The sequence below is a fragment of the Sipha flava genome, unplaced genomic scaffold (assembly GCF_003268045.1).
Source record: "Sipha flava isolate LNK unplaced genomic scaffold, YSA_version1 292_pilon_pilon, whole genome shotgun sequence".
Lineage (NCBI taxonomy): Eukaryota > Metazoa > Arthropoda > Insecta > Hemiptera > Aphididae > Sipha > Sipha flava.
In genome coordinates this window covers 381,220-442,167 of record NW_020272962.1, presented here as the reverse complement: position 1 = coordinate 442,167, position 60,948 = coordinate 381,220, and the positions used below count along the sequence as shown (strand labels likewise).

Below are 60,948 nucleotides of genomic sequence, written 5' to 3'. Positions count from 1 at the left end.
TTACAATCGTCGAGTAACCAATCAACATTATAAAAATATTCAAATTAGATAAAACAGCTATATTAGTGTAAAAATATTAAAATATCCAATAATAAACATTTCGAGAGCTACGAATTACGATTCTCAGGAGACAAAGAGCGCTTCAAAATACAAATCCCAACAACCGTATATTATTGCTATTGTAATTATTCAAAATCATAATAAATACAAAAACTCTGTCTCGTACGAGACAAACACATACATATATACATATATATATATATATATATATATATATATATATATTCATTGTAATACGTTCTATAATAGTCGGCACTTTAGATTGTACTTGGCGTTTAATTGTTGGGAGTCATTGAAATGTAAGTCGCTCCTGAGTGTCGCATATGTGCTGCAGGTACTTTGCAAAACAATGAAATACGCACGTTTCCGACCTACGTGTAACGTATTTGAAGTAACCGTGATAATTGCGTGCGTGTTACCAGGGTTAGCTGCTAGTTTCCCGGGGTCGATACTCAAAATTATTCGATTTTTCCGTTATTTCCTCCGATTTTCACTAGGACATCACCGACCGATTCATCCATTCCCCTGACCACAAACAACAACACTCCATAGGCGCGTGACTAATGTGGCTGAATGTCCGACCGGAAATGTCATCTTAGCTCGTTCTAGAATTTAATTTGAAAAATACGACGCCATTGTCTGCACCAGTGGTCTTCAACCAGGAAGTTGCGACCCGATTTCTGGCCGCGATAAGTCTTCTGTTTAAAATTTAAAAAAATTCATATTCATATTCAGGTATATTATAATTATATAATATAGTATTTATGTCATATGACACTGGATATAATGATATTCAAGTAAACCTCAAACCGTTTTGTTTTATATTTGTAGAAGATAAGAATGAACAGTCGAATGAAGTAATGGTATAGTGATAGCCTGACTTCATCGATTTAACACATTTACCTGTCATTTATCTATAAACTGCATTGTTTAAAATTGAGTCGAGATGGAGTGTTTTGTATGAAAACAGTCAGGGACAAATATCGCCCTAATTTTTTTTTTTTTTTTTTATATTATAACATATACTTTTTTTCTATATCATAACATGATTTTTTTTCATAACTTACAATAAAAATTAAATATTACCTAGATACCTGGACAAATAGAAATTTTTATTTATTTAGTTAAAAAAACACTTCTACAATGGCAGACGAGTACATTAAGGGATTTGAATTTTTTTTTTTTTAGTTTTCATGGTTACCGAAAATATGCATTGTAGGAAAAGTAGGTCACGAGTCAAAAAGGTCGAAGACCACTGGTTTACATTAATACTGGTACGAAATTCGGAAATAAATCACAGTGTATTACCCGCACCCGTATATCATAATTTTTTCGACAAAGAATGACTGCGCGAGTTATTTCGTGAGACCTTTTTGGGGGAAGCGATTTCAATCAGTCAATATTATAATCCATTTCTGCTTAGCTGTTTCGCAAGATAAATTTGAGAAAAAAACCCATACGAACGCCTACGAGTGTCTACAAAAGATCGTCTTTTATAATCGTTGTCCGTAGGGGGGCGCCTGGAAGCGTCACGAATCGTAGGACAAAAACACGAGGAAAACGAATGTTTTTTATCATTACGAGATTGATTTGATTCGTATAATCGTTCGTAACATCCTGAAGATGATCGAAAACCCAGGTATCGCCGAAGGTTAATATCGACAAACGCGTTTGATTTTCCCGGTCGCGTTTCCCGTCCCGAGGACGCGACCGACACGTGCACCGAAAACACTTTGGCGCGCGAAAACCGATAAACGTAGAATATCCCTGACACGCCGCCGCGAAGGATCACTGAGCACGCGCAATATGCTGCCGGGCCGCAGAGCTTTTATCGGCAAAACGTGATCCGGCAATAATAAAATAACCGCTAGATAAGGCTGAAAGTATTACGGTATATACGTGTGTACGCACACGACCATCAGTCATATTTCCGGACGACAATGGAGTCCGCGGGCCGCTGGAGCGAGTGCGAGTTGTTCGCGAGGCCGAAAACACTGCGCGTGTACGATGAACCAGCACAGCACACGCAAACGGCGTACATAAACAATATTGCGGGGGCAATGTGTGCCGGGTTTAGTGAAGAGGAAACGGTCCGATAACTGGCGGGGCATCCGACGACGATCGTTCCGGCGGGTCACAGGGCTGGTACGGTCAATCGTTCGTGCTTGAACGCGCGCATCCCTATCCGCGGGTGCGTGCCGAGTGCACGCGGGGACGCGAAATGCGCGGCAGGGACGGTCGCGTACACCCTTTCACTGCCTCGGTTACTCGTCCGCATACTGCACATATATACACATTGTGTTATTATAAAAGGACGAGCCAAGAAACCTATTTACGCCCCGTGCAACGTACGCGCGATTTCGGTGACCGCGCGCACGCGACCGCCAACAAGCCGCAGCGCCATCGTGACTATCCGATTTTTTTTTAGCCCCGTTTCACCTATATCGTTCACGCGCACACGCATTGTAAACGACGACGCCCAACGGGATATCAGTGTATAATTAGTATAATTAAAAAGAGGTCCTCGCAACGTCTTTCGGCAGAGAGAAAAACAAAACGGTGCGCGTCGCACAACGTATCGCAACCGTCGTCTTGGACCGACAATAGCCGCCTATACGTTTAATTAATAAATAAACAAGAACGTCGTCACCCCTTCCGTGGGCCGACGATTCCTCTGCGTAGTGCAAAATAATTAGCTAACGCACCACGTTTGAGGTTTAATATAAATAAGTTATGTTTTATTTCAAACGTTTGTAAGCAATCCTTGCGATATTATAATGTTCATGCTGAGGTAGGAACGATATATTTTGTGGTCGGATGGACAAACACTGTAGTGTGTTTTCTTCGAAAAAAAACATATTATTGCATATCGAGTCGTAATGGAAATAGATAAAACTTTTAAATCGCATATATTATTATACCTAGTGCGTTTTGATGACGTTGATCACGGAGTGAGTTCTGGGCATCGCCTCGGTCTTTTTCGGTCCATCACATTTGCCACGTTTCAATTATGAGTCGGATACGACTCATAAACGAAAAATCCCTCGAACCACGAGCGCAATATAACGTTGTTTATAGCGGTTTGAGCGGGGTTGAAGTTGAATGTAGCCATACGTCCGCGAATAAAATAAAAAAAACCGCAACATTATGGGCAGTACCTCCTGTTAAATATTGAATGATTACTTCGGAGCAGTTGTACATGCCGTTTTGCAATATACCACGTACGTTATACCGGCCCCCAAATTTGGAGTTGAACAGTTGTCTTTTATGCATATACTTATAGTGCTGACGTTGGAGATTGATTATTAATAATGTTCTGCGCGTGGGGGATTTTATTTATTTATTCTTTTTCACCGATCGTATTAATAACGATTTTTCCATCGCGAAACGTAATGCACACCACGACTGCATATCTAGTTCTACTTACATACATTCAACGTTACATTTGAGTTACCGTTTACAGTGACCGTTTTCACTTAAGGTTTACCGTCTAAAAATCGTTGTTCGCTATATTATATTATGCGTAAATTGAAATAAATTTCCAATTCACAGAAACATCGAATAAGCAAACGTTTAATTTCATGTTACAAACTGCGAAGCCTTAGACTATATAAACGTTTCTAAATTTTCTAAATTACGAATTCACGGGGAAACACAACAGTCAAACAGTAATAAGATATAAATTACTTCATATAAATTGCTATTACTACAACACTTGGTGCACACAATAAATGCATCTCGGTCAAGTCTCGAAATCGTTAAAGACTCTTAACGGATTTTGTGTGCACACGAACCCATCTTAATTTTCGAGTTGCACTTAAAAACGGCTATTAAAACGTATTGACATACATTTTATAATTGGTGAAAACTTTTCCAAAAATCAATAATTTTCGTAATTAAATAACAAAACAAATTACTAGACGTAGTTTCTTTTTCATAAGGCATTTGCATTTCACATTTAGAACACATAAATAACGTTTTACTACATTTAAAAAAAAAACAAATTTTCTTCTATGCGTTTTTGTATAGGTAATGTATTCGTATCACTCCGTATGCAAACGGTGTTTATCCCCTGATGTCCAACCATGCCTTTTTTTTTATGTACTTTCGGTCCTAAAGAAGAGCTCCTGGTCGGATCAGTTTTTATTATCTAATGGGACAGAAACCGTGTGCGTGAGCGCCGTTGACCCTCGCTAACAGCTACACCGTTTATTATTATTAGCGATACCAGCGGGGGAAAAAAAAATAATAATAATAACGATTTATCATTCGCAAACGATATAGCGTATAGTTGTACGATTTTTAGCCCTCGCATACACACTATACGGTATAACGTCATGTTATTATTATCATCGGATGGTCTGCGAACGTGTGCGAGTCGTACGCATGTGCTAAACACGAGAAAAAAAAATTCGATTTTGAAAACATGATAAAAAAAACAAAAGCACGTGATTTCGTCAGTATAATCCAAAGAACGGTGACTCGAGCCTTTGTCCTATGATAAGTGTGTATGAGTGTACTTCGTTTCGGTTTCCTAATTTCGGTTTGGCGAAAAAAAATAATGTAATTTATTGAGTATTTACACGGTCGAAAATATCGCGTTGTAGTTGTTCGACAACTGTATATACTCTGTGCTTGGATAATCGTTGACCGTGATATATTTTCCCTCCAATTTCGGACCATTTGAACACATTATATCTACATAATTATAACAGTGTTTATAATAAGTTACAGTGGTGGATTAAAAGGGGAAACATGTTAACAAGGCGAAGCACACGCCCTTCGGCCGTATTTTTCATTTTTGCCATATTATAACGTCATATTACATCACGTATTCGTTCATGAAAACATGGTATAACATCCACAAGGTTGATTTTAGACATCATAAAATCAATCTAATCAGTTATACATTTGAACGAAGGAAAATAAAACGTCGAAAGGCTTCAAAAACTGTTAAAAAAAATTACGAACCAATTCCATACCTCCGATTGAACTAGACCGTCAAAATAATTCTTTTGAATCGATAGACAATAATATACGATTATAAATAGCGTTTCCATCCGTCCCGATATATCGGGATTGTCACCGTTATTACGCCCCACGTCCAGAAAAAAGACTAAAACGTCCCAGTTGAAACTGTTCATTGCAAATTTCGCACATTTTGCTTATTACTAAACGTATGGTCGTACCCAACGGACTGACAAATGAAATCGCCTGCTCCCAGAAACTATGGAGTCAATTTTACAGAGTGAAGTTAGTTATAACACGGATTGCGCAGAATTATACAAATATTTTAAGGGAAACGAAGAGGTGTCGAAGAAAGCAAAATCTTCTGAAAATTATGGCTATTCAAGTACTCTGTAATGAACTCTAAATATTTTTTTTTTCTTACCGTAACCTAAACAAACAAACTATAAACTATAAACTATTTAGTTTATCTAAAAAAAGAATTATAATTCGTATTACGAAACTGGAGTAATTTTATTTATTAATATATATTTTTAACGTCCCGACGAGACCCTAACTAAATACGCGATAACCCTAATTATGGAGGAAGGTGTTGATTTCCATCGGCAGTGTGTCAACTCATCCAATGAATGACTAGTGTTTCGCGCACTTTGTGCGATCGAAACCACTACTCGCGAAACAGATTATACGAACGGAGTACACGCGCACGAGTGTTATTGCCGCGTGTTTTACACGACACGAGTGTGTTTGGACAAGCGTCCGTTGTGCAAACACACGCGCGTACCCGACGGGCCGGGCATAAACCCTTTTTTTCGGGTACGTTCGATACACTTTCGTACAGCGTCGGCTGCGCGCAGACGTCGACATCCTGTCCGATCCCGCCAGTACTCCACCGGGGACCGTGAATGGAATTATTACACGATGCTCTTCTCACCACTCGCCGGTAAGTTTATTGTGTGAATCGCGCGAGCGAGAGAGAGTGTTGTACCTACACTCCGCGGACACCGCCGCCGGCCAATTCAATGCGAGCACGTCGAAGAGAAGTTGAATGGAATTCCGAGGGGTTAGGTCGCTCCTCGGACAACGAATGGAGTATACGGTGACGACGAATGCCGCCGCGGTGTCACAATAGTATTTTAATAGCTTCCGGCGTTTTGTGCGCGACGCACACACGCGCAAACGCACACGCGTAAACACGCGCGCACACACACACGCCAGCCAGCCCACCCACGTACAGCTGCAGGATCGCCGCCAAGCAGTCTGCGTCGTCGCGGTCGTGGTCGCCGTCGCGTCTCGTCCGACGCGGCCAAACCGGTTGCTCGTAGGTCCACCGCACGCACCACGTGCACAGAGGTATGCTGCGCGCATCCTCCGTAAGGTAAAAGGCGCGTTTTCACGTATGAATGGGATAAGTAATAGTAATAATGCATAACGTCCGTTGACCGATTTGGAGAGAGGACCCCGCGGCGGCGGTTGTAAGAAAACTACCCTCATAACTACGCGTGTACAATGAGTACGCGCGCACAAAAGGACGTGTATTATAGGTATTATGATACATGTATGCACAGGAGGTGTACGTGCGAGCGCGCGTAACCACTGCGCGTCGTTATCAATGAACGATTAAAAAAAAAAAATAATAATAATAATAAATAATGGCTCGTACGACGCTACCACCCCGGGAAAAAAATTACCTCGGAGATAGCGTGCATTGTGCGTGTGTGTGCACGACGGTGTGTTCGTGTTCGATCCATGAATGGCCTCTCTACCGGACTCGAGTGTGAGAAAGGAAGACGAGAAGAAGAAAAAAACCCTCCCGGACAAGTGCGCGCGGTACGTTTACACACGGATTTGTATAAATATAGCAGCCGCGGCTACGACCGAGTTAATGGGTTTCTTTATATTCGACTGAAGCGTTTTTCAATGAAATCGCTCTGCGCACGCACGCGCAGCACCGTAAAAGAGTAACGTTTTTGCCCTCCGGCTTTTATCAAACACGCACGCTGACCTTTGAGTACATTTTCGACCGTGTTCCACAACGCTGGTAACAACGTCGATTATATATTTGCAATTTAACCGAATACATCGGGGCGAAACACGTTTCGTACGTAACCAAGGTGACGCGGGTGCGTGTACGAATATTAATGAATTCCAGCGACAGGATGCCGAAGGATGCGTTTACAACGTTCAGATTTGCACTAATTATTTTGCAAACCATGATAATTCAACCACCAATGCAAACGGATACGTTCGTTCATCATATTATGTTCTAAATTTACTTTAATTTTTCTTTATTTTCATTGCCGTTTAACACATAAACCTAACAATTTCCTCGTAGATTCAAATATCACTAATGAAAGAATTCCATACGTGTAAATCTACACAAATATCCATGTAGTTCCTCAATACATATGTATAGATATTATATTGATGTATTGTAGCAGCGGTTCTCGATCTGGGGGACGCGCCCCCCTACGGAGATGTGAACATTTTTAAAAATCAACGAAACACGAAAACGTTATTCTTGATCATTTTCATATTTAATCTAGACAATATTAAGTCACATTTTATTGATACTAAGTAGTGCGAACCTTCTCATTAATTCGAATCTACTTAATAATAATAAGTCTAACGTTTAATATTTAAGAAAGTGAAAACAAAATAATTCGTTTTATTAATTTTAATTATAATAATTATATTTTGCTGATAAATTAATTCATTGAAAACTTCGTTGGTTTTCATATTATCATACTGATCCAATGACCAACATTAAACGCATACGTATATTTTATAATATACATACATTTATATAAATATTTATTGTTGTAAGCCGTATCGTGCGATACCAAAACTATTTAAATAAATAAATAACACGTTGAGTTTAAGTACAATATTTTATTATAACGATGTTGAATTTAAAAATAATACAAGATATACGGATTTACGAGAGCTAGACAAACAACGACTAAGTCAATCTCGTTCTCCGGTGGACATAATTTTTATGCATGTCTTGCTCCCCGTTGCTTTGCTGATGACAACAATTAGAAAATAGATCAATATTGCGCAATATTTCGTCCGTATTAGCATTGTTTATAAATACTATTGTATTTAAAATCAATGATGTTCGTCATCGTTTACAAAATAATATTATTATTATTATCTTACTAAAATTTAGAACAGCACTCTAAAGTAAAACAAGGTTGCATAGTGTTTCGTCCGTTTTAGTCATTGCTTACAGAACAATACTGTACACGGAATAAGATATGCACTGAAATAAAATCAACAGGAGTACACAACAATGCATGTGATTCGATTTTATTATGGTAGGAGAAGAGGGCGTGGCATCATAAAATAGTTAGCAAGGAAGCATGTACCTAAAAAAATTGAGAACCCTTGTCTTACATCAACAGAGTGTCTATAGACACCGATATACGGTGTGTATACAGAACCCGAATTATCCCGATCTGTTCAAATGAATTCCATCTGAATTTCACTCCGATTAGCATCTATCTGTGATTCACCTACGGTTTTAACTCGTACGCATGCGGATGAACACATCGTGTTCGGCAACGGCAGCGGCCCCGCGTTTAGCTCTCTCGCCACTTTAACCGCGGATCAAATAATTTCATTCAATCCGAGGTTTTATTCCACCAACGGGCTATTATAATAATGTCATATCACGTACACTGTATATATACGTACATATACGAATATAACCACCGCCGTCGAATTGCTTTTGCCGCGGGGAAGATATTATAGTGAAGGCGGCGGCGGTGGTGGAAACATATTGCCCGGTCGTTAACTGTGTACACACGTCCCCTCCATCGTATTATATGTCCTATCTTCTCTTGCCCGCCGACCTAACACGACGATAATGTTACCCGCTTCACGCTCGGCCGCCAATAAAATTAATATACAAACCAGAGAGCCACATCGTTTCTATATATACATTATGTACAGTTATGGTTGTGTATAGGAAGGGTTTTCTCTCCCCGGCCCACTCGCACCGTACCTATCGTACCCCCGTGCGGTGTATACGGAGGGCTCAAACCCTTTAGCCGGTTCAGGAAATTGTCGATTATTCAGCGAGTCCGCGCCAATAAATATATCACAAGTTGTTATTCTCTCCCCCTCGACCGCCGCCGCCGCAAGTCTTTTGTTTCCGGAATGTATTTCCCGTCTGAAGAAATATAATAACAATAATAATGATAACAATATAAATATCTCTTTTCTCATTTCGAGTCCTCGTACTGCGTGTATATATACTCTAACCGAAATTAAGTCGTCGATTGCCGCTTGCCATAAAAACGTTTCGTGATAGACTTCGTGGCAATAAGTGCAGAGAAATAATGTATTTATGTGTTTGTATATACACGCGACTTTTGTTCCTTAACTGTTTTCGGATTAGTGCAGAGCCCCGTAGCTCCATGCGTACGAAGTGTACGCTATTTATCATATTAAGCATTACAACAAAAATATTTTTTCCAGTTTCGTGTTCGACGATTTATTACGATAATACGGATTTAAGAAGTGTATACTATTTCGAATAAGTAAACGTATAACTCGTTGAGACTATAAGAATTGAAAATTTAATAAAAATATTGCAAAATTCACACATCCGCTGTCGGGCACAAATCATCTCGTTTCATATCATCTTGTTAATATGTGCACATATTGAAATACGTTTTAAAATACAATGCCTGTGAAAAACAAGTACGTACGATTAAACAATAAGAGCGAGACTCTTAGATCGGACTAGACTCTACGGTTAGATGAGATACTAGGATGGGTGAATAATATCGTCGTATTGATTTTTTAAATTTGACACCAACGTATTATTGCTCTCGAAAAAATGAATCTGAGTGAAAGAAGTCTACCCAATCAGTATATATTTGTTTATATAATAGAAGAATGAAAATTTTCAATAGCATATAAAGTTTTTCATTAATATTTTTATCTTCTGTTTCACAAAAAAATACCTTTAAAATTACCAAGTGCCTATAAACAGCACACATTTTTTAAAATAGTTCAATACTACGAAATGTCTAACTAAATAATCGACATCGTTTAATGAAAAATGTTGTATCCAATTTGTCAAGCCTTAAATATAAGAAATGAACAATTTTTAGAATTTTTGACTTCTAAGGTATAACAGGTATTTTTGGTTTTTAGCTTTTTATCAACATTTAATGTTATAACGTACGTAGATTTATTTATGTTTTTGAAATTCAACTAATTTTTGTTATTCAATAATAAATAAATATGAGAAACTTTGTATTCAGTTTTGAAGACTTTTTTTAAAACAACAATTATTTTAACAACATTTTTGAAATAAGCTAAGAAAATATGAAGATTTAAATTTTCTATAAATAGTTCAAAAGATAAACATTTGAAAATTATTATATCATTTACCCCTAAAAATGACATAAGAATTTAGTGAACATTTCATATTCTATGATAATTATATTTAACGAAAAGAAAAATTCGGATTTGTCGAAAACCGCTACGCTGTAAAAATTATCGGTATTTTTGTAACTTTTTATCAGTTATTTACAATTGTTAAATAAACTGTTGACAAATGTGTAAAATTACTTCATTCTAAGTACCAACTAGACGATATTTCCTATTCGAAATTTCCTATGATTGTTATGATCAGAACAATCAATCCGGTCTCGAAATCGTGCAAACACTAACAAAAATTAAATAGCACATGACAAAATAGTATGCGATCATTAGTTTAGAAAGGTTAGTTTGGATAAACTATGGAGCAATTCAAAAAATGGCACCCGAAAGTACCAACTAGAGAAATCGTTTCCTATATTTTACTATTTGCGTTTGGTGACGATCGGAAAAATTTTCGTTTCGCTCGGAATCGATAAGTTGTTGTGATCGGAAAACACCTATGCACCGTGCTCGACGAAAGGCGTACGCTAAAGTCGCGAAAACATACGCGTCACAGTCTAACTGCGCAAAACAGTACCGTGCATCGATAGACGATCGTATCACGACTCGGTGAGTCTTGTGTAAGATGCAAATTCATTAAATCGGACAAGTGCTGCAAACTCGATTTGCGCACGATGCTGCAAACTGTATCGGGTAGTAGATCCGGACGTCCGTTTCATGGACAACTTCCTCGTCACGGGCCGTTTACTTCGGAGCGCGCGCGTCGGTCTTCGCAGCGGACTCCCCGTTCGCTCCGGCGAGCAAACGGCTCCGGACCGACGGTGATCTCCGCCGCGACGTCTAATACATTCAAATCGGACCTGGAAGTCGCGGAGCCGCACGTCCGGTTCGTATTATCCGATATCGGGGCCAGGGCACGCGCTATCCGACAAACGGCATGTACGCACTGCGTTCGCCGAACGACGGTGTTCGCGTACGCGCGTAATCCCTGCTTCGTTATAATACCATACCCTCCGCACTCGAACTCCCTTGTGCCGAACACCGTCCGAGAGACTCGAGCAGAGGTGGAACTAGGAATTTTTACGCCCGGAGAAAATGTTAAAATTACGCCCTATCATAGACCAATAATCAAATAATACTCTTCTCGAGAATTTTTTTCTAATAGTTAATATATATAGTGTATATATATATACACTCTTACTAAATCAAGTTTCAACTTAATATCAGTGTTCAACAAAGTTAAAAATATCAAATTAGTTGTTAATAGTTATAAAAATTACACTCTCTTAAATCTTACACCCAGGGATGAATTCCCGTCTTCCACCTCCTAGTTTGGCCTTTGGACCTGAGTGTAACGTTACACACGAGGACGCAGGGAGCAGAACGACGTGCCCTTTCCGCTAATTACGAGTGCGATAAAAAAACTGAAACTAAGTTTAACAAACGATGAATTCGTGTGCATTGTACCGGTGGCGACGGTTTAAACCATGGTTCATATGACACGCGAACAATTTTTCTTGTACGCCCGCACGTCATGGAGACTACGATTCGGAACAGAAGCAGGTGTAATTCGCAAGATTTTTCGTTTTTTACCGGTTCGAGACGGTGTGTTACGACGAGTATTTAACGGCATTTGTCTTGAGATCTGAATGAATCGGAACAAATTCAAACGTGACACCAATTTGAAAATGAAAGTTAACATCGTTTCAACTGCGCTATTCAACTTGATTGGCACGAAAAACGACGAACAGAGCAATAAGAAATTTCGTCCACTCGCCATCATAATTCCACTAATGCTTCTCCCAACTGGGCATCCAACATTTCTTCGACTAGCTGGTCTAAACTTGAAAGGCTTCAATCAACATCATTCCGACAAATTTCCGGTCAACCTTGGTTCGTGAATAACAAAACCATTCGACACTCCACCGTCATTCTATCCATCAAGGACTACATAAATCAACTTGTTAACTCCGTCAAAACTCAAATCATCCATTCTTCACACAATCAAATCTCCGACATCAGCAGAAGAACTGCAACCACCCAGAAATATATTAACAGTCCTATTGACTTCTGACTTCCAAGTCCAACATAAGTAAGCCTAATGAGCGTATTTAGTTAGTAACACATCAGTCCCAATCATTCTTACTGCCAGAAGCTATGCGCTTGAAACAGTGTAAAACAATCAAATCAAAGCAAAGCCATCATAATTGCAATTGTGATTCGGACCGTGGCGTGATGATATGCGTATTATCACACGAGTCACAATTACAATATGTAATCCATCGTAATCGAGGGGGAAACCATTTGCTGCAGCAAGAGTCGGACGACACTATAGCGATGAACGTGCGCAACACAAAATTATTACATAATACGGAAGATCGGACGACGGTAAGTAAAGCCGTCTTTGTGAACGAGCCCACCCCCTACGTGAATAATACATCGGAATATTGACGTAACACACTTTTCTATACGTCGTAAATGAAATCGCAACCGATCGTACGGCTCGTTTGAAAAGAAATAACAATCGGTTCGGTCATGCTGTCCGCCGAGACATACAAAACCGTCTTTGCACACCACGCAAACGGGTTTTTCTTTTTTCTTTCGATCGCAATCGTAAAAACCAATATTTGTTCAGTGGATATTATTACGCGCAGCTAATATACAGTAGTTATTTTCTTTATTGCTTTTCATATTGAAACGCGCCGAGTCCGATTGAATAGTTCATCGTATATGAAATAAACATACAACGGTCCTTCTCGCGTACATTATTTTTTTACAGTCTAGACACATTTGTACAAGCCTCGCTTATAGACGCTTATTGACGTTGCCGCGATTCGAATTTTGTGAATAAAAGTTTATACCGTCGTTCGATGAAATATCATTGAAACATATTTTCTTTTCGTATATTGTAATGTAAAGCAGGGATGGCAACTCAAAGTTACTAGAGGGCCAATTTTTAGAAAATTTAAGTCTAGTGGGCCAGAGCATAGAAAACAAAAAAAAACAAAAAAAATTTCAAAATATGAATTTTAATTAGCATTTAATTCAACACTCACGACGATACGAATGATACGAAGAAACTGATATAGTTAAAAAGTTCTGTACAAATAGCTATGGTTGAAAGCTATACTTCTACATACATATGATATTTAGACATTTAATGATGTTTAATACCAGATAAAAATTATTACATTGATAAGTTAGAGCAAGGGTGTTCAATCCGCGGCCCACGGTAGATTTTGATTAGGTCCTTACTTCAATTTAAAAACTATCAATTAATTGTATATAATATATTAATATTACGAGAACAAATTTATTTTAAGAATATAAAACATCAAATAAACTGTAAGGGCCAATGCACACGTCCGTGTTTTTACTGTTGCGGCATCTTACCTTATATTAAATACTAAAAAAACTATAAAACTTTTTTTTTTTTATTATTATAAATAAATATATTTTTCTGTGTAATTATAATTAAATACCTATTAATATTTGTAAAAATATTTCTGCTCATTATTCGCTATTGTAAAATTTTAAAAAATGTTAGTTGTATTATAGAATAAAATTTACTCGTGAAATTTGAATGTTTTATTAAAAAAAAATATGTGACCCACAACAACTTCTACCCATATGATATGGACCAGCCTTCACAAAAGGTTGGACACCCCTGAGTTAGAGTATAGACGACAAACTTTAAAATTGTATGATATAATTTTAAAATATAGCAAGTGCCAGATAAAAAAGTCTCGCGAGCTGCCAATTGCCCACCCCTGGTGTAGACGTGACGTACCGATTGGCCGACAATCCAATTCGCCGACACATCATTTTGCCGACAGCCGATTTGCCGACATTATTTCATATTATAGTTTTAAATGAATTATACTTAAAAATATACATTTTCATCACAATATGTTTAGTTCAAAATTAAATATACTTAAAATTAAAAATATTATATATTAATTAAACACATTATTTTTTTATATTTTAATCTTCTAAAGCTAATCTTTTGTTTTCAAGATGCAAATGGAACATGATTGCGTCCAAATATTCCATAATACAAATAGTACCATTTTGTAGTCTAAAATTGTATAAAAAATATATTATTATTTATTATTATTATCAAATCCAATTGTAAAAATATTAAAAGTTATACCTTTCTTTTGCAAATGATAATCTTTCCTCTAATTTTCTGTATTAATATTCATTTTTTGTGGCTGATTGCATTTTTTTGCGCTATGTCAAGTTCGAAATTTTGTTGTTGGTTTTTTAGCTCTTTAATTAAAATAAAAATGTTTAGCTTTGGTCTACCAACAGCTTTATTAAGAGCTGCATGCCATCCTTCAAGGTGGTTTATAGTCCTGGATCCTGAACCTACAATTTGTTGGCGAATCGGAACATTTTCTATTTTTACCAGAAACCGGTTTCCGCGTCGGCGAAACGAGTAGTCGGCTAATTGGGGGTCGGCGAATCGGGCCTAAACCTAGAACATGCATTTTGTTCCCATTGCATAACATAGCACATATGTAAGTCAAGTACTTTCTTATCTTTCTACTTTTAAAACATAACTTACGTATTGTTACACTAATGTGTTCATACTAGTGATGGACTATTTGAATCGATATTTTTTATGTGACGAATCGATTTTTTGAATCGATCTTCATGATACAATATAAGTTATACCGTATAAGTTAGTGACCAAACATCTGTAAAATAACTAATAATATCAACATAATAATTTAAAAATTTCGGTGCGGAAAGGAAAAATATGTAAAACACATTTTAATTGTATTTAAAATTAAACCACAAAAATAAATATAAAATCTTCATGACGCTTGGCAAATTAGTTAACTTTAAAAATTGTATAAGAACATTACCGTATAAATATATATACTCGTATATAAATATCAATTGAATATTATATGACAAAACAACGTTTAAACGGCGTGCAACAAATAGGGCAAGTAATATTTTCCGTTATTTGTTACGATTTGTTTACCCCGCAGCAAAACGCCTACTAGGTTTACCATAAAAAAAAAAATCATCACTTTTAACCCTAAAACGTGGCCAATCGAAGGGGGAGTATAAAAAAAAACATGCGACTCAATTTCATTTATATCCCTCCCATTTCACTCTTTTTTTCGAGAAAAAACTGTACATCCCTTTGCCGTAAATCTGCGTTCATCCAACACAATGAACGTCGTAGGCACAAGTTTTTTTTTCGTCACATGCTCCGATTGTCCTTTTGTTGATGATTTTTTTGTTAGGACAGTTTTTTTTTCCAGTATTACGGAAACAATGTTGCTACTTTACCCCAGTTTCGCCCTAAATTATGTTTGGATTTTATTATTATCATTTTTATTATTATACTCATTGCCGTTCTGCTGCAGTCGAATTACTTCCATTCGAAGTGGCATGTCATCTAGTCTCAAATAGCCAAACTCAATTATTTTTATGTTCACTTATTACCCTGCACAACTAAAAAATTCACGATTCCCAGTGTTTTATCGCACTGCGTTGTTTTATTTGTCTTTTTCCGTTGAAATATTATTTTACAAAGAAAAATGTGCGTACTGTATAAAATACCAAACGGGTTCAATACCAATGGTCGTTTCGACGAGGTCATAATAATAATCTATTAAACATAAACAATTATTTATCTAAGACTACACCACTGAGATTTGAATTCGTCAGTATCGTAAATGTATTGTGTATTATTCTGTTGATTCGTGAAAAAATGAATACCATACAAGATGGAAGAAAATTTTGTTTTTTAAATTATATCTAATGATGTATTTGGACGATATTAAACTATGGTAAAATCCATACAGCGGCGCCGAATGAAATTGAAACTGTCAGTTCAAATAATTAGATTTACCCACCCAACTCCTTCCAATATACTATCCATTCAAATACCAAAACCTTTTTTTAACACATTTAATAATTAAAAATGTTATATAATATTTAATTATTAAATATACTATTTTAAATATAAAATACTTGTCAAGTAATGTATAAAACATTAATTTAAATTGTTTAATGATCATTTTTCTTTTTTTTTTTAACGTTCCAATTTTCCAGGCAGTTTAATTGAACTACCTAGGTACGTGTTTGGAGCCACTGAAGTCATATAAATGACATTGAAATTGAACTGACAACGTGTTAATAACTATTCGCAAAACTATTGTACAGACAAATTATCAATGATATAATTTTTTGAAATTAGAACTTATAAAATTTAAATCGTTTTCGCGCAGTAGGTCAATTTATACTTAGAGGTAGTGTATCTGTGTTCACAGGTTTATAAATAAATTGAAAACGTTTAATCGACTGTCATAAATCGCTTTTCAAAAATAATCCATGCCGAGTATAATATGTATACTAACATTTTTTTTTTTTTTTTTTTACCACAGACTTATACAAAGGTTCAAATCGATCTCGTACACATATTGTATTCAATTTTCGTTTTCAATCATTCGCATTTAGCGGATTCTTCGCGCCTTTCACATACACCTGGCAGCATCCGGCAAAATCGTATGGAGAGGGGAAAAAAATAATAGTTACTACCATATAGTACAGGTACGTACAGATATACACACAGAGAAAATACTCCGAGCCAATAGATCTTATTGTCCGTCCGTCAAAGGGGTTAATTTCCACACCTCGGGACAATGTTTAGGTAAACACGAGGTTACCGGGACGAAAAAATGTTTCTAACCAGCACACACACAAGCCGTTTTCCGTTGTTGTTGTATATATTATTGTTATCACCGCTTGTGGATGAATCGTCATGCCAAAACAGACACACACTCACACCCACACACTTACGTGTACATAATATAATATAGGACACCCGCGGGCACACCGGTAAACAGTGCCATTCAATTTTTGCCACCACACGCACACACAATATGCGATATACACTTGTATGTGTGCGGAAAACGCTTATATAATGTGTTGGTTAGGTATACGCATATTATACAGGCACTGTGTACGCGCGTATAGGAGTTATAACCATCCCCGTAATAGCGATGAGGTACCCCGTACGTATTTACATACATATATAAATATATATATTTATGAACACGAGCCTGACAATGCCGTTTCGCAGGTATATATTATATAAGTCCACCTTGTCACGAGGTTAACGAGCCGTGAGCTCGCGAGGGGGTGTGAAACGTCCGTGCAATTTTACCACATATAATAATAATAATAGTAATAATAATACCTGTATAAAATATATAATAACTACGTCTTCTAACCGCCACCCAAAGAGCAAATTCGTAGTGTCACGAGTGCATAAATAGCACACACACGAAAAGCAAATGCTAAGACTTAATTTATTATGAGTCGCGATTTTATTGACTTTTTGTATACTTGACGATTACATTTTAATTCCAAACCGGTCGTACTTTACAAATGTAATAATACTCCAGGCTAAGCATTAATTTATTCATTTCTATATGTAAGCTTCTTTTTTTAAAATATTTGTATACTATTAAGAGTCTCATGAACGCAATTATGTTACAAAAATATCGATATAATTTTGTAATGAACCGTATTTTGTCCGATATCGTTCGTTACTCATAATTTACTAAATTTATATTATTCAGTAACCATTAATTATCATTATTGAACGACCGATCTATTATAATATTAATATATTGTGTGTACCAAGGATATCGGATAAAATACAGTTAATCAATAAATAAATAAATGCTTAGCTTCAGAGTCGGCTCGAGGTATAGGCGATCTAGGCACCTCCCTATAGCGGCACTTTAGTAAAGGTGGCATTTTCAAAATTGATTCGTACATTTTTTTTAGTTTTATCGGTGTTTAATATGAAAAATAGTTAAATTAATTCATTCGTGAAAACCACTTACCTGTATAATAAAATAATATTGTCTAAAGTTATTATATCACTTTATATTACGGCCTACGCTGGGCGTTTTCAATTATTCTAAAATTATTCCAAAAATATAAATAAATATAAAATATAAATACACAATCACTTCCGCGATTTCCGACAGTAGCGATGGTGATGGATTTTGAGTAATAATTATAGAAATCATTTTTAAGTATTTTTACATACTTAATTTTATACATAAAATAAAAAATTAAAATTTTTTTATGTAGATAGGTATGTCACATAAATAATAGGGAGAGAGGATAAGTTGAAATAAGTGCTCAATTTTTTTTTGGAGGTGGCAAAATTTGATTTTGCCTAGTGCACTATTTTTGCTTGGTCTGGAGTATTATTATGTTTGAAAATATGACCAGTTTTGAATGAAAAATACGTTATCTGATGTATACATAGTCAATTAAGTCACGACTCTTAAAATACATATTTAATTTTTGAAGTTTGTAATTTTGTTCGTTTACATTTAGAATCGATTAATAAATATTTAATTTTACGTAAACATTATATTTTTTGAAACTATTTTAAGTATTTATACGTATTAAGGTTATCAATAGTTCGTAGTAAAATAAAAATATTCAAAGTGCATACGTATTGCGAAACACAAGGTAATTATTCGACTAAAATAGTCATGTGGTAAAAGTGATTTGTATTATTTGATACTTGCGTAAGAACAACTTTGAACTACACCGAATTTGTAAGTAGATTCCATGGTACTATTTATATTTAAAGTTTGATTTTACTGTACAACATAGCATCACAACATTAAAACAATATGCTTGCATTACAATCAATACATAAGCCTTCCGTAGATCAGTGACGTATCTAATTTTACTCTTTGGGGGAGGGGGCTATGTTTTTCTAACCCCTTTCCAAAAATGCGCCTTAAATACGTCAAGGGAGTTAAAACACCTTATATAAGTACTTATTTTTTTTTAATTGACATAATATAATTTTAAAAACTTTTTAAAAATGTTAAAGTCTTTGACATCAAGTTACTACATAACATACATTAGATAATCTTGCTAAATCATAACTTCTAAATTTCTTTGTAAGTTTTGTAATTTTATCTTAGTAAATATATATTGCAAATACCTACACAAACATATCAATCAACAGGGGAGGGAAGGCATACCAAGTTAGTATTTCAAGTCCAAATTTACGGTAACGAAACGCACACTTGTACACATGCCTGCATACTATATAATGGATTCGCAAACTGTCAACGGTCGACAATGCAAATGATATACGTTTCATAAGCGTATACGAAATGTACGTAAAAAAAGAAAAAGAAATAAATAAAAAATATAATAACATCGCTTATCGATACGTGTACGGGTGGTCGAAAGACTACGCTCGGGTGCATCGCAGACCATCGACGTTGTCCGGTAGCAAAGTATATATATATATATATATATATATATAATGGACATATATAATGGACACCACACGGCCTACGGAAAATATTGAGGAGAAAAAGAAGAGAATAATAATCGAAAAAATGCGCAATACCGGTGGACATGATGTATAGGATACGTCGTCGCGGGCTGGAGCGTTGTCGCCGTTGTGCGAACGGACGTGCGCGAGCGCGCGAACGGAAAGGGACTGCGCGTGGTGAGAAGGAGTGTTGCGGCGGCGCGAAAATCGAAAACTCGAAAATGATTTGTATCGGGTACTCGGACAAATTACGGTCGCGCACAACGGACACCCATCACCTGCGATCGCGACAATAATCGTACGCGCATTTATTGTACACCGTCATTGTGCCAAAACATACTCGGTGTACTCGGGTGCGCGGAGGTCGGTGGCGGCCGACCGGCCGGGCCACCCTAGGCCGTCGTCGTCGCGCACTGTTCATAACGATAGCGGGTAATAAAACTCCCCCGCGATTACGTGGTATACCTGCACGCGTACCGGGGCACCGTTACGGGGTAAGGGGTGACGAAGCGTTTTGGCGCGGCCGAGATCCGTGCACCGTCGCGGCGGAGTCATAAATCGTGCCCCGAACACTGCGCGCCAGAAACGGAAATCACGGTCGCGGCCTGATAATAGTATCGTTTAACCGCGCGTACACCGGTGCACGGGTATCCTGTGTAATACGTATACCGCAGCAGGAAATACGCATTGCATTGTGTAACCGTACACACAATATCGCCGTGCACACGTTTCGTACGGCGCGGCTGTCGAGTTTTGCGGTGCGTTCCGTCGCTTTTGTCCGAGAAAAACGTTTTGTAAAAACAATCGGACTATAGAGGCTGCTGCTGCGGAAGAACCGTGCAGCGGGGGTGGCCGAGTGCCACGGAGAATCGTGCGTTTAATGGTGTATTATTCACAGACGTATATTTATTTATTTTATTTATTACGCGTTGTACCACGTAAACGCCGTGCGTACGCCGCGGAGAAGAGCGCCGATGAATGGCAGCTCGTATACATTATATCACTCCGTATACAATATAACGGACATATACGGTGAGATACGGTGAAAGAGAGAGAGAGAGAGAGAGAGAGAGAGAGAGTTTAACGCGTGTGACGATAATAAAAACACCGGGATGGCGCGCGCGCGATAAACGAAAACGCTATATATTATTATTACTACGCGCACAACAGTGCGTATATAGATCGTCTTTTCATTTATATATATCGTATTATTATCATTATTATTGTACACAACGCGGCGGCGGTACGTTCGGCCACCCGGATTGAACGAATCCTCCGTACGGCTGCAATTAGCCCGTAATGCCGCAATGAATCGAGTCGAGGCGACGACGACGACGACGACGACGATGACGACCGCGACGTGGCGCATCAATCAAACGGCGGTCTCTGATAACGCCGCGGGCTGTCATCGTTTGTTTCATTGAAAAACGGTCGGACGGAGGCGGAACACGACGTATTTTAAATATACATATATGTATGTGTGGAAATCGAAAAAGAATTGAATACGATTGAAGCGCGTATATTTCTTTCCGGCGGGTGCGCGCTCGCGCACGTCCTTCTAATGCCGATTTAAACGGTTCCTTCCGTTCCGCTTTCGGGTTGTTTACCTTTCGGGTTCAATTGGACGATTCGTGTGAAAACGGCTAATGAAACACGCCACCGCCGACGACGGCGACGACGACGACGTTCGTGTACGAAGCCGAACGGACGGCGAAGGTGGTGGCGTAATGATCCGAGTGCCGAAGACCATGAGAAATCACGCGCGTACAGCTGTCGCGTGGTCTCTCGTTAGTCCGTCGTTTGTCTATTCCGTGGACGTGTCCCGAAAGAAAGTCGCGAAGAACAACCGATGCACTGTGCCGCGTTACCGCCGAAACGCGATCGATCCAATCAGTAATGCGTATAACATTATGCGTTTAGAAAATAAGATCATAAAGTATATATTTTCGCGGTCTCGAGAATAGATATCGAATACCGGTGACATATTCACTCGATCCTTTTCAGCCCTATCCCGGATAGTCTTATCAACTCAAAGTATTTCCGACGAATCAATCGATTTATGAGGTCCAATATATATTGCTAAAGCTTACGACAATCGATGCTACAATTTAGCACGTTTCGTTGTCAATAAAACGCCACTTTTAGTTTTGTTTGCTATTCCATCGGTGGGTAGGCTTTGATACGGTTCCCCATCGAAGTGTTTCTTAAACTTTTTATCTGTGGAACTCTTTTTGATGTCCATATTTATAGTGGAACTCCTACTTTTTTTTAGCTTTATAGCTCTTTTTAAAATTGTTTTTGTAAATGAATTATATTCATAAAATAATATTGTGTATTAAATATAATTCAAAAAATATGTTAAAATAAAAATTAATATAATAATAATTGTATAAATATGGTATATAATAATATTTAAATAATAATTACTTAAATTAGACTAAATATAAATTTAGACTATTCCATATAACTTATATATTGTTATTTAATATACAAACTTTTTTTTTTTATAATGCAAACATTTTTTCACCTTTACTAATTTTTAGTCAAAAATTTGAAAGTAATTTTTTTAACAATTTTTAAAATATTACTTAAGCATGTCGGAACCCAAAAGTGATATTCGTGGAACCCCAGGGTTCCGCGGAACACAGTTTAAGAAACGCTGCCTTATCGATTGTTGTGCACAACCTTTTTTCAAACGTACAAGTTATATTTGATTCGTTAAAACGTGTTCCAGCGTTAACTATAATATAGAGCGCATTACAATATCGTGACAGATACGTTTAGTAAATTATTTGTGTTTTGAGCGTACATAGGTCGTGTTAATTATTTTAATGATAAGTTACGTTTCGATGTACAATACATTGTGTTACGAACACGAGGACGATTTTAACGATGCGATGTTGTCACCAATGAAACACGTCACAGAGATATGTTACTAATGAACAAATATGTTATCACCAGATCTAATGTTATACACGTTTATAGAGCTACAAGTTCATGATCGACGGCTTAAGATGTATTATAATCGTACGCATTGTATCGTGCGCGCGAGTGTAAAATATTATCACGCAACGGCGGTATTGTTATTGTTATTATTACGTTACGCGCGTTTATCACCGTCAAAGTATGACACTTCGAGGGTTGAGGGGGCGATCCACCGCGGAATATTGCGCGCGCGAGAAGGGTTTAAGTCTCTCTCGCAAGCGATTTGTTTTCATTACGGTTTCTCCGGGCCAGGGATCAACGGGACGGCGGCGTTGGCGACGACGGCGACGATACGCCCATTAAACGAGGCTGCCTGCCGCGCGAATTGTCGAACTCTATCCCGTTTTGTTTTTATATTAAAATATTCACACGCACACGCGCGCGCGCTGCCGCCTAAACTCATATTATATACGCGCGCGCGCCTGTATATTAGTCGTCAAACTACTGCTTTACACAACCCCCTGCGGTGTGCGTATTAGCTTTGTTTCAATAACGATTTTCGCCGTCGCACAACGTGTACGTGTATTGTACTGCGCCCGAGGGGATGCCGCGTGTTACATCTCAATTTATACATTGTGTATTGACCGAGAGAACACGCCTATTCGCACCGCTAAAGTCGTTTAAATCCGCGAAACCGACGGCCGCGCAATATCGAAATCGCCGAACAAACTCCGCCGTCGTCGCCCTCACGACGTGCTGCACGCGGCAACGGCGACATTATATGCGTACACCGCGTTATATTGGTATCCGCAACGGTAGTTAAATCGTCTTTTGACTGGGTCCCCGATCAGTCTGCGGCGCATATTGAAATGTAACACGTAACAATAAAATGAAAACCATTACGTCATTGTTTAAGTACACGATTTATATTATTAGATAGTGTTATTATTTGAACGCCGACAACGCTTGCAGCACCGTTCGCGGTGTAATCGAATTCATTCGTAAACCTACGCGTTCGACTCGCAATCGGCTTAGTTTCGTCTAACACAATGATAAATAACGTTTTATTAATGACTCTGCGCGTTCGCTCCGATCGGTTACATATTATAGTTTGTTGCTCGAATAAAATTTATTGAAAATTGACTACGCAAACATCGTAGAAAAAATAACATTTACCGTGTACAACGTAACATTGCCCATAATTGTTAACAATAGTAAACTATGCGAAAATAATGTGCATAATATATTTAAAAAAAAAAAATTGCAATTACAAATCTCATAATGAATATACAAACAAAAAACTTTATTTTCTATTCTTATTAAACAACTTTTACTATTAAATTTTCTATTAAATCGTATTCACTGTTTTATTTACACTTCGAAATATTATATCAACATTTATAAAATTGTACTTTCCTAAAACTTTAAATAATCGTTTATCCTCATTTTTAGTGGAAAAGCAATTTATGCTCGTCACGTTTAATAATGATAATTTGAAATATCTTATTTTTTCTGAAGTCCTCTTGTTCACTTGATGGAAATATTTCACTAAGATCACTATAACATTCGAAATAACAACTCAACCTACCTAATATACTTAGTAAAGTAGTATTGTACGTAAATCATTCAATCAATTCGTTGGACAAACCACGGAATGACTGATGAAAGTATTTTTATGGTAGAGGTGTACCTGTAATCTGCCGTTACCGTCTAAAATCAATGTGTTACGATAAGCTCTAAATCGTGTACGGAATAGAGGTTGGTACGGTGCAATAAATGTATAAAAATATGACTGCGATGCACTACAACGAATTCAAAGTCGCAGTACCTTCGTAAATTATTGTGTCGTAAGAATAATCGAGTGTTTCGAGAGGCTATTTTGCAGTACATATATTTACATGATAATGGTCACAGACCTGCCGTATTTACTCGGCGAGTATATTGTTGTGCACATGCCGTCTCTCGCATTATGTCCGCCGTACTTTCGCAAATGCTTTTACAACACGCCGAAGAGGATCGCGTTCCGGTCCGGTCGGATATCAAAACGCACACACGCCAAGATTCCGAAATGAAATAAAAAAAAAAAATACATAAAACTTCACTCGTATCCCTGACAGGGCAGGGCAGGAAACCGAATCCGAGCCGCGCGTTTCCGGGCGTCCGAATATCGGACGCTTTGTTGCGCATATATACGTAAAACTTTGGGGCAATAAAACCCCATACGACGACGACGACAACGTGTACGGATACTTGTATACATGTATATATGAACGTATATACGAGTATGTACGTCGACAGTCGAGTTGATTCGCTTCCGGCGCGTTCTTGCTCATTGTCCGCCGCCTGGTCCCCGTTGTTGTCGAATTAACGTACGGTTGTAGTATTTTTACTGTCCAAGAAGAATTCGTCTTCTCTATTTTTTTTTTCTTTCTTCGGTTCTACCATTGGAAACATGATCTCAAACAAAAAACTTCCGCAACACACATAGCCCTTCCTCCCCACCATCATTGAACGGTACGTACCGCGTTGCCATATGCACGTTATATACTTTGATCGGGAAAAGTTCGACTTCGATAGTTGGCTCCCGTGTACAATACGTGTATCGGTGCGATGTCATGGACATCATTGTTTAGTACAGTAATATAGTGTACATTGTACCCTTGTCACAGTTTCGATCGAAACTCTACGAACCGTCGCGGTACGTCAACAGTTTGCTAAAACGCTATAATTTAAAACATTAATATTTTCTGTTCGCAAAATTCGTATACCGTTTATTATTCACCAAACCCGAAGCATAAACTCTCTACATAGATAATCTACATTGTGATAATGTGCAAAATTATACACATTATATTCGAAAAATCGAATGCGTTATTACTTTTACTTGTATTAGTATTGTATTCCAAAATTAAATATAAAATTTATAAAATTTTAATTTTAATTAAAAATAGAGTATTTAGTTTGAATACACAGATTCGCAAAACAATAATAACACATTATCTGTTTGTAGCAGTACATTTTTATTACTTTAGGAATCACACAAACTTTGAATAATTCAGAAAATATTAGTTTAATAAACTTTGATTGATAATTTAAGTACAAAGTTGATTTCATACGTGTATTTTTATTTGTATAGAAGATTTCGTAATTTGCCTTTATTCGTACATTACAATCAAGTGTCCGAACTTACACATGTATAATAACTTACCTGTAATGTTTTGTGTTGTATCTAACCATTTACAATCGTATATTTTATATGAATATTGCATTGTGTTATGATTTAGTGATTTTACACTGACCTACTAAATACACGTTCTTTAAATATTAATTAATAACACGAATAAAAACTAATCGATATTTATTGTTTACGGGTTAATTTAGAAAATGTTATTATACTTTAACGATTTTCAAAGTATATAGTATGCGTCAAAAGATTTCTTAAGGCGTTTTTAATTACTCTGAATATTTTTATGCTAATGAAAACGCTACTTCCTATCCTAACTCTAAACATAAAATTTTGATTAATATACCTCTTTTAGTCACGCTGCGCAGGTATACCTTGACGATAATTTTGAAAGGTAGAATAATTATCGTCAAGAAAGTTTGGCCGTGCAAAATCGATTACAGTCAATTTTAAATGCTCAAAAAACAAGTAACAACTGAAATCTTTTGAAGATCGTTTTATAAACGACTATTCGAATGAATCGATAAGTAAGTATAATCTTATCCGAATGTTACGCGCAGTGTTGACCTGTAACACACATGGTATCGTATTTATCCTTGACGTTCAATGTTTTCAGATTCACGGATGCCGAAGCCCACGAAATAAATAAACTTGGTGCACTCGAATGCGTGCGTGCTACGCAACACTTTCAACGAGAACAGCAACGCTGACGTTGAACGCTCTTATTTCGAAGTTCGTGCGGTGAAAAGTTCCTGCAGTCCATCATCATGTGTTCGTATACTTTCGTTGAAGAGCTGATATCGAAACGTATTATTATTACGCTTGTGCGGGGTTCGTGTTTTTTTTTCGGTTTTTTTCGTATATTTATTCAATACTCCACAGTTTTACCGAGCCACCCCGGAACCGGCTAATGTAAAATCGGTGTCCCGACGACGGGACGATAACAATAACGCCCGTGGTTCCGCAACGCGTTCGCGCCCGGCGCGAGAAGACCACTCGCGGCCTCGTGCGCGGCGACGTGCGGCGTGCGGCAGCCGCTGGCGCGCGGTAGTAGTGCGCCGCACGCGAACCGGAACCGGAAGTGAGAAGGCAACCAGCTTTACCGCACCATCACCTGACCGAAAAGTATTGTTATTATTGTTATTATTATTATCATCATCATCATCATCATCACCGTCATCATCATCATCATTATTATCATTATTATTATACAGTGACGGCGATGATCGGAGCTTCGGTAAAGTGGTGTACATCGACTAATGGATAACCCCTTCGTCGCCCACGCGACACCTCAACGATTACAGTACGGTGTTCGATGACTGCCACTATACGATATATAATAGTATGTTGTATGCGTATGGCACGTACGGTCGTCGATGGAGGTGGTCACGTGCCTCCACCCTAAAGAATAAATATATATAAAAAAAAAAAAAAAAAACCATCCGTTTCCATTAACAATGGGATAACTATTACGGCGAAAATATAGACGATTGACTTGTATTCGAGCACGCGATTCAATTAATATGTTTCCGATGGTTTCGAATGCGGTACGAAATCAATGTTTCGCGTTTCATAAAACACAATAAACGCATATTGTATCGGTTCGTTTACATTTTTATGGTTGCGTTCGGTTTTAATAAACACATACGCGTACAATATGTATAAAACAATGGTCCACGTGATTTTCTCGAATGAAAATTAATAATACTCGTATCACCAGAACAATCGGAAATAACAGTGTTTTTTTTTCACCAGCAATACGAAAAGCACAAAATGCACATTTCACGTAGACACATGTGGAACATAAAATCGATACGAAATATAAGAATAATAAAAAAAAAAGCACATTTATGTATACGATAAATTATACTAATGTGAGTATCAAAACTTTTGACCCACTTTGTTTATCACTTAAACGAGGAAAACCTGTAAGCAGATGGTGTATGTTAAGCAGAACTGTTTTCAGAATGAAAATGAATTGCTCAACCTAATGAAGAGGTTTTTCTTATTAAAAAAAAAAAAACAACACTCAACAATAGCTTTCTTTAATGAATATTTACTTTCCCCCAGTTTCGCATTCGTTTTATTTAACAGTAAGTTCCTCTAGGTAAGGAATCTAATTAAAACTGCCGGGAAACACTTAAAATTCTAACAATACCTATTGTTCATGGTAGTTTTTGATTTTCGGTAAAATACTAAAGTTACTATTATAAGAAAGTGAGAGAAAAGAAAAATTTAAAATACTTTTTTCTTTACGTTACAAGTCAATAAATATAACCTATCTTTTATCATTTTGCTACGGCATATAAGCGATGTAAAAAAAAACAATCGTATTCATTTGAATAAGAAGCATTTCCAAACCATGGAGTTAAAGCTTAACTAAATATATTTTTTAATTTTACTATCGGTATTCGTTATTTATTATAAGTGTATTACAGACTGAGTGTAAGTGTAACTACGTGTTATGTTCTGTAGACATTATTGCTATAGTGTAACATATTTTCAACTAGTGTATATTATGTGATATTTTCTTGTTTTAAAATGCATTGTCGAGCGTGCAAAGTAAAGATACAAAAAAAAAAACCAACAATCAGCTACATTGAACATTACGCACGGCGTTTATAATAAATCATATTACATTTCACACGGATTATACATTTAGCGTCGAAGAAAAATAATCCAACATAAGTTTGTGAAATGTATGAAAGCCGAAAATTCGAAAAAAACCTCGAACAGGATCTATACATCATGAATGGGGTGTAGTCCCCCCTCCCTGGACACATTAATAAATAGAATTTGTTTGCCGAGCCGTTTACGCGTCCCCGCGTGTATTATTATTGTACGCGGGGTGCGCACACGGGGATGTGCGAGCGCGGAGTCATATTGACACTAGTTCGGTAACCGCACGCGATTAAACGCCTCCGAGCAAAGGTGTCTCGTTGTTCATGGTATAATGCACGACGTACGTACGTACGTACGAATACATAACTAAATACGCGAATCCCGATATTTTTTTTTCTAGCCTCGTTCGACGCGCGGGAATCAATGGAAATTCGACGATAAATCAAACGCGATAACACTATGCCCCGTCTGCAGTCCGATACATGCATAGTTATCGAATGTATTTGTACAATGCATTTTTGTCGTACGTGCATCAGAAAAAAATGTTAGCACCCGTGATCGTCTACGAAATACGATGAAAACAACTTTGGCACCGCGAGCGGCACATAATATCTATCGCGCACACGTTACTAACCGTACGCCGTTAAACGCGTTTAAAGTGCGATAATTAAACGCGCGCGACGTTGTTGTTTAAACGATCGTCCGAGGGCGACGTTTCGGTTATCGTCATACCGATTATAGCGTTTCACCGGTCATCGAATTTACGGTTTTAAACCGCATACCGTATTTAGTGCGCTGCAGCCGACGTCTACCGGGTGTTTGCCGTCCGCTGTTGGTGTAACGATCGCTCGGACGAGTCTTCCTACAAAAATCGTACAGTTATTACCGTCGTCCAACGGTTGTTGTACCTATGTACGTGAGATTATACTTGATCCCTAGCCAAATGACTGACGTGAGTCATGTTACAAATTGTAATTTAAAAAAAAAAATCGATTTTAAAGAGCATACTACATTTAATACATGATTATTGCAGGTTTTTTTTTTTTTTTATAGTTTTTCGGTGCATTTACATCCCAAGTCATTATCGATGCTGTCGTATAACTTTTGTTGACCTTTCGAAAACTGCAGTGGCAGCACAGGCGTTTGGCACTCTAGGCTGCCACCGTAGTCATGCATATGCTGAATCCCGCACACTTAAGATGATAATCTGGTTTGAGTGCGCACGCTCCGTATTTTATATACGTATACTGTACTTGGTATTGTTTTGAAAATTATATGACTAAGAATGATTTGAGGAATAATCTGTGCGGCGGTCGATACGGACACCCATTACGATTCCCCGATGAGCGCTTGTTTATCATTCATAGCCTATAATTAATAACGAGGGCGTTTCTATCGTACGTTGTGTCTGCGTGTGCAGAATTTGAGTGCACTTCGTAGACCTATATTTCAAACCATACGGGTTTTGGCCGACAGTAGCGTCGGTGACAACAACCTTCGTCAAAATTGTTTCGGGCAGAAGAAAATATGCGATGTTTATCGAATATTTGTATCGAGTTCTGTCTCTCGTCTGATTTCGACCAATATTCTCCGATGAAACAAAGCAGTAAACGTTTGGAGGCTAACATGGTTGTACATAATTCGCGGGATGACCGACGTACAACGAAAGTATTTACCGAGCACGGTAGCAGTTAACCACGATGGTTCAAACTCATTTCCACACGGCATAATATTATGTCACACTTCGGATTGATATCGATAAACCCAAAAAAAACCGTTCTAAAATAACATCCGCCACTACGGAAACCGACGGCGACTATGCGATCAATCTCAATCTATGATTAATAGAAGAGCCGTGTAAATTAAAAACAACAAAGATAATAATATCGTATTGTCGCGTGTTAGGGATTTTATTTCTTACGGGTGGGGTTGGGGGGGCGTAGATCTTGTATTTTATACGTACAAACAGAAAACAACGATATAGCGTTTATACTATACACAACAGAACAATATAATGCGCGCGGGTTCGTCGCGGAAAATGTGCGTGTGCAAGTGATCAAGTCAGGGCAGAGTTGCAGCAGGATGTACCCGGTAGGGGGTGATCTGGGTTTAGAGAATTCTCCAGCGGTTGGCGCGGCACTAATAAAACATGTAATGATCCTGTCGCCGACGCCGTCGTCTCTCGCCCAAAAGTCAAACCCTTTCCGTCATCTTTCTCGTCTTCCTCCCCTTCTCCACCCGCTCGGGCACCGACAGAACGCCTCCCCATCCACGTGTTAACGCGCTCCCGTTTCGCACCGCCGCCGCTGCCGTTATTTATCCCGAAACCGTCAATCTCTTTTTGAATTTCTTTTGCTCTGTCTCTCTCTCTCTTTCTTTCTAGTCTCTGCAGCAGCCCGTGCACGTACAACAACAGATTAACGTCGTCATACAATGGATTCACGCGTACATTGTAGTACATAATGTGTATGCATATTATATGAGTTTCTTTTACTATTCTCCAGAGACATAAAACGCGTCGATTTTCGATTTACAACCTAACCACACGTTTTCGATAAAAAACGGATGGTATGCCGTTGACTCTAAATTTTTCAACTAGTAAATTTATTTATTTTATTCGTATAACAACCAAATTTCTTGCCTCCCGTTTTCAACCAAATTCAACATTCCCATCTAAATTTTATACATTAATACCATGATGTCTGTTTTCGAATCTACCTTTCGAAACTAAACGATCGATTTTATAGCAATAATAGTTCTCCTAGGTAACTTTTGGTTTATATGTCTCATACCTAATGATTTCCTCCTCGAAAAAAACAAACTTGACTGCTGTTAGTAAATATACCACAAATTCCTATAAATACAATAAAAACAATTCAGAATATTTAATTTACTATTTTAGTTTCTAATTTTAAACTATTTCATCAATACATTTAAGTTTATATTGTTAATGTTGCATTAAACAAATTAATAATTATTAAACGTGACGCAGAAAGAAATTAACAAGCCAAAATAGTGTTTGTCTTGACGATTTCTTTTACCTGTATTTTATGTATTTTGTTTTTATTTTATTCCATCACACATGATTATTATTATGTATACATATAATATTATTGTTACTAAGTCATTATAAAATATACTCTTTCAATACAATATTATGAAATATAATATCATCTTTCTTCTTTTTGATACACAACCCTTAAGGTTGGTTTTGCAAATGGATCGCTTTATGGATCGCTTTCCACTCTTCTCTGTTCCCAGTTAGCATTTTCAGTTCAGTGTAACTTGTTAGTCTAGCCTCGGAGATAATTTGTTTGACAAATGAAGTTCTCGGACATCCTCGGTCCCCCTTTTACCTTCAATTATCCCTTCTATTATTCTATGGGTTAGTTCATTTTCGTGTCTCAATATATGACCCATCATGTTCTATCATCTTGTTCTGATGGCTTGAGTATCTCTCTTCGTTGCACTATTTCATTGAAAATGTTTTCAATGATACGGTGCTCTATCCAATTCACTCTCAGCATCCTTATCCAACACCATATTTCGAAGCTTTTGATTGTTCGTTGTTCTGTCATATTTAATATCCATGTTTCGCAACCATAGAGTGCTACACTCCGTACATATACTTTTATGAAACGTTTTCTCATCTTAATATTCATATTATTGGAGCACAGCAATTTTTTCTTTTTCATAAGTACTGATTTTATCTGTACGATTCTGGATCCTTTTTCTATGATGCATCTTCCGTCTTGGTTGATTATATTACCTAGGTATTTATAATGTTTTACTTGTTCAAGCAGCTTGTTGTCTGTTTGGATATTTATTCTACGGATTCGTTCTTCTTTTTGGTCTTGTCTGACACCTTTCCTAATTATCAGTGTCTCATTTTCGTCCATTATTGTAGCTGATTGATTTTTGTATAAATTATATATTATTATGATTATATTATACATACAATAATTATTAATTTACATTACTAATATATTTTTAAAAATATTATATAAATTTAATAAGACATTAATATGTTAAATTATTTACTCAGTGAAATGGCTGCAACTTGTTTGCGCACAATTCATAATTTTTACCTAAAAAATCGAAACTCGTTTGCGCACACGGTTCTTTTAAATGTACAACTGGTTTGCGCACACGAAAATAATTATAATTTTGTCACTCTTGTATCGGCTAGTTGCGCGGTATAAAACCCGGTGTATGTTATCGGCCTTATCGTGGTTTACGACTATCATAGTGTAATACAAACGATTCAAAATTTAATCCTATGTTATGGATAGGATATCCAAAAGACGAAACTCGAACTACAAATGGTGTAGAAGCATTTCATAGACATTTTAACTAACAATTTTATACTCCACATCCCCACATACATCAGGTAATAAGCGTAATTCTTAAAATACAAAGGGAAATAGAATTAAAAATAACATCAACCAACAAAAATATAAATAACTATCGCTGTAAGGAGTCAATAGAATCAGTTAAACATCGCATAAACTTATGGACAAAATATACATCTGGCGAAATAGACCAAATTAAATACATTCAAATAATGGGAAACTTTTATTGCAAAAAATAATAGACACGTATATATTATCCTATACGTGTATATACCAATCATATTATATTAAAATTAAAATTAACATGCATTTTTAACTTGAACAAGTATTAGATATTATTTATTACAATTATTAATAAGCAATTAACATACATTTTTAACCACACCAATGAATACATTCATAGGCAGTCCTAAGTCTGTTAAGGAAGAGGATAACGTATGTAAGTACTTTAATAATAAAGAAATATTAATATGCAAGGTATTAAACTATTTAAGTCTAAAAGGTAACTGTGCGCAAACCATGTGTATGATTACGACTCGACTGTTCCCAAACGAGTGGTAGTTTTTGCCCAAACAATTTGTCTTTTTGGTATTTGTGCGCAAACCAGTACCGCCCAGTGAAATAATATTGTGTAGCAAATATTTTATTTTTAACGATCAAGATATACAGAAATAAACAAATAGTTTATACATAGAAATAAGTAAATAAATAAATTCTTAGCCTGGAATATTATAATACGAGTAAATGTAAAGTACGATCGGTTATGAATTAAAAATTCATCAGCAAAGTCAGTAAAATTACGACTTATTTATTTTTCTACAAAAACTATTTATTTATTTATATATTAATTTACAAATATTAACCATTTGCTAATTGTTTTTATTTTTATTTTAATAATCTATGATAATTCGAATAAATCGGAATATTGAAATAATTGACTGTTGTAACAATATACATTTTTCATTATCAATTTATAAAGCAGAATGAACGTTGCCAATATTGTTTGAGTACAATGTGCTTTTAATATTGACTACGTATTCAACCCTTCAGAACCAAATTAGCCGGTCTCGATTAACAATGCACACCTTTAACATCTGCCTTAAATCCGATGAATCATCAGTTAAATTGTTGTTTCGCAGGTGGCTTTTAACAAATTATAGTAATAAACACTACACGTTACGGTTAATCGCATGATTTGTTTTTACATTGATTAAATCGTCTGCGATGTAACTATGATATCCACCAACTAATGAAATAAAAGCATTTATTTATTACATTAGGCTATAAGAGATGTACCTATATGGTTGAAAACGTTTTGACTAGTGATTAATGACCGTTCGTAGAGGATAGTCAGAAACCATTAATTAACTGTAAATTATGTATGATGTAAATTTTGAAGCGAGTTTTGCTTTAATCTCATGCAATCATAAAATGTTTTCAGTGTGTACAAATCTATGGTAATTACTTACAAATTCAGACAATATTTTTCGGAAACTCATCACTCAGTTGGTTTCTATTACATACGAGTATACTAACCTAACCCGATTCTACTCTATACGTACACCCACGCATACAAATCCATATTATAACATAATAACCTCTTAAACTATATTGACTTGGAGTGAAATATTTATTGAATAATATTTAACGACCAATAATTTTATTTATACCATGAAGTATGGAGTATATGGAAAATATCAAATATATTTTATGATCAAAAATATCAGTAATTTATAACCTTTACACTGTTATTACTTTTTCGAAATTTAATTTAATTTTCCTAGCGCTGTAATCATTTGATTTCTCCTTTATAGCATTAACATTTGATTTAAGTATAGAGTTAAACAGTTTCAATAAATAAAAGAACATTTTTTCTTCGAGTGTTTTCATAAATCGTTAATTGATTCTCTGGTAACGTAGTTATTCAAATAACACCGAAATACAAAGGAGTAAATAAATTATGTTACATTCGTATCGATAACAATTAATGCATTAGCATTGGATATAAACAAAGTGATTTATTCAATAAGCTCTGTGTGTTTAAGCCTCGTCGAATCATTCGAGAGGAAAAAAAGAGACGTATTTAACACGACGTCACGGTAAATAAAAACTAATTACAGCGTATGCGCGGTATATATTATACAAATACGATCGTTAGCAGTCTCCCCTTCAAAACTGCGTGAGCGCGATCGTGGGCGAACATTCGAAAAAATAAACAATTCAGGAACCTTTGGATCTCGTTGTTTTTTTTTTTTACTCTTTCCATATTGTACACTCGTCTTCCGGCCGTCGTCGTAGTATCTAATACGTTTACAGCCGTCTGTGAAAGGGAAAAACACTGGTTAATAACGAAGGTCTTACACACGAAACGAGGGTTTAATTCTATGATCAACGTCGTCGTTGTCGTCGACCTCCTAAATTGAATCTCGCCAAGAACGCAATATATACACAGTGACGTTTTACCCCACACTCCACACTCTATCTCCTGTCGTCTTCTATATGTACTTATATATGTATATAATATATACGAGTTAGTATACGAGTTAAAGACTTTATTCCTGCAGAGTGGACGGAGTACGAGCGCGCACCGACAAGGGTCGCCGTCTGAGGCCTTCTTTTGACGTCGAATCCTTGATCCTACACGTCCCTCCTACCCTCTCTTCTTCGAGACCTTGGCCTCAGAGCCGAAGACATGCGCCTGATCGTAGACGATGAACAGGGGAAAGGGTCTCGAGGAGTAGGATCGGCTATTCATCATACGGTGACTACGGGGCAGAGCAGTCATGACGGAGCGAACGGCAATAGTGGGAGTGAGGCAGGGAGAAAGAGAGAGAGAGAGAGAGAGAGAGAAAGATGGTGAAAGGAGAGTAGAATGAAAAAGAACAGAAAAGGTGAGGAGGAGAGAAGGCGAGAGAGGAGATATGCTCTGCGAGCTCCGAGGTACCTACTGTAATTCTATACTACTACTCCTGCTGCTTTTACTATTACTAACACTACACCACTATACCATTACCACTACTACTGCTATAACACTACTACCACTATACCACTACCACTACTACTATTGTACCGCTACTAGCTACTACTCTTTCCACGTTACATATACGTATAATTTATCTTCGGGTGCGCCCGATTGGCGAATATGGTGACGCCGGAAACGCCCCCTACCCAAGCGAAAGCTCTAATGATGGCGGCAATAAGGCTTCTCCCTCGTCGCGACCTTTTCGCCGTAAACGCACACGCGCGCGTATCATGTTCATACACTTATACGTATATGTGTATACGAGTTTCACGAGAAAAGCTCGATAAAAGCTCCTCGTCCGATTCTTTGCGGATTACTGTCGACAATATATTATATACATACAAGCTTCGTATTACATACTCACACGCGCACGCGCATGCGCAAGCTTGGCCTTACACGTGTAAAATAAAGAGTGGTACGTATATACACTTTTATGTATATATATATATATATATATTTACGTCACGCAGAATAAAGGACGAAGGGATACTAAATAGATTTTTTCCCCGTTTTTCTCCGATTTGATAGGTAACCAGCTTTACGTTCACGTACATATTATATATCATTATATATAAAATGGAACGTTATAGACAACTGTATATCTCTTCACTGAAGTAAACACATAATAAAATTACCTCACAATATTTTTGTCCGCAATATTGTATTTACAGTCCTATCGATTAATCATACCAAAACCCATTATATATTCCATCAAATCGCATTATTAAAAAAAAAACATAATAGGTTGATATAATATTGCAAAGTGAGTCACTACTTCACAATTAAATAATTTATGGTACTTCAAATAATTTTACAATAATACTGACGTTGTCTTCTATTCTTTTTTTTTTTTTTTTAACAAGTTAAATATTATATTAATTTTTTTATTTTTGAACAACGCATAATGTTGAAAAAACATGGTGTGCACAAATCCCGAAACTAAATCACTTTCAGGAATTACCTACAACAATATAAAAAAAACTTAAAATAAGGCTTTGAACAATAATCTGTTGGCACGAACTTTTAGTATTTTTCTACGTGTTACATCCGGCTTGAATTCAATTTAATATTTATATTTTTGAACCCAACAACAAAAAAGAATAATTATGAAAATAGGAACGGGATAAATAATAAATTCATTTTCTGTTTTCGTAAATCAAAATTTTGTATATTTTAATTATATATAACTTTTAATCCATTAAGCTATAAATAAAAGGTAAATGAAAATTGAAATATCTTAGATACTGTATCTAAAAAATAAAATAGAATAGCTTTTTATTTATCTATAGTGTGTTTAAATTTTACATCGCATACCGAGTACGCAGGTATAATTAGATCTCATAAAAATGTTCGGACATAATATCAAACTCATAATTTATATTGTCAAAAAATATTTCAAATAATAATAGTCTAGATTAGTGGTAGTATTTTATACGTGTATAATAATTACGCCCATTTGAACCTTTTGTTTGTTTTTAATATCGGAAAATCAGCCTGTTAACACTGACTCACTATACCGACTAATGTTGAATACGATTAATTCTACACCTTAAATCAATAAAATTGATACTATTTTTTTAATCCATCTCGTATATAAATATAATTTAACGCTATACGTATGTGCGGTACTAGTCAACTGTATATTTATTGATAAAATAAGTATGTGAACACTTAAAAATAATAAAAAAAACATATAGTACAATGTGTGTGTACGTTGCACGTTATAATTGCAGAACCTTTTTACCGGTATACATTGTGGATACAATGCATCAATGCATGTTTACAGGTATCATTTTACTCCTCGAGTACAACCCTCAACGGCGCGCTAACGATGATAGCAGTCACGAAAAATACATTCTTCCTGCGCAGTTCCTGCTGCAGTTTTCGTATGGAAAGTCTGTGAAATTACGCAACAAGCAGCGAGTGAAAGCCTTGGTAGTATGCATTTTCACACTACATGTCGCGAACCGCGTGAAAAAAAAAACAATGCTAAAACTCACACGTCTTCTCTGCCCCCGCACGACTGCCGAGCGGTAAAATAATCACACCGCGTAAATATAACGAATTGATTTACTCGAGCGGGACACCCTACAATAAAATATAATAACGCTCGCAGTGCTCTGCGCGACGAGATTATGTAGAGTTAAATCCAATAAGTCGACCACCGCTTACGGACGATCACAGACGTATCACGTACATAAAACCATCGTATGGCTTTTATGTTCCTCGCCGGGACGATACGACGAGCAACAGGTTCCTTTTGGTCGTTTCCGTTCGCGTACAATATCATAGCGTACGCCTGTACGCAACGAAAGAACAAAATACCCCGATTTTTTTTTTTTCCATAAAACTATGCGTATAAAAAAATATAATGCCGGACAAAACGTATTCATTCGCTGAACTCGTGGATTAACGCCGATACGACGCGTAAAATATGGTGCATGGGTAACGTAGGCCTACTCGAGCCGGAAAAATATATCAAACTTAGACGTACTTAAAAATGTACAAGAATAACTGTGGGAATTAAGGGTGTATAAACCCAATGCATCACAAGAGTACAGCGAGAACCATTACGGTGTACATCATGTTTATGTACGACTCGCGTACAAATGTACGTATTGTCCGTTCACGACGACGGCGATGATGACGACGATGATGATGATGATGATGATGATGATGATGATGATAATGAAATCGGAAAAACGTACGGTGTTAAATATTATATATGTATACTTTTATTAATATTGTAATTTTCCGTAAAAGATTTGTAGAACACCCAACAAATTTAATACATTTGTAGAACCACAAAGTATTTGACTTGCTCACATTTACGTTTATTGATTCGTGCGGTTTCTACTCAATGATATTATAATACAGTACTAAATCAATACATTACAAACACGCGTCGGACGAGTGATTTTTAAATAGATTTTCTTCGGAATGAATGTCTTTGAAGTAAAATAAACTCAAGTGCCTTTATTTATGCAAAACAGCCGCACAACAATAGAGCATTCACTTTTGGAAAATCGACTACTGTATATTATCGTCCAGACACGCCTGGCGTTCACCGACGTAGTGTATCTTATCTATTCATTTACTATATTATTCTAGATTGTGCAGTTTTCAATAATGCCAAATTAAAAATATTGTAATAATAATATTTCAGAATTACGCAATCGTTTTATGTCGCACGTAATCTGTATCTCGCGTTATAAGTCTCCGAGCACTTGAATAACACTACGCACTCGAGAACCAAATGAATTCGATAAGTCCGACGTTGATAGCGAATACAATTTAGTTGAAAATACACTCGGAACAGCAGTATAAATACATATACATCTAATAACAATAATATAATGTGCGCACTTTTATAGATAGAATTTGACCAACCGGAGGTGTAGTAAGGGTAAGGCGAACTGTGCCTACGCCAGGGGCGCAAAATTGTGATTAAGTTAAATTTTCATCCTACAATTAAATCGACATTTTTTCCATTATACTTTTTGAAATACGTAGATGTTGTTTATTTGTACACACCACGTGTGACTTTAATGATGAAATTACGAAGATGAAACGTTTAAAAAAAATAATTCATATAAAGAAATCATCGATAAATTTGCCAGTCATAAAGCGAGAAAAGCAAATTTTCAAAGTTTAAAATTAACACTGAAATAATGACTTATAAGTATAAATCATATGCTTAAAAATGTTGGCAAAGTTAAAGATGAAAAAAAATATCATTGCATCAAATTTTAATTGGTTTAGAAAGGTAACTTCTTCCAAGTTTGCCAGAGACGCTAGCGACACCTACGCTACTGCGACCAACAGAAACACGTTACATTTGTATATGGGTTTGTCGTACACGTTCGTTTGAAATCAAATCGTATGTGCATCGTATACGCGGATCGAACAATCATCAGACACGTATAATATTAAGTGCAGACGATTTGGGCGGAAAAAAAAGAAACCACGTTAAACAGCGACTGCCATGTACGTTTACAATAGGTTGTCTGCGTGCATAACTCCCATACCGTTCGCAGACGCGGTTGTTGCACACAAAACCATACGAGCACAACACGCATAAAACACGTGTAAACCGTCCGTACACACCTACGCGTTCACCGGTGACGTATAATAATAAATGGGCATATCATGTGCGAATGTTAAAATCGAATTTGCCCTTGTGCAGCGGTTTCCGCGCGCGAGATCCGTTCCAAGAGAATACCGCACCAAACACCATGTATATATTATACAATAATAATAATACACGTGTACCGCGCATTGTCGCGATCCCATTGTCACGCCCGAAGATTTGTCTCGTTTTGTCGGTCGTCGTCGTCGTCGTCATAGTCGTCGTCTTCGTCATAGTCGTCGTCAATACATCATTGATGGCGAGTTCCCCGGATAAAAGGCGCATAAAGGACGCTAGTCCTGCCGGCGGCAGTTTGGAGGGCTGCGCACCCGCTCCGTACGCGTACATAATATATTATATGTACAAGCCGTTGTTGTTCGCCGTGCACAATGCCGATTTTTCACACGGACACAAGAAGAAAAAAAAATACGACTTGACCACAACATATCCGTTTTGTTCGGTTTTGTATTATATTATCGTCGGCCGAAGGAGGAGGAAAACATTATTTAATCTTCCGGTCTGCACACCGATGCCGCCGCCCTACGCACCTGCAACGGCATTTTTCGGACACTCCCCCCCATATACACTGGCAAAGTGCGAATAAATTCGTATTTATTTTTTTTTTTTAACGTTTTCAGTCCCTTTTGGATGTTTGCGAGCGAAAAAAAGCGAAAAATTCAATAAATACCAATGATCACTAGGGTGTTCAAAAATAATCTACTTATAAAAATCTATTGAACGTATATAAAATATGATAAAAATATACAATGGTCTCATTTTTACACATCGTTTCATTTCTCAGGTTTGGGTACGATTTATCAACACGATTTCAATAAGTTTATATTTCCAAACCTATTATTAAACTTGCTTAACTCTTCGGGTATAAATCACATAACACGATCATTTGGTTAATTTAATGTTGACAATTAAACTTATAATCAAAAATGTCCAGGCAAAACTAAAGGATTTGGACGTGACTCGTTATTATAATTTACGAAGAAAACCCTCAATCACGCACTCGTGGCTTCGACTGCCATAAGTCATTCTCTTAACGCACGAAATAATTTTCATTAGAAAATTAAGATCTTTCATAATCAATAAATTAAGGGATAAGGGGAAAAATAATAAATAAAAAAAGAAAAAATTGATAATTATACCATCCTGTCATTTATTTTAAAAAGTAAATTTAGTTTTTTTATCCGTTTTATAAAATATTAGTTGTACTACCATAATGCATTTTTTTAAATTACTTCGTACATTATCTCTTAGTTTTTTGAGTTTTGAAAATTTAAAACTGCAATAATAAACAGTTTAAGAATAATAACTATTATAATTTTTCCTTATAGCCCTATACAATAGGTACCATAATTAGTCGTCACACATTATTATTAATACTAAATATTAATTAGTAGTTATTTTTTGTTTAATTAATTCGTTGTAAATGCTAAAATATTTTGTAATTCAAAAAATAAAAAAAAAATAAAATATTACAGATAATAAAACAAATAATCTTGAAATTATATTCATTGACTTACGTATAAACTTGAAAGTAAATTGTTTTCATACTTCAATATGTTAACGAGTTTTTAGTAAAAACAATTGATTTAAAGTTAAAATACTCGATTTAAACTTTCAAATGCTATCTTATGCTATAGTTGTGTATTACAATTTGCACAAACCGGTTATACCTTTTTAATGTAATAATAACGGTTCTAATGGGCGTATGTAAACTCCGCCACAAGTACCTTTTTTTACTGTAAACTCCGCCAATAAAAAAAACAGATAAAATTTGGTTCATGTAAACTCCGAAAAAGTGAAGAAAATCAAGTAGTAGTATAAAATTAAAATGATAGATTATTAAAATAAATTATAGTAAAATATCATATCATATCGTTCAAATTAAATATTTAAATCATGGTAAAAAAAATCGTAATTAAAAATTGTCCATATTAAATATATTAATCGCAGTAAAAAAAAAAATCATAAATATAATTGTTATACCTAATAATCCAAAAATATATAGTTATGTCATATATGTAAACTAAAATAATGTGATATATTTTGTAAATATTCTAAGTCTTGTATTATTCCATTAGTGTACCTATTTATGGCATCCTGTAATACTATCATTTTTTTTTTTTATTTCAAATTTTTAGTTTATTTACTTGAGATATGCCATTTAGTTTTTTATAAATATGAGTTTGAAATTCGGTAAGAACTTTACTAAAAATATGAAAATTTGGTCGAATTTTCTAAAATTAATTTCTTAGATGACTATAAAAGTATTCAAAGGCAAAACAAAAAAATCTGGAGGAGTTTACATAAACCCATTACAGATAAGAAAAAAAAACTGGCGAAGTTTACATTAGACCTTTTATTACCTTTTTATCTTAACCGATATTCTGGCTGAGTTTAATATCGCCCGTTCTAATATCTTGAAATCATTATAAAATATGTATATTATGGTCAGTATTTGAATACTTTTTTATTTATATAAAGGTGAAGACTATGATAAAAATGTATCTAGATATAGATAAAATATAAATAAATTTAAATCTATCAAGATAAAAATTAAAGATAAATATATTTTTATTTAAAGAAAAAAAAGGTAAATTTTTTTTATAGTTTGAAGTCTAATTTTTCGATAGTATACCTTACATATTACTATATTACTAAGTACATACACTTTCTTAAACAGGCTATATGTTTAAATTATTTTTGATAGTGATCATTATTATCAGTCAATACTAAATAAGTATAGTCATTGAAGGGAATATTTCTTTTAAAAAGGAACACGTTTCCATTCCTTTAAATTTTTTTATACAATTTTAGCGATTGTCAATGGTGATTTTTTGTGAACAACTTTTTAACCAGAAATAATTCTTTCATTCGTACTAATAATTAATTGTAATCACTTTTCTATTAATTTACCAGCTCACCACTCACCAAAATAACAATAACATTTACTCTATATTTGTGCATTAGACCCCGGGCTCTAGAAAAAATGACAATATATTATATTATTTTATATATTTTGTTACCTGGATAATTTAAAAATTCAAATTTCAAGCTTTAGTTGTCAAAAAAATAAATAGACAACACAAATTTGTATTTTTTTTTTTTTTGTGTGTACCGATGAATTTATCTAGATAGATGAAATTTTTTATCTAAGACAATTATTTAGATGACATGCAACTATTTGTCTAAATAGAATAACTAAATAATTATCTAGATGAGTCGAAACACTGATTATTATAGACGGATTAAAAAAAAATAAATAAAAATATTTCCTTTGAAAATAAGTCATTGGTAGTGACTCTATACTACGGTTCAAAAATAAATCACAGATATTTCACAAGTATATGTACGTGTAGCATTCGTCATTGTTTATTTGTAATTTCTCTTCTTATTAAGTGGTACACGCACGTAAGACCGTTCATGCACCGATTTTTTCGAACACGAGGACCACTTGGAACTGACACCTGTATTGTTCAGCGGAGTGCATGCTTGTAAGTCCATCGCGACAACGTAACCGACCACAGATGTACGGTGAAGTCGCTATGCTCTCTATGAGTACCGAGCACTAAGTCGTTGAAGTTTTATTGCGCTCGTCGCGTCGCGCCATCGAGGGCCATCGCGATTTTCGTTTAAAAATCTTTCACGCAACAAGTATACCGAGTGCCTTCGTAAATACTTCGTGCGCGTGCTACAACGGCGTTTTACTGTTGTGCGGTGCGAGGGTACACTCGATATTATCTCACGCACTGGATTACGGGTTCGACGAAGTTGTCATCGAATTTCAAAAAGACGTCGAGTGCGTTTATGCAATACAGTTGTAGCGATAACACATACCGAAAAGTGAAAACGCGATGATCTACCGCTCGCTCGTTTGCGTACGACAATATTGTGTTGTACACGATGGTACGTATCACGCGCATCTGCTTTTCACCATTGCGTTTCGCACGTAACTTTAAAAATACACGATCCGTCGAAAAACGCGTGGATTCAAACTGGATTCTTAAAAATCTCTGCTATTAATAATGTATCGCCCACAAACGATGACATATTTCATAAGGATACGCGAGTCTCTATTAATAAACCAGACGTTTTCACCGCGTGTAAAATACGCGAAAAGTCGGTCGCGCGTGGCAGAATAACCGTGTAAACGTTTCGGCTCGTTGCGATAATATAATACAATCGTTGTAGTACGATTCGTAAACACCTTTAATTCTCCGTACGAGGGGGGAGCAGTATAATATCGTAAACAAAATATTGTAATCGGTGGAAAGTATGATTTTTCTTTTTCCGCGATATATAGTTCTACTACGGAGGTGAGAGTCGTACGCATGGACTTGTAAGGGGAATGAGGAGATAATTTCTCAGAAATATTGATATATATATATATATATATATATATATATATATATATATATGGTGGGATGGAAGACAAGCTCACCCCCATCTAATCTAACCCTTAACTCTCCACTATTTTTGTTATTGGAATCTATTAGTCCTGTGCATTTACATAGGATTCACGACTAACGTCCATGACGGTTGTACAGCAGTCGGCTAGTGAATCTAATCATACGGATTTCGAATCGATTGGCGATCGCGCGTGTTTCCACTCGTTTCGAAAGGATTAATTGCGTATCGATCGACAATTCAATAATGATTCAGCGACATGGTTTGTATTTACAACCCGTCGAGGGATAGATCAACCATGTGCCGGCGATGACGTTGACGTTTTAAACGCGGTTGCATACATTTCGCGTTTCGGTTTCATTTGTACGGCTGGAAGAACGTTTTCCTACCATCCATCCATCGCTTTACTGCGACCTCGACGGTTTGATGCGGTTTCGAAAGCGATCCGCGCGCGAGCGTATGTCTGTCGCACTACCAACGTCACGGTTAACCACGAAAAGAAAACATTTTCGAATGGTTTTGCACGTTCGGTGGGGCGTTTATATTATGATCCGCGAGGAAGACACGAAAGTGCCACACAGCCTTCCTGACACAATGTCTCCACACCTCGTGTATTTTAATAATTTGACCAACCCTATAACGATTCCGTCGCATTTATCGAAACAAAATAACCAAACTATGATTGTTACACATACACCATATGTTGTAACGTATACTCAATCTAATAGAAGCATGTTTCATGTCGGTCGAATCTGCATGGACGGTACACTTCCGAAGCCACGCGAGTACGAAAATATTTTCATTTTTCGTATACCATTCGTTAACTACAACTGCGTGTAATATACGAGTAATTTCTATAGTATAACGTTTTATCATGGGAGCAACTAGAGCCCAAATATAGGGGTTGCTAAAATTAATGAAAATTAAATTAAATGTAGTTATTTATGTAGTTATTATAAATTAAATATATCTGAAAAAAAAAACAAAAGTGCTACATTTAAACTCAGGTATGCTAAAAAAGCTATTGCGCCGCCTCCCCTAATTGCACCTATGTGTTTTATCAGTAAAAACTAGCAAAATGTTACACTTAACTAATTATTGCAACAAACTTGTTCAGTGTTTATGGATATATTTTAATCGATTTAAATAGTCATATTTTTTTCTTGTTCGAAGTAGTTGTAACGTTCGCACACTACGAAAAAACAGTTGATTATGAGTTTTTATGATACTACACACTAACGCAACGCGACATTATATTATATAGGCTCATGGTGGGTCCGCACCGGTTTAATGCTCTGTCGCCGATTCTTTACGAACGAATAATATATAAACAAACCTATTCTAAAAAATGATAATTACAAAGATATTCTTTGATATATTTATAAATAAATCCGAAGTCTCGACCTATCCGTGTGTTCGGACTTCACGGTGGTGTGTCATCACACAAGACTTTATAATTTTAAACCGTGATTTCATGAAACGTCGTCGATGTACGTAACGCAAACGATTTCAAGATGCACACGAACGCACGGTCGTCGTACCGAACGCAATAACATTTCACCACGCACACGCTGCAGTAAATATAAGTTTATTCGTTATAAGAATTTTGTTTGAAATGTTAATTACCAACGTAAAATGTGAAGCGCGACTACACTGCGGTGCTGGTTTGGGTGTCCACTGCAGACGCCCACCTTGAGACGCAGGATTAGTTTCAAAACAAAGTCCTGTAAATCTGAGTATTTTTTATTTTATTTTTTTTAACTATTTTATACACACCGGACGATAACGTCTTAAGTCTAAAGTTTATATTGACCATACAAGTATGCCGTGTACATTTCAATGATGTGCGAATCGCTAAAAGTAACGAAAACTTTATCATGACTTACGAAAACCATCAATCGAAGCGGATATTACACAGCGACATAAACAAACCCTACAATTTCCACGTACATCGTTCGAACGGTATTCGGTACGATTTGGTAAAATATTTGTTTTCCATGGAAAAATCGCCCGATCGATTAAAACCATTTATACACGTCACAAGCGCACAATGCCCAACGCGTTCGGCTATTATACATCGCGCGCGCACACAAATACCAACATCTTATATTCGTTTGCTCATTTCACCCTCGAATGCATACACACACACGCGCGCGCGCTTTCACCCCGGATTCATTGTGTGTACGTAAAATTACACATATTACATTCATTACAATACAAAACTATATATATATATATACTACGTCTAATATTCGTGCGTGTGTGTAAAGAGCAAATACGAGGCGCATTATGTGTTACACGGGCGAATTCGAATTAGCACGGTGCACACCCCCGTACAATGTGTGCCCCCTCGGCCGCCACCGGTGTTGTTTTGATGGGCAAATTGAGCGTACACGAATCGGTCCCCGCGCGCGGGGGTAAAACGGGTGTGTGTATAATAATATACGGTCGGCGGCGGAAGGACGATATTATGTCTATACAAAAATACTCGTATTATTATCAATATAACGCTCATCCATACGGTATATTTATATATATATTATTCACGCGGGACACCTACCATACGTACGCGTACATCGAATCGGAATAACGAACCTATCCACTATATTCACACATAGAACGTTTAAATTTGAACGTACGCGCACCACAACGCGTTCGATCCGACCAGAATAATCCATTCCCTTATATATGCGTCAAATACATATGACAAATCCGTTTTGCCCATCGTACCGTAAAGTTGCGAGTTTATTATCCTCGTATTGTACACTCTGCACCCCGAACGTAGAGAAATAACAATAATAATAGGAAAAAATACATTTCTTTTTCTTCACTTTGCTACGGCAACATTACATATATTTTCACGGTTTATACAATCGCCGTAGCATATATTTCCATCGTGATTCCGTGAGACGTGTGAATCGGCTGCGCGCGTTGTGCAAACCTTTAGAATTCGATAACGAATTTCGTGGTCGTCGTAAGTCTTCGGATTTCGTGTTTATCTACGAAAACGAATTCTTTCTTTTCGGTCGCTGCATTTCGAATGAATGCACATGACACGGTTATTATTTATCTTTTACACAACGAAACGTATTGAGAATATCAACCACAAGACATTCCTACGGAGGAAGTGTACGAACAGTCATTAAAATGAGAAAATTGAAAAGTGATGTAATAATGAGTAAAAAATAAAAAAATTTCAAACAAGTCTGTATCCACTAGAAAATTTTAACCTGAACGTGAACACTGACTATGTAGATTGAATTTTAATAAATTACATTTTATTTTTATTTTTATGGCAAAAAACAAAAATTAATTTTCGAATTTCATAATTAAAGTAACAAAACACTATAGGAATAAATACTTAAAATTATTTTTCTGAAATATAAAAATGATAAATGTCAATTCTATAGGAAATTATGTTTTAATTGGATTTTAATTAAAAAGAGCCGAGAAAATACGTAATCAATCCTTTAAAAACACCGTGTAAATACATTTTACTATTACTTAGGAAAACGTAAAAGTAAAATAATATTAAATATAAAGTAAAAATAATACGAGTTAAAATAAAATTGGCTAATAATTTATCAAAATTTGTAACAGTCACTTAGACATCTAACGCCAATCACAGTAGCAAATTAATACCAAATCAATAATTTTAACAATCTTACTGAATATGAAAAATTGTATTTACTGTCTACAGCTGTATTAAAAAAAAATAATAATAAATAAATACTTGATATATATATATTAACCATTAAAAAAAAAAAGAAAAAATAACTGTCAAACTGTCTTCGGGTTATGCCAAAAACATCAGTCTCCCGGCGGTTAATGCTAACAGTAATTATACGTATTAATTAAATTACTAAGTATTTCACATGAATATGATAAAAAATGTTTAGAGTACCACTGCTTTCTTAAAATACTTATAGCTGTACAAAATGAAAGTGTTCTCCGCTGGGAAGTATTAAAAACGAAATATCTGTTATACAAACGAATAGATATTGTAAAGGTACGTGTTTAACATAATAAATTATAAATTATGGACGGACCGAAAAATTTGGCAAAAACATTTTTTAGGTTGAGGTTAAACAATATTAGAGCAAAGTCAATGGAAAAAAAAAAAATTATATATAATGAAAGTATAAATATAATACTCGTATTATAATAGAACAAAGATAAATATACAAGTAGATACATTATTTGATTCAACTAACTGATATCTCGCCTAAAGAAAATTTACTTTTTTTTATACTTTAATACTACCATTAACTTTGACAATCTGTCAGTTAAGAATTAATATGAAAACCTTGAATTGTTACAACGATTTCAAGCTATCGCTTACAATGAGTCATGATTATTTAAACACAATGCATTTATAAATATAGTTCTATTAACAGAAAAATATAGACTTAACTTCAATGCTAGTACCGAAGAACGTAAGATATATATATATATAAATTAAAAACTTGATGGATTGATTAAATACGTTTTAAATCCACTCCTTCGTCCTACGCATTTTATTTCCACGAGATTCCGAACGTCACACAACACAATTTACTCAGAAGTTGTCTACAAATAAGAATAATTTTTATATATATATATGCCTATATACCTATTTAGTGGGTTGGAGAATGCCCTTTATTACCAATAACACATGATTAACGTGGTGTGCGGATGCGTATAAAATAATAATACTGTTAATAATAAAACCTTACATTACAACCAACATGCGTGTGGATATAAAACTGGTGAGGAAGAATGCCTAGAGATTTATCCCTCGAAATAGGATCGCTTCCAACACCCTCTGTAACAGCATTTATGCTACGCGATAAATTATCAAAATAACTTTCGAATATATAGGTACACACACGAATGGGGTATTATGTTATATTATAAATATATATAAATAACATTATGCACTGTTGCCTGTTGTACCGTCGGATCGTCTCGGTTTGTTGACCAATAACGAATAGACAGTTTTTATTTTTTCGACACTGAAATATATTTACGATTCCGATTAATTATAGTTATCGGTGTATATTCTGATATGATAAATTATTTGGCTATTTTTCAATTTTTCGCGAACCAGCACTAATCATTTTTTTTTGTCAACCTACAATCTTTAGCGAAAACCGTTCGATTAAACGTATCAATTAAGTTGCAAATAAAAAATAATAAAGCAGTGTTGACATTTCGCTACTTTCAAGCCAAAACTGCATGCTTTAAATTAAATAAACGGCAAAGAAATCGTGTGTTTTTTCGGATTTTTGCAATTATATTAAAAATTTCACTCTCGGGTCGAACAATTTAACGTTCTAATGATACGATCACCAAAGTCATTGTGAATGTTAACGAATCGTGGTATACACCACATCATCTCCTATTTTTTGTAAAAATTCTTACTACTAATTTTTTAATATTATGATATAGAGCCCCATCTACCCTACTTCCATATGATTATAATTTTTAGTACAACGTCAATAATCATGTTTTATTAATAGTTTTATTTTATTTATTAAATTGCATATTATAATTAGATAACTACTAATCTGTTATTATTTAAGCTTATTTTTAAACTAAAATATACTTTTGTTTGGTATAAATCTGAAAACTATTAAAAAAATTATTTATTTTAATGTGGGATATATAATTTAAAATTTGATAAATATATTTTAGTCTTCACCAGCTGTCTTACTTAAACTGGCTTCTTGAAAAACACCATCAGTACTTCCTAGTACTTAGTAGGTACACACTTCTCGAATCCGTAGCGCACACTTCCAATTTCGGACTACTCACCTTGTGTCAGGGTTCACTAAAAATTAGGGGTTGCATCACGTAATGTGATTCAAAGTTTCTTCAAATAACGTCTAGAAATTTTTTCCTGATTAGATCAAGTCGTTACTCATCAGTATATAATGATAGTTTAATTTAATTTTAATACTTTTTACTGTTGAAACAGTGTAAACGTATATTTTACGTTGTAATAGTTGACAATATTTATATATGAATAATACGGTTAAGGAAACCTTTAAATAAAGGACAAATTCACGCTGATCGGCAGCAGAAACGAGGGATTTTACCACGTAGATAGTGACGGAAACGAATGACGAGGATTCTGTTAGTTAATGACAATTTATGAGACAGTTACAGCAGTTCATCTCCATGGATAATGGCTTTGTAGGTATAGTTATGATTATATTACTTTTAGTCAAACCGTATCAATGAAAAAATAATCGACATTTATTGTAAATTCAAAGCAGATTTAATTATGCTACGATGCAATAAATTGCTTGCATAGAGACGTGAACTTCGAAACCGAAGTTTCAGATTTATTTTAGTGTATACTGTAAAAAAAAAAAAAACAATGCTGAACACGTACATTATATTTAGATATAAAAAATTAAACAAGTACCGTTAAATGAGGTGATTAGGGTCAATTTCAAAGGTTTTATGGTTATATCTTAGTAAATTTTGAAAAAAGTTCAATTCTTTTTTCAAATTAAAGGTAACATACCTCTTGATAGTAGAATTTCTCAATTTGTACAACTAAATAAGAATAAATTGTATTGATCCTAATCGCCCCGTTAAAATTGAAATAATTTTTTTTTTGTAAGCAAAAAAACAAAAAATATTGCAAATACGAATTCAAAATTAATTTAATTATATTATTGATAACTCATATAATAATTGTAAAATATATTTGATGTTCACACAAACGTTTAAAATGTAGAACCACGGTGAGTTTTTTTCGATTTGGCTTATAGTGAAAAAAAATGATAACAATTTAACGTTATTAATTAATGATATAACCAGTGTCACAATATCCCGTGAAATATATATTTTATAGAAAATGATCCGGTTAATCAAACAGTGAAGATTAAATTTATTACAATAAATAGATAATTTTCTGTAATCAATTACACTAAAAAGAATTTTTTGATCCCATTCTTCTCAAAGACCCTAATCACCCCGTTTACGGTACATAGTGCACGTGTTAATCTGCAATAACAAGAAGTTATTTTCGGTTTTTATTTATACAACTGATCTTTGTGGACATATTTTGGAAAATGTAATTATATTGCCTCAAAGGTTTATGTATAGTAAATTATTTGTTATTACCGCGTTTACTCATAGAGTCCCATTATTATACGAAAAAAAAAAAGAGTAAAGTATAACTGTCAAACTGGCAACTGCAATGGTTTATAATATTTTTACGACATCTCATTACTGTGTTCTAAGATTATCTTTATTACAGCAGCTTTATTATAGTGGCTTGCTCAAACGGTCGAGGTGAATTATTAATATAGGTATCTAATATTATTATAACATAATGCGACTATACTAAAACAATATTCTAATCACAGCGATATTTAGCGAACTTGTATCATCTTATTTTTTTTTCAATTTTTTTTTTTTTTTAATCATTAATTTAAAGATAATTAAATATGATTTTGACTGGAAAATATTTTTATACCAAAAAGCAGTATAACCGTATAACAATAATAATTATTAGAAGTTAATGATCGCCGTTTTACTGAATGAACATTGTGAGTGAATACCGGAAAACATATATCATATGAAATGTATGAAAAATAGTTTTTATTATTAATTTTTTTTTTTTTTTTTTTGATAGAGATAAAAAAAATTAATGGATTATGCCAACTCAACTTTATTGTAAAAATGACAAACTTTTAACAATTGCTAAAATTTAAAAACCAAAATAAAACGTTTTAAGCATTTTTTAACAAATACCTACAACAATAAAAACTAAGAAGAATTTATATCACGTTAAAAATATTAAAAATATTTAAAAAAATAATGTGTATACAACCTATACATACAATGTGATTATGGTTTCAGGTACCACTAAATATCTCAACTCGATGACCTTGTGTTGAAACTAATTAGGAGGTACTGAAATACATATTTTTTGACAATTTTCGAATTTTTGACTCTTTTGGTACACGCATGCGTATTAGAACTTTGAACATAAAATAACGTAATTAGTTCCAATCTAGCGGTTTGAAAACATTTAATCCAAATCTTGTCTAACAATTGCATTATGGGCTTGTGTACCATCTTGTTAAACGAACAATGCTATCGCGTGCGCTATAGATACGCGTATCTCCTATGAAACATCATGTAATGGTATTGGTAATTCGTTAGAACATTTTAATATCGTCTTCCAATAAATGTGACATCGCAAAAATACGGTCCTATAAGCTTAATACCAATCAATTCACACCGTACATTTATTCTACAAACCGTTTGAAAATTATTTTCATGTGCCCAATATGGGCTCGTTTCACTCCTGTATCGATGATTTTGTTTGTTCATTATACCATTGATGGTAAATTATGAATTTTTTTTATTTTTTATTTTTAATAATACGTACAAAATCTGTATCTTATTGACACAATAAAATTATTTATTAATTTATTATTATAACAACCTAATTATTATTAGGGGATTGGAATGAGAAGCTAGACGATTGTGCTATATTTTATATAATAATGTTGCTTCTTCTTTTTCAGTTGTAATTTCAAATTGGTGTGGAGGGTTTGATTTGATACCTATTGGGGAAAGTTTGTTAATTTGCTTAACGCAATATTTTGAAATGCTTGAATTCGATTTGCATTTGATCTTTTAGCAATTTCACTAAGCTGAAGTCCATAAGACCAAATGGGTTTCATAAGAGACTTACACATAAATAGTTTTATTTTTAGGTTTGTATGTTCATTGTTAACAAGTTAAGTTTTAAGCATACGAAATCGCAGATTTAATTTAAGTCTTTTTTCAGGTGTATGATGGGCCCAAGTGAGTCGTCGATCTAGAGTTAATCCAAGATATTTTACAGTCATAGCTATTGGAATTTGAGTACCATGGAGAGTAACTGGTGGATATTGTCCAAGCTTAAGATTGAAGAAGGTAGTATAATTTGATTTATCTTGATTGACCAAATTATGATTTATCAGTTCAAATAATGTAATTAACAATGAGTAGGTAATTTTTATTGAACCACCCTACAAATTCCAAACTATGAATAGAATCTTCTGCACAAAAATGTTTTACAAAATACACTGTATATGGGTGTATTTTGTGTTTTTTTTTAGATATTTTTGGACAGAACCATATGAAACCCTAACTTCGCGAGCAATATGTCTAAATGATGAACATGAATTAGCTCGTACGTACGCTAATACCTGTATTTCTAAATTTTCATTATTTACATTTGCTTTACGCCTTTATTGTTAGATATGTCTACCGGAAATATTATTTAATTACAAAACTATCATGTACTAAAAATAAAGTTCAATTATTTGCCACTATTTTTAATAATTTAGTGCTTTAGATAAAAATTTTATAAATCACCAACTATGCATAACTTCAAAATTAGACTTACTCTTATCTGGTCAATTTTTAAATTGAATAAAAAAACTATTTATACAAAAATGTTTAGAAAAAAACATCTATCCGAATAAGTAGAAAGAGAATTACGGTTTTCATTAAAAAAAAGTATTGCGCATACGTGTACAAAAATGGCTGAAAATACAAAACTTATGAAAAAATGTTTATTTCAGTAGCTCTTTTGAAACCCTCCAAAATATTAATTTCAATACAAGGACACCTAGCTTAGAAGTTTAATTGGATCTAAAATCGTAATCATACTGTATATATGTATATGAGTGTTGTAACAATTCTTCAAGACCCATTCATGTTATTTTTGGAAATCGAATTTTAATTATTATCTTTCATACGTTACTGATTAAGGGATTAATAATATCATCATATATAGGAAAACAACGCACACCCGCTTCGAGTATAATTCAGTTGATTAACTCGCGTAGTCTTTGTTGCCGCTGCATAAGAATGATACTTAAATAAATGATTGGACGTCGCAGTTAGACGTTTGAAGAACTCGAAAAGTTGTTAGTACGAGATGTTTATGTGAAATGAGTTAGGATTTGAAAAAAACTAACGTCCGACGACGAGTTTAGACGCCTACCGTGCACATGGTCAGAAGATGGTTCGTCTTCCGGCCACCTATCTGAACTACGAATCGCGGTATTCGATCCGGAGAGTCTCGAAAACCATCGAAACGGAATAAATCCGTTGGACAAATCATTTCGACCGATTCCGGCGCGGAACGTCTGCGTCGGAAACACCGAGCAGCCAGCGTTCGCGAGACGATCTTAAAATCATATAACTATGTACTTCGCCATTATAATTTTGAATATCACGCGTAATGGTCGAATCACCGGGCCTCTATTATAACGACATTATCATCGTCGCGAGACAGGCCGTATTGTCGGACCGAGCGATTCCACCACCCCCCTATGGGAAAATTCTGTTTTTTCGTCTGTTATTACGCGATGTCGCACACAATTACGCGCTTTACCGTTCGCTAACCATTCGTACGGTGTCATTACGCGTACCGGTAGCGAACGGGGCAGCGGTTGATGTTGCGAACAACGGATGGTGGTGGGGTGGGGGTGGATGATGCGTTACGACGAGGTGTTGCATTACGAACCGTTTTTCGGGCGGCGTAATTTATTGTGCGTACCGCCCCCCCCTCCCTCGATGACGTTACGCGACGCCCAACAACAACAATGATAATAACGTCGATCCGGAAACAAGTGCTGCGCGCGCGCCCGCGTCCCATTGACCGTGCTCATCGGGTCGAACATCCACCGGCCGACGGTGAGAGCCGCCGACGACCACTTTGGTCCCGCGTTCCGTTTCGTTTTCTTCTCCTTCTTCTGTGGCCGCGCACGAAATCCCCGTGAGGTGTCCACCTGTTTTTTTTTTTTTTTTAGTTTTCGACTCCGCTCACCACCGCGACGGGTTTTCGACGACGGGAAGAAAGACGAAGCGGTCCTGGTGAGGGGAGAAGAAAAGAAAACGAGAGAAATACTACACGGTAATGATACCCGAACGGCTACCGAATTACGATTGCCGACGAGCACTCGAACGGCATGAACAAGTCGGTGTACACCACCCCCTACCCACAACCCCGTAGAGAAATAAAAAAAACCCGTGTTCGCAACGGGATGACGTGATCAAACACGCAATTTGTCTTTTTGACTGCAGTGTGGGAACTCTCCTCGTCGACGCGTTATTAACAATGTAGGTAAACGTATAGGTGCACGCCGACGCAAATCGATTTTTTTAATCCACGTCGCGTTTTTTCGCATTCTTTACCCCGTCGCGTTCTTTCTTCCTCTTTTTTTTTCATTTTTTATTTCCATTTTTTCCTCCCCCAAATCCGCGTGACGTACGCGCGCGTTAGTTCTGCAGCGCGTCAACCATCGTCGACGGCCGATTCGCGTCGGCCGTCCGTTTCGTCTGCACCCACGTACATTTGCACATTGATCAGATTCAACAGACGGATCGACAATTTCGTATCCTTGACTCGCGCAAACACAATCGTATTTCGCTCTCCTAGTCTTTAGCTATTTCATTTATTATTATAATTATTTCATTAATAATGTGATATTTATAAATACATACACAAATAAAAACGTTGCGCTAGGTCTAGATCGTCGAGCCGCATGCTGTTGGCGTTATCGTTGCGGTTGTTATCACAGTCGATATCCCTAGATGCAGAGAGAGAAAGAGAGAGAGAGAAAAATGATGATGATGATAATAATAATAAAAAATTCCATCTCCTGCTGAGTTTCTTGGCTTTAACCCATCCATGCTGCCGTAGAAATCTCACACGCGAGTGTTCCCACCTCGTCGTTTGCGTACAAGTTATCGCATTACACACACATACACGGCTGTGAACAAAAAATAGAATTGTACATTGACATTATTTTAAACAACCGTTTCTCCTAGTCACATTTTTTTCTTGGCCGTGTAAAAAGGTAAGAGTACCGTCTCGTACAGAAAACTAACATGGTTATCATCGTCGTGCCTAAACTTTTCGATTAGTCATAATAATATTAATTTCTCACGATATTTCTTAAATGTATTGTAAATACCAATGCATTTAGGTTCAATCAAAAGATTTCAGAAACAGTTTTAGTTTATAAAAAAAAAAAAAAAATATTTTCTCGGCAATATACGAGTATGATTAAACAGTGATTTAACTACACAGTTTTAAGTTCACCAGAAATTACTTATCCCTAATTTTTAGTTATTATAATAATTCAGCTATTATTATTTTCAGTTATTATAGTTATTAATATTATGATTATATAGTTAATTTATATTTAAACGCGGTATTGAATAGTATTTGACTACATTAGTTAGAATAAAATTGTCGATGAAAGTTAATTTGAAATAATAAAAAATAAAATAAAAATTATTAAATCGCGAACACTCGTTAATTTTATCTTAGCATATATTTGTTTCACACATAGCCATTCCAATAGGTGTAGGGCAAGTGCCCTAGGGCGTACAAAGTATTATGAATTTAGGGAGCGTTATAAAAATGAATGATAATAAGAATAACTAGGTTTTTTTATTTTAGACAGTAAGTATTAATTTTCTTTTATACTGAAATATTTGAGTACCTATAAAATTGTACAACATATATCATTAAATATGAAATTATTTAAATAATGTGTTACACGACTTAATGTATAAATATTACTGTAGGATAGAATATTAATGATTAACAACGCAACAAATATTATCCTCTGGAAAGAAAATGGTCTAAACCAGCATAAACACAAGCTTCATAACTTCCTAATTAAACACAGTATCCACATAGCATTTATCACAAAAACCCACCTAACACATTAAAACCAAAACTTCCTGGATATTCAATTTACCGCGCTGATCACCCCGATGGCTCGGCTCACGCAGGTTCAGCCATAATCTTCAGCCATAATTCATTGCCACCAATCTAATAAACAACCTTTAGACAATAATATATAGTTAACATATATTAACTGTATACTCGTATGGTATTAATATTATGTCGTTCAAAACGTTTATTGATCGTGCATTGGTATTTTTATCAGCCCACAAGGAGGTGTCGTGTTATACTTGAAAAATATTTTTTTTGGCAACAAATTCATATTTTGACGCTATTTATGTTTCCGAAATCTACATTATTGGCTTGTCATTTTCTTGTACACCACTGCCGAATTCGGGTCCCAACTGCAGGTATCCCGAAGCTGCGTTGCAAAACCACGGCAGTCGGTGTACATCGCGTTAAATTACAATGTATGGTAGTGCGCCCAAAGCGGTTGGGATCATTTAAATTTACCAGTGTTGGAGAGAAGGAAAACGGCCACGAATAAAATCACTTAATTTTTTTTTTTTTTTAATGAGCATCCGATTATAATTATTATAATAGTAAAAAAATTAGGTTAGATTTCACTCGTCCACCGCGGGTCCGGGGGTTATACCGGCTAAACTCACGTAAAATGTAAGAGACAGTGGTGAGATGGTGGTAGGTCAAACGAAATTTTTCACAACACTATCATGATACGATTCCTTATACATTTTTGTATTAGAAACGATGGAAAAACAATCCTTGCTTAACATAACGTGTGAAATACATCGCCGCAGCCCGACAGCAGTGACCCATAAACCCCTATAACGAAACGATACGCCAATGTCGTTGCAGTCTCTGTGCTATTTTAGAACGATGAACTATAATGCGACGATATTATAAATAATAATAATAATACTAATAATAATAATCATGTGTTAATACGTGCCGTGCGACCTCCCCGACCAAAATTCATATGTTTATAAACTCCCACGAGTTTTATTTTTACTGGTGAAAAGGAGGATTTTGCAGGCGGGCGGGGGCCCAATGATTCACTTTCTTACACTAGGCCAACGTCTGGGAGCAATAATCGTTTTATTGAACGTACAAATATCGTTTTAGCTTTGAAGGTAAAAAATAACAAATTCAATTCTCTGACGCGTTGCAGGTTAACGCCCAAGTTAAATCACTTGAAGTTCTTCAATATATCTGTGTAACCATAAAAATATTTTACAAAAAACAAAAAAGTCGAGGTTAAAACTCCATTGATCCATAATCTATTAATTATTTCTGATTTTAAGAACGGATAAATATTGATCCGAAAGACATTTTTAGTCAAATAACAAGACACTTAAAGGCACTTAAAGTTAAACTTTAAATAGAAACTTTAAGTTTAACAAACGTTATAAAGTTGACAAAAATATTTAATTACGTTACATTTAAATTTCTGACTTTAAAATTATGACTGTATCTTTAACTTTTATAGTATTTTTGTGAAATTTAATATCTTACATAAATATAATAAAATATTTTTCATAATAATAATTCACTGGGACATTATTAATTATTTGTCCATATAATAGGTTCTGGGCCATAATAGTGAAAACATAATAGCAAATGTATTTAAGTTATTTTTAATCTCAAAAGGTATTGTACTTTATTATATTGTATTATTTGACCGCATGACAGTGAATGTTGACAGTCACCGGTGTATATTGACATTTACCGATCATTTTGATGAATGTTATCAATTATTTCAAATATCTCACAATGCGGACATTTACCAGTATTTGTTGACATGCGCAATAGTTATTTAGTGAATTTTTACATGTCTGATAACATATATAATCAAATAGATATCAAATTCATAAATAATTATAGTTTAACAAATTAATTTTTTAATATATAGTTTTTATAGTAATTTTTTATACATATTTTTATTTATTACAACAATCGAAAATGTTATCGATCCAACAAAATAATACAAAAATACCTTTTACATACATCGTGCTTCAAATATGGTCAACATTTACCAAACACTGATGGTACATGTCAACAATCACTGGTATATGAACGCGTATAACGCGGTATATAAGACCATTTTGTCAACATTCACTACGATTTTTGGTAAATGTGAACATACACCGGTGACTGTCAACATTCGCCTACTGCGAACAAACACCTTAACATATATTTATTACAAATAACGAATCTAAATTTTTAAGATTAATTTATAAGCGATACTTTTTATATAACTTATATTGTCCTTAAAAATTAGAATTATAAGCTAATATATATATATGCGTAAGCTAAAATGATGTTACGTATATATATTTTGAATAATTTATATGTTTATATGTACCTATATATTGTTTTCGTCCTGACAATGAACTATTCTTGTTCAATTTTTTTAAACCGTTTCTGTTCTTTCAAAACATAGATCAATCTCCGTTGTAAGGTAGGATTATATGCTCCATAAAAATATATGAACATTCTGTACAGTTTTCATACTTATAAGTTATTACTGTAATGGACTGATATCTGATTTTATTATTAAACTATGTCTTCGCTATTTAAATTTTTTTGTATTTTTTCCTCACAATTTTGCCCGGTTATCGAATTATAATAGCGTTTTAAATTAATCAAATGACCATATCGTAACCAATGTTGAAAAATAAATTGATTTAAACTTTTAAATGATTTTCAACAATGCATTGGGTATACTTGTAAGATTCCATACTTCATGAATTACAACTTTACTATTTAGTTATATGAGCGAAAGTGCAAAAAATGTATAGCATGGAAATTAAATACTGAATTTAAAGTATAAAATATAATTAAAATATTTTATTAATATTGTGTTCCTGTTTAACCCAAACGCACTTATAGTATAATTTAACGCAAACAGTTCTTTTGATTTACTTTCATGAAATCCAAATACACAAGTACTAAACGGTCCAATCTGTGTTAAACCTATATGATAGCTAAAGCAGTGAATTTTTAAATATTTTTAGACACGTCATGTTAATACTGCAATACAGTTTAATTTCCCATAGGTTTTGTCAGCGGTGTAATGAGCAATAAGATAACGAAAAATGGTTTGCAAACAGTCCTAAATTATATTTACTCGATTTCCCCATTTGGCCTGATCGTACTGCCACGCGTTTATTTTTTCAAACATATTTTTCTCGACTTCTGACCGTCCGAGTCACTGCTTTTGCAAGTGGTGACATGTCCGTGCAATTTTAATAGTCGACGCAGGGTCAAACGGACACGTCATAAATGAATAGCTTGTGAAAAGCCAAAAAAAAAATAATAATAAAAAAATAACGATTTGGTTTTTTTTTTAATAACATTAATACGCTAGTGTATTGTTTGGGGGACAAATGGGAGGCGCGTTTCGTCAGATCCGAGCTTCTTCTATTTCGAGCGGGACCCCGTGACGGCAACTGAATAAACGAACCATCCGTTATAATTCAGTGGCGCGAAGGGACCGGCTCAAGCAACAAGACACTAAACAGGTAAACTATTAACATCAATATGTACTTTTAAATTATTTTTTATTCTTCTCATTCAAATATATTATTATTTAATATAATATCTAATGGAAATAATTTTAAATAATAAATTTAAATTTTTTAACTCAATAATATACATTTTTAACGACTTAAAATATCATATCCCAGTTAAAATTCTATTATTATCTACTCGATTTAGTATTTTTTAATTTATAGAATTCCATTTTTATATTTCTTTATACTTTAAGAATCTATTATAATACTGTG

General features: G+C 35.2%; 2 protein-coding genes across 2 annotated transcripts in view; one reads left to right on the top strand and one right to left on the bottom strand.

Annotated features, from left to right (window-relative positions):
* Positions 1-14,412: 14,412 nt before the first annotated feature.
* On the bottom strand, positions 14,413-30,239 carry LOC112685809. The gene is given in 5 exon segments (XM_025557816.1): positions 14,413-14,506; positions 14,582-14,624; positions 14,627-14,653; positions 14,656-14,799; positions 30,188-30,239. Coding segments are annotated over 5 exon segments (360 nt in total).
* Positions 30,240-60,587: 30,348 nt separating this feature from the next.
* LOC112685790 overlaps positions 60,588-60,948 on the top strand; it is a 9,949-nt gene continuing 9,588 nt past the window's right edge. Inside the window, exon 1 of the mRNA XM_025557781.1 lies at positions 60,588-60,684. The gene's annotated coding sequence lies outside the window, so the exon portion shown is untranslated. The remainder of the gene's footprint in view (positions 60,685-60,948) is intronic.